Source organism: Rhinatrema bivittatum, chromosome 1 (assembly GCF_901001135.1).
Source record: "Rhinatrema bivittatum chromosome 1, aRhiBiv1.1, whole genome shotgun sequence".
NCBI lineage: Eukaryota > Metazoa > Chordata > Amphibia > Gymnophiona > Rhinatrematidae > Rhinatrema > Rhinatrema bivittatum.
This window is the reverse complement of record NC_042615.1, coordinates 575,829,853-575,901,941: the sequence shown is the minus strand read 5'-3', so window position 1 is coordinate 575,901,941 and position 72,089 is coordinate 575,829,853.

Sequence of the window (72,089 nt, the reverse complement as noted above, 5' to 3'; positions counted from 1 at the left end):
TAAACTATTAAAGGTTCAATTAACAAGATGGCTGCCACTGCCTAAGGTGAATCAGATCTTTCTGTAACATCCAAGCATGGAACAGAAAAATAGAGAGCTTTTGAACTGATACAAGGCTAAAGTGAATAACCTCTCTCCCTCTCGTTTCCTCCAATGGCAGTCACACATAAAATAAATTTCTTCTCTATATTGTGACTATTAAAAATACTAATAGTTTCCCCAGAAGTAGGGAAGAGAAAGAAGTAAGAGAAATAAGATTAAGTTGTAGAAAAAAATAATGATAAAATTCTGAAATACAGTAGATGTTAATTCACAATAATAAGTACCTTGACTCAGATTCTCAAATTCAATAGAATTTATTTTTGAAAAGAACACACATTGCAGAAATTTCTTTTGGTAACAAGTAAACTTTTAACTACATTTCCTTCCATACAAATTTCTCCTTTTGCTAGCCCTTCTCTTCAAAAGTTCTCTTTTTCTAATAGAGCTGTACTAGTGGGTCATAAGAACATACATAGAATATAAGATTGCTATACTGAGTAACACTAAAAGTCCATCAAGCCCAGTTTCCTATAAGTGGCCCAGCAGATGGCACCATTTTGCTGTACAGCATTGTACGGCATTAATGTACATCAAAATGGTGCCATCCACTGGGGTGAATGTGACAGAGTTAATTAATTCTGGTGCTACCCCAGTGGATGGCATCAGAAGAGAATAGAATGACACAGGAGCAGCTGTGAGGCCTGGGCTCTGGGCCTAGGCCTGACCCTAAGCGAAGCCCAGTCATTGGGCCTGGTGCCCGAAGCCTGGACCCAGGCCCAATGCCATAACCCAATGCTGGGCTATGGCATTGGGTCTGGGTCCAGGATATGGCCTAGGCTGAGGCCCAGGTGTCAGGACCCAGCCTCTGAGTTGGGTCGCAGCTTCATTCCTGGGTCTGGGCTTTGGGACCTGGCATTTAGGATAGATCACGGCTGGGTGCTGGCTCCAGCTTAAGCTCTGAGTCAGGTTGCGGCATTGAGCCTGGGTGCAGGCCAAGACCTCAGTGTTGGGAGTCTGCCTCTGTGTCAGATCAGAGGATTGGGCCTGTTTATTCACTTAGGCCTAGGCATCCAGGCCAGGTCATGGCGGTGGGCCTCAGTCTGGGCTCCGGCCTAGGCTCAGGCCCAGGCATTGGGACCTGGCCTCCGGGCGGTGTTTCGGCATCAGGCCTGGATCCGGGATCTGGCCTAGGCCAAGGCTCAGGCTTGGGCTTGAGAAGGCCGAGGACACAGTCAAATTCAGCTCCCTCGGCCTATGTAAGTCCAAGGTTTCAGCTTGGTCCTAGGCCTCGCTTGCAGATCCCCACCGGATGAGTTAAATAGAAGCCGGGGGGATCCTGGCCTCAGCATTTTTCCGGGTGGGCAGGAGGCCCCAGGAGGCCTCATTTTCATTTTATGGCCTTTTTTTTTTTTTTATTATTGTTTGATTAATTTTTTTCTCACAAATGAAATGAATCAAACAATCCACAAACTGAAATTCATGGGAAATAAAACCTCCCAAAAACTAACCAAAACCGAAAATGATTTTTTTTATCCTGCACATCCCTAATTTACATCTGCAGAAATTTCTATAGGTCAGCAATAAAAAAAGGCTCTGTCAGTTAGAGCTAATGCAGCTCTGATTATCTCTCTCTCATTGTCATTATGCTCTGTTGTTAAAGCTGGTATTTAGAATAGTTGTAGGTGGATCCTTGGACCAGTGGCAGGTGACCACACTCTCGGGGGAATTCCCTAGAGGGACCACTGGTCAGGCTTAGTATAGGAGACAGACGCACACTAGTTCTTTTATTAGACTATGTAGTAACCACCAGAGGTGACAGTAGTGAGCTGGAAGCACCCGGCTGGGCTATAGTCCCTCAGTATTGGAACAGCGATCCCAGGGTGGCTGAGCTGTAGAGAAAATAAGAAAGTGAGTAGGCAGTATATGCAGAGTTCTGGAACAAGTCCTTGATGGTAACACTCACATAATAGTCTCTTGAGGCAGCCCAGGAGATGGTATATATTAGGCCCTTGAGGAGCGAGTACCTGTACTCAGGGAAAGCTCTGAGAGATAGATGGAAACTCACTGATGTTGTAAGCAGCGATGGCTTCTTAGCAGAGGTGGTATCCAAGAGCAAGTCCAGGACGTAGGCCCTCGAGGAGCGAGTACCTGTTCCGGACTGCGACCTGCAAAGAAAAAGAGAGAGTGAGGCCCCCGAGGAGCGGGTACCTCTAGTGAAGTCCGAGGAGGCAGAGTAGCTAGGGTTGCAGAGAGCGAATCCCATCTGCAGCGACCAGAAGGAAGCGAACCCTTGCTAACTTGTTTTGTTAGCGAAAACTGAGACCTTAAATATCTGAAGCTGGTGACTTCATCTCAGGGGGACGCACCAGAGGTTCGCACCAATGCTGGTACATCAGTCGGGCTGTGTGCGCGTGTGCGCCGTTAGGCATCAGGTCAACATGGCGGCTTGCAGCGTCGAGCTGGTCCAGGGACACTGGAGGAGGACGGCATGGAGACGCCGCAGCAGCTAGCTTTCCATCAACCCCGAAGGGAGTCGCCAACGAGTAAAGGTGGGCGGAGCAGAGACGTCGGCCAGTGACCGACACAACACCCATATCCATTCTTCAGGGTCTCAGGTAATACATTATAATATTTTTTTTAGCTATTTTACATTTCCATTAACTTAATGTTATGGTTTTGATGTGTTGAAGTGGATTCTTGGGTATTGCGGTGATGGCCACTCCCACTGGGAGGAGCCCCGTGAGGAACCGCAGTACTAGGCTAGACTCTATACACGCAGACACAGAGAATTTGTATTTATTATACAGCTTGGTGGTACCGCCCAGGGAGCGGCAGCAGTGAGATAACCCAGTAGAAGTAGTCCAGGGTCCTCAGCAGAGGAGACCAGTTCCACACTCGAGTAGATGTAGGCAGCGCAGAGTAGTACAGGAAAGTCCCGGATGCAGACTCCGAGCACTGAAGCTGAAGGTGAGACAGACTGATAAGGTTAGTTACTCACTGAAGTAGATAGCTGTATTGATGAACATCCTGGCAGGCAGAAGTAGATCAGTAAGGCACCAGAGTAGGAAGAGCAGGCCCTCGATGAGTGAGTAGCTGATACCCCAGATAGGTACCTGTAAGAGAGCATAAGGGCCCCCAATGAGCGGGTACCCAGGTTAGCGATGAATTATCCCACAGGGCAGAGTGAGGGCTTCCTGCGGCAGCAAGGAAGCGGCAGAGCTGCTTAGACCAGAGGCATTCCAATCCAATCCAATCCTTGCTAACTCGGTTTGTTAGCCAACGAAGGGCAGGCTAAATACCAGGATGTGATGATGTCACTCAGAGGGGACACCCCTGAGGTTCCCACCATGACGTGGATAAAGACGTGGGTGGCGTGCGCGCACGCACACTAGGAGGCCCTCAGGAAAATCACGGCGAACACCTTTGCTGTTGCCGTTCCAGGGATGCCAAAGAGAGTGGCATGAAGACGCAGCAGCAGCCATCTTCCCAAGGCTTGAGGAGAGAGAAGGAAGAAAGGTGAGGCACAGAGGTCGAAGCCGTCTGAGACCGACAGACGCAAAACTTAAATATCTGCTGATTTTGTCTGTTGGCATTTCTTAGCTTTTTTTGATATACTGAATTAATTGCAAACCTAGAAGATCAATTTCTTCAACTTTACTATGAATAATTTCCAAAATACTACTAGACCTATCTAAAACTGTATAGATACACATAAGTGGCACTGAGATAGTCCCTGATCAATGGAGTTTGCTATCTAGTGACGACAAAGATACATTATAAATATGGATCTGCATTCATTTTAATCAAATGGTACATCTGAACCAAAAAAAAAGTCAATTTCACAAAAATACTTGAACATTTTGGGGTATTTTTGAATAGATCCTTAAAAAATCAAAACAAATAAAGCAGGCCTCCCTGATGCCCTCTAACTATCCTCCTTCCCTTGATAACAGCCATGGAGCCTGGCTCTACATTGTTGGGCTAAGCCTAGCCCAGCCAGAGCCTCCCTGGTTCCCTAGAGCTCATCCTGAACCTGAAAGAAAATCACGGGGCCTGGGCCTACTGGACTAGGCTGAGCTGTGCCCAGCCAGGGCCTCCATGAACTCATCCTACCATCCTGTAAAAATTTGCTGAAGCTGGGAACCTCCATGGTCTCAATTTATCCCTTCCATGGGGTCTGCAAGATGAAAAGGACAGTAGTAATGCCCACTATTTCCAGCCTTGCCTCCCGGAGATTTAAAAATATCTCAGGTTAGCACCATTATGTTGTAATGCCATATACTTCAGAGCAGGCATCAGGGCTGATGGTGTTGTTTTTAAATCTCCAGGAGGCTGGTCATCAATCCTGCTCTTTTCATCTTGTAGACTCCATGGAAAGAGCTAAGTGAGGGCCAGGGGTTTCCTGGCCCTGGCAAATTATTCTAGGGAGATTGCCCAGGGAAGCCTCAGCTGGGGCCAGCTCAATCCTGCTGGGTAAGCTCCAGCCCTGCAATTTTCTTGCAGGGCTGGGAGGGGAGTCAGAGGAGCCTAAAGAGGAGGGGCTTGGATCAGCTTAGCCCATCAGGCTAGGCTTGAGCTCTCTTGTTGCGCAGGAGAGGGTTGAAACATAGAAACATAGAAACATGAGAGCAGAAAAAGACCATATGGTCCATTTATTCTGTCCATATGCCCAATTAATTTAGCATTATAATTCCCATCACTTACTTAAGATCCCCTGTATCTATTTTATGCTATGATTTCTTGAATTCAGATAGTATTTTTGTCTCTACCACCTCCAATGGGAGGCAGTTCTTTGCATCCACCATCCTCTCTGTAAAGAAATATTTCCCAAGATTAAGCCCTGAGTCTATCCCTTTCAACCTCTTCACATGACCTCCTGTGCATAGAAACTCTTGAGAAATGTGAATGTCTCTATCATATCTCCCCTTTCTCCCTTATTCTTTAGAGTATATATGTTTAGATATTATCTATCTCCATATGCTTTGGAACGAAGATCACTGACCATTTTAGTAGGCACCCTCTGGACTGACTTCATCCTGTTGAAGGTGCAATCTTCAGAATTGTACACAGTATTCCAAATGAGTTTCTCACATGGACCTATTCAGTGGCAAAATAATCTCCCCTTTTCTGTAGACCATTCACTTCCCTAAGAAGACAAGCATCTGTTTTACTTTTGCTGTCAGTTTATCCATCTGTTTGGCCATCTTAAAATCATCAGATACAATCACCCCCCAGATCCTGCTTTTCCTTTGTGCTTAGAAAAATATCACCTCCTATTCTTTAACTTTCCCTTGAGTTTTAACATCTTAAATGCATTACTCTACCTTTTTTAGCATTAAATCTTAGCTGTCAGACCTTAGACCATTCCTTGAGCTTCATTAGATCCTTTCTTGCATTTTCTATACTTTCTTGGCTGTTCATCCTGTTACAGATTTTGGTATCATCGGCAAAAACACAAACCTTTCCAGACAATGCTTCCATTATGTCGTTCACAAAAAAGTTGAAAAGAACCAGTCCTAGGACTATTCCTTGAAGCATTACTGCTAATTAGAGATGTGAATCGTGTCCTCGATCGTCTTAACGATCGATTTCGGCTGGGAGGGGCAGGGAATCGTATTGTTGCCGTTTGGGTGTGTAAACTATCGTGAAAATCGTTAAAATCGTGAGCCGGCACACTAAAACCCCCTAAAACCCACCCCCGACCCTTTAAATTAAATCCCCCACCCTCCCGAACCCCCCCCCCCCCAAATGCTTTAAATTACCTGGGGATCCAGCGGTGGTCCAGAACGGCGGCGGTCCGGAACGGCCCCCTCAATTGAATCCTGTTGTCTTCAGCCGGCGCCATTTTCCAAAATGGCCGCCGCAAAATGGCGGCGGCCATAGACGAAAACGATTCAACGCAGGAGGTTGTTCCGGACCCCCGCTGGACTTTTGGCAAGTCTTGTGGGGGTCAGGAGGCCTCCCCAAGCTGGCCAAAAGTTCCTGGGAGTCCAGCGGGGTTCCGGGAGCGATTTCTTGCCGCGAATCGTTTTCCGTACGGAAAATGGCGCTGGCAGGAGATCGACTGCAGGAGGTCGTTCAGCGGCGGTCCGGAACCCCCGCTGAATGGTAATTTAAAGCATTTGGGGGGGGTTCGGGAGGGTGGGGGATTTAATTTAAAGGGTCGGGGGTGGGTTTTAGGGGGTTTTAGTGTGCCGGTTTTCCTGCCCTCCCCCTTCCCCCGATTTACGATTTTTTAACGATAAATCGGGGGAATTGGTATTGTATCATGGCCCTAACGATTTTTGACAATTTAAAATATATCGGACGATATTTTAAATCGTCAAAAAACGATTCACATCCCTACTGCTAATAACACCCTCCTCCTTAGAGAAATCTCCATTTACCATTACTCATTCTCGTCTCCCACCCAAGCAGTTTCTAACCTAGTTAGTCACTCTAGGTTCCTTCCATACCAAAGGCACTCAATTTATTTATAAGTTTTCTCTGTGGAACCATGTCAAAGGATTTGCTGAAATCCAAATACACTGTATCTAGTGCTCTACCTTGGTACAACTCTCTGGTCTCTCAATCAAAGAAATTGATCAGAATCGTCTGATAAGATTTACCTCTGGTAAAACCATACAACCTCAGATCTTGCAATCCACTAGATTCTAGGGATGTGCAGAAGGAAAAAAAAAATTGATTTGGTTTTCATTTCGCCGGGACCCAAATTTGTTGCATTAGTTTCATAGGGGGAAAAATCATTTTGTTGATTAGTTTTATTCATTTTCCGTTTTCCCATTAAAGTCAATGGGGGAAGTATTTGCAGCCTATTTTTGACTGCAGAATTAGGGTTTTCTTATCAATTCTGATGAAACTTCTGGGAAGCAATCATCAGAACGAGAAAAGAGCTCCAAGGTACTTAGACTGTGGCAAAGTGGCACCAATGTGGCATGAATAGCCTAAGGCACTGTAAAGGGGCAAAGGAGTACCAGGAATGGAAAAGTGCTTTAACAGAGGTGCAAAGCAGCAGCGAGAGTGTCAAAAACACACCACAGCTTCAAAAGAGATCACAGATAACAGTTGCATGAACCCTCAAAGGCAGTACGGTAGGCAAAGTGGAAAGACAAATGGCATCAACATCCTACAGCACAATGAAGGGGGAACATAGCAAGCAGAAAGAGTGTAAGAAAAAACCACAAGGCACCAATAAAGATACAAAGCAGCAGAAAGACTAGCACCAACACACTGAGGAACCATGATAGTGGCAAGAATACCACAAGGCGTAGAGTGAGTCATCTGGTGTATGGCAGCAAGGCAGAGTGGCAGAAAGTTGATGGGGCAAGACAGGTTGGCAGAGCTGAGGTAGTCAGGTCCCTGTGGTTTTGATAGGGGCAAGACAGGCTGGCCCCAGGGAGAGTTCCCTTTCCTTTGTGCAGGAAAGGACTCCCTAGAATGGGTTCACTGCTAGAGTGGGGTGTTTCCATTGGCATCTAGTGAGCTCTCGCTGGTCTTTTAAAATCTGGTGGACGTAGCAGATATACAAACGAGAATTTTGAAGGCCGAGGTGGAGGAGGTTTCTATGTGAAGAGTGGTTCAACATGGGTCAGAGGGTACTAAGAGATAGGCTGGCTACATCTGGGGAGAGTTCCCTTTCTTTCCTGCAGGAAAGGGCTCCCCAAAATGGCTATCTGGCCCCTAGAGTGGAGCATGAGCCTTCAAAGCGTGGCAAGTCGATGTGAAGGAGGTTTCCGTGTGAACAGTGGTTCAACCTGGGTCAGAGGGTGCTAACAGATAGAGCGTTCCCTTTCCTTTGCACAGGAAAGGGCTCCCTAGAATGGGTTGGCCCCTAGAGTGTGGTGTTTCCATTGGAGTCTAGTGAATACCCAGAAGCTAGTAACTGTACTTATGCACTTCAGCTGATGACAAAGGAACTTGAAGAATTCTCAGAAATAAAAAACTGCCTCTCAATTACAAATCTACAATATCAACCTATATAGACTTTGTACCCTACAGTACCTCTGTAAAATATGGGAACACAGAGGATGAACTAGAGTACAACTACCACCAGTTTTCTATAGTATTAGAAAAATTAATGTTGGCACCTAAGAAAGATTTAGGGAAAATAGCCCATATTATGAAGGTCATGAAAACTATTTAGCATACGAAATATCCAAGCTCCAAGCATTTGAGGTCAGGCCCTTGCAGGGACACACGGCCTGGACAGTGGACGGACTGGCACAGCATTTCAGGTCAGGCCCTTGTAGGGACACACGGCCTGGACAGTGGACGGACTGGCACAGCGTTTCAGTTTAGGCCCTTGTAAGGATTTAAGGCCTGGATGGACAGGTACAGCGTTTGAGGTCAGGTCCTTGTAGGGACATAATTCCTGGACAGTAGACAGATAGGCACAGCATTTCAGGTCAGGCCTTTGTAGGGACACACGGCCTGGACAGTGGACGGACTGGCACAGCGTTTCAGTTTAGGCCCTTGTAAGGATAAAAGGCCTGGATGGACAGGCACAGCGTTTGAGGTCAGGCCCTTGTAGGGACGTACGGCCTGGACAATGGATGGACAGGCACAACGTTTGAGGTCAGGTACATGTGCTGATATTATATGGAGCATAGGAGGCAGTTGGAGCTGCTGAAAAGCTTTCAATTGCTTTTATTCATCTTGCCATTCCCATGGAAAATTTGGAAACCCAAGCAAAGGCATGTTTATTTTCAAAAACACTAGCATTTTCATCAACTCTGATGCCAGCCTTGAGTGGTGAGGGCTTGTGATATCCCCTGTCATTGAAAATACACATTCTCTGGGCACACTGGTTGGTGGACATGACAGATATCATTGAGCCACATTGGCTAGGTGTGGCCAGAGCGTGGACTTTTGTGCCCAATATGCCAGCGGATCTGTCTGCATGTCCTCAGTGGGCTCTGTGAGATACTGTGTCACTGACATTTGTGCTGGTGTCTCCTTTGCTTGGGTGGGCTGAGAGTTCTCCTTGCCAACTGCTTTCTCTCTAGCCTGTTCCAGAACAGATGATTTTTTAGGGGCAATATGGCTTTGGCATACTGAAGTGGAGGAGGAAGCACTAGCTGTCACTGACAGAGTGCTGCTACTGCTTGGGCTAGCACTACTCTCAAGTGCCCACTGTTTCCTCCTCTGCTTCATGCCTAATCTGTCTCTGCCTATGGTGCTCCTGTTCATGGACTTTCACTAACAGCAGGTCTTTCACAAATATGAGACAATCTGACTGTAGGGAGAGTTTCCCTTTCACACGGGGATCACAGACTATGGCGAGCATGTATATTTGGTCTTCTGTTAAAGGTCTTAATCTCTATTGCACCTGCTTCTGCAAAAAATCCAGACAATGCAGCACCTCTGCTGTCATTCCCTCTTCCTGTTTGTAATGAAACCACTATCTGATGGGAGGAGCAATCTTTACGAACATCCAGACTCTCTTCGACTTTGTACTAAGTTGTGTTCTGCAAAGATGACAGGTGGATCTTGAGTCTTGGAAGAAAAGTCGCTGAATATGTTGTTGTAGATATCAGCAGCGATAGATGAGCTGCTGGGGACGTCACTGAGATCTTCAGTGGAAGTGGTGAAGTTGGGGAACGTCCAAAGCCCACTTCAAGTTGTAACACAATAGTAGATCTTCTAATTTGATGAAGGGCCTCCTCAGGTCTTCCACTAGACATCTGAGAATGAATTTGTCTCCTGCCCCTGAGTCCACCAGGGCAGGAGTCTGAACCATGATCAGTCCGTAGGTCAAAGAGACTGAGAGAGAGAGCGGAGGAGATGTCGCGGTATGTCCTCCTGCAGGACTTAGGTCCGTCCGTTTCCAGGACGAATGGAGCATGTAGAAGCATCATGGCCGGGTTGACCACAGTACATGCAAAGGCTGCAATTCTTCCGAAATCGTATCTCCTTTGAAGTCAAGTGTTCACGACCAAGTTGCACAGGTTCATCTGTATTGGCAGCAGGGACTACTGGAACCATCCGAGGTGTAGAGACAACACTGGCCTGTTTCAACCCGGGTAACACCCTAGGCCGGAGTTCCTTCACTTTGTCCTGGAGTCGTTGATCAATCCGAATGGCCAAGGCTATTAATTCGTCCAGCGAGTCAGGTGTCTGGCGAGTGGCCAGCTCGTCCTTCAAATGGTTATCCAGCCCTCTGCAAAAGACAGTCTTGAGACATCTGAGGTTCCAGCGGAGTTCTGCCGCAAGAGTTTTGAACTCTATGGCAAATTCAGCCAAAGATCTGCTGCCTTGCTTCAAATCCACTAAAGCAGAACCAGCAACAAAGATTCGAGCAGGGTCATCAAAAACAGATTTAAACAAGTCCATAAATTTGTCTATGTCCTGCAAAATAGCGTCCTTGCGTTCCCACAAGGTGGATGCCCAAGACAGGGCCCTACCATCCAGGTATGAAAGGATGTAGGTAGTCTTGGAGAGATCTGTAGGAAATAGAGACGGCTGTAAGGCAAAGTGCATGCAGCACTGGTTTAAAAAGCCCCGGGTCTTCTATATTTCTCTGGAAAAGCAGATTGGAGCCACCAGTGGTACAGCAGTCTTCAAAGTTACCTCCAGTTACTGACCTTCTTGGCTGGAGGCTGTGCCTTGAACCTTCGCTGTGTGTAGCTGATGAAATGCTGCAGTAAGTTTCTCCAAGGCATCTTGCTGTTCCACAATGCACTGGGCCAGGCCCGGTATGACCTGCAAAGCACTCAGTTGTGCCGGATCCATGGAGTTAGCAATCTGTTATGAAACCGCTATCTGATGGGAGGAGCAATCAGATAGGAGTTAGCAATCTGTAGAATTTAGGAGAGTTGTGAGCTGGAATTCCTGGCTGGGCTGTAGTCCCTCAGAAGCTGGTGATCCCTGGAGGCTGAGTTGTAGAGAAACTGAAATATAGTGAGTAGGCAGGGTAAGCAGAGTACATGTCCCAAACCTGATGGTAACACTCACACAGTGTCTCATAGAAGCCCATGAGCTGGAACGTATAGGCCCTTGAGGAGCGAGTACCTGGTTCCAGGGAAAGCTCTGAGAAAGCGATGGTAACTCACAGATGTAGTAGGCAGTGCTGACTTCCAGGCAGAAGTGAATTCAAAGAAGTCCGGGAACAAGGGCCCTCGAGGAGCGAGTACTGGTTTAAAACTGCAATCTATAAAGTAAGAGAGAGAGCGAGGCCCCCGAGGAGCAGGTACCCCTGGTTAGTCCGAGGATGCAGAGTAGCGTAGATAGAACGAATCCATATCCATATCCATATCCTTGCTAACTCGATGTGTTAGCAAATTCTAAGACCTTAAATATCCGTCGCGGGCGACATCATCTTCGGGGGACACCCCTGAGGTTCGTGCCATCACTAGTACTTCAGTCGGGGCCGGGCAGCGTGCGCCCCCAGGCCTCCAGGAAACATGGTGGTTAGCAGCAGGGACGCCAGAGGACCTCGACAGAGGAACGCCGCAGCAGCCAATCTTCCCGCGGGCGAAGAGGGAGGCGCCAAAGAGGTGAGGAGGGCGGAGAGGGGGCATCGGGAACCGACGGACACAACACCAAACCGCTTCAGATGGTGCAAAATGCAGCTGCACGAATTCTGACAAATACCAGGAGAAGGGACCACATAACCCCCCATTCTAAAGAGCCTCCATTGGTTACCTATACACTTTAGAGTAATATACAAGGCCATTCTTACCACATACAAAAACATCAACCAACTGGCTCCCATTGACCTACAGATCCCTCTCCGACTACACAATTCGTCAAGACCGACAAGAGATGCATACAGGGGATCGCTACAGGTACCACCGTCCAAATCCACCAGACACTGCACACTAAGAGATCGGGCTTTCTCTACTGCCATTCCACCGTTATGGAACTCCATCCCCTCAAATCTAAGAACAGAACCATGCATCTCAACTTTCAAAAAAAGACTAAAGACTTGGATATTCACACAAGCTTTCCCGGACGCCAATTGATAGAACACCGCCAAGCCACCCCTAATCTCCAACTATACCATGGTTAACTAATCTCCAACATGGTTAACTAATCTCCAAATACACCATGGTCATCCTTATCTTCTATCGTTTACCTGTGTGAATTTTAATAACCTTTCCTTTCTCTTCCTTCTCAGCCAAGTTCTTATCACCCTGTTGTATGTAACTGCCTTTTCAACACCATTGTTATATTTATGTTTACTATGCACCCCTGTTTTATGTGAACCAGCACGATGTGACTGCTGTCTCGAATGCCGGTATATAAAAATCTGAAATAAATAAATAAATAAATAAATAAACACTGTTTGAAGCCCTCCAAATTTTCCTCCAGAAAATTAACTAGAGGGATGATGTCAGCCAAGGTTGCACTTCTGAAACTCAGCTCCTCCATGGCATGCTTGAAGGGCTGCAGGATTTTTAACCAATCATGATGCCCTAGGGAACTATTCATACCTATCTCCATTTCCAGAGAAAGGTCATGAATTGGTGACTGCTGCTCCACTAACCTCTGCAGCATCTTTAGGTGGAATTCCACCGGGTGGCAATGTCTTGAATTAGACGTTTGTGAGGCATCTCCAAATCAGTCTGCTTTTGTCGGAGAACCTGCCCCACCTTCACACTTCTGTGGAAGTGCGCTGCTATGTTACTGCACGTGTGTATTAATGTATGCAGGTATTAATTCTCTTCATGATTGGACTCCAACCCCAGAGCTGACTTCACTACCAGATTCAGAGTGTGTGCAAAACATCAGATGTTCTGAAAGCCACCATAGCATATTACTTTTACCATGTTTGCACCGTTGTCTGTGACAAAGAACCCTGCCTGAATATTCCTGTGTCACTGGTGTAGCTGCCAGCCCACCAGCATCTGTCTGCTGCATGCTAGAATATTGGCTGAGGTATGGGCTTTGCCCGTCAGGTGGGTGTGCAGTAATGCCCACTCCACCCTGATACTTGTTCACTAATAGAGCTGCAGCCTTCCCCTGCTTCAGCCAGGTCCCACCAGTGTGCTGTCAGGGAGAGGTAAGAGTGTGCAGCATTCAGTGTGGTCCAGATATCGCAGGTGAAATGCACACTCCCCTCTGCCTTAACTAGCAGCGCTTGGATGTGACTATGACACTGGTTGTACAGGCTGGGGATGACCTTTCTGCTAAATGTGGTTCTGGAGGGGACTTTGTAATCTGAAACTAAGACCTTCAGCAAATGCTTGAAACCCACATTCTCCACTATCTGCAAGGGCTGGTCATCAAGGGCAATCATTTCCCCAATGCTCCTGGTTACAACTTTTGAAGCTGCCTGCCTCCTTCCCCGGGATGTACTATATACTGAGAGTAAATTATACTTCAAGTTCTCTCTCTAAATTGTTATATGAACAATAAGAGAACTAAAAAATCTATCAACATTCAATTTCAACAAAATGTTTGTTTATTCATAGAAATATATAAAAAAACAATCCTATCTAGACAATAAATGCTCTCTAACACAATCATTCATCCATACCTCAATCATTCAACACATATATAAAAACATTATATCATAATGTGATACACCATCCCCAGGTTATAATTTCAATTCTACTGACAATATAAAGTGTCTCATGCAGTCTAATGTAATCTAAATTTAAATATATATTTTTTAGAACCCCGCCAAAATATTCGGCTCTTCAAAATCTTGTCTACTCATTTTCCGACAATGAACACTTTTCCATTCCGATCATCACAGCAATAAAGATGACACCGTCCGCTGGACCTGTCCGACAAGGACTTCTTGTTTCGCCCGACTCATCTGGGCTTCATCAGGGAAATTCTCGCCAACTATTCATTTCTAATCCATTCTATATAAGACAAAACCATCAATGAGGATGTTAAATCCACGATTTTAACCCATAAAAACTAACCCACTCCTTCCAAGAGAAAAGTAAAAACAAAAATAATTCTACCTTCTCACGTCGTACATTTTTCACCGCTTAAAACATACAACCACCGTTGTCATATATAAATAATCTTTAATCCATTCAATTTTCAAAGTACTGGAAAAGATAGCTTCACATCTAACACATCGTTTTGCTAATCCTGGTAGCCAACACTGCAACCAAAGAATAACAAATGAATACAATATAACAGCAGCTTAAAATTACCTGAACAAGGCGCTCAACTGGCTCAATACTCACGCTTCCTCCGGAACTGACGACATCACGTACAAAGTCATGATGTAAAACCGTAGGACTCGGCAACATTTTTATCAGACAACCAATTAGTACCTCAAATGATACTTCAATTGGACACCTTACCTAATTACCACCATATATCGGGCATTCCATGAACCCCTGCGATTCACTACAATTAATGATTTCTATCCTGAATCAATGAGCCTTCGCATAATACTACCAACGAAGCCATCCACTTACAAAAATGCTTGCCATTCAATTGGACCATTAAGTCCATGCGGTGCACTGGTTTGCCAATCAAAAATAAATCTCTGCTCCACTCTTCTCAAAATTGCCGATAAATCTCCTCCCCACTGCAAAACAATCCTTTTGATAACAAAAAACCGTAGTTGTTCAATCTCATGATTAGCTTCCATCCAATGTTTTACCAATGGAGCATTTATTCTCCCCATCCTGATTCTGCTTTTGTGCTCAATAATGCGCAATCTTATGGATCTAGAAGTCTGCCCTATATAAATTAAAGAGCACGGGCATAAAATTGCGTATATCACTCCAGCCGATTCACAAGTAAATACCTCCGGGAAAGTGTATGTATACTTTAAATTTGGATGTTTAAACTTCTGTATCTGTAAAGAATGACAACAAACAGAACACCCCCCACATTGTAATTGGCCAATCGCATTCTCATCAGTATTGAGAGGTTTCTTAGATGTTTTTAAATTGTCCCATAAATTCTTCCGTTTTTTGATGGCAAAAATGGGGCACTCATTAAAGACTTTTAAAGGGGACAAAATATTCCAATGTTTTTTTTATCAAATCTTTGATTTTTGAGGACTTAGATGAGTATGGAATAGAGCAAATAGTTCTAAGGGGAGTCTCTTTATAAGCTTTAATTAATAAGTTGTCCCTATTAGAATATAGTGCTCTTTTATAAGCTTTTTTAATAGTTGATCTCGAATATCCCCGAGCAACAAATTTATCACTCAAAAGTGAGTTTTCAGACTATTTTTAAGTATTGCAGAGAAGAGAGCCTGACACAGCTAAGGAAGTCTATGCCAGGCATATATTAGAATTAATTGTGCAAAAAGATTTTATTCACAAGTTTTGTAAACAATGACATATATAAAATCAACACACCCTCACTCACATTCATTCTTTAAAAACAACTTGTGGAGATTGAGTAGGATGTTTTAGAGAAATTCAATTTTATATAATCCCTAGGTGTTGGTTTACCATAGGCATATGTTAGAAAGCATGGAATCAGCAGTAGGGAATGAAGAAGCGCACAGATAAGAGCAAATTGCCTGATGAGCGGAGTTCATAAGTAAGGAATAGAGGAGAAAAGATAGGTAAAGATGAAACTTCTGTTGTGAGCCATTGAATATATTTGCCTGTTCTTGTGAATTAGTGGGATTCTCTTCCTTGATAGTGTGAGGGACTAGAGGAGTAGAGAGTGTCTTTGCTTTGCTGGTCTCACCCAATTCAGGCTTTTCTCTGCTGGTAAAGATTCCTTTTCTGGACAGAATTCCATATGGAGAATACTAGGGATGTGAATCGTTTTTTGACGATTTAAAATATTGTCCGATATATTTTAAATCGTCAAAAAATCGTTAAGGCCACGATACAATACCAATTCCCCCGATTTATCGTTAAAAAATCGTAAATCGGGGGAAGGGGGAGGGCAGGAAAACCGGCACACTAAAACCCCTAAAACCCACCCCCGACCCTTTAAATTAAATCCCCCACCCTCCCAAACCCCCCCCCCAATGCTTTAAATTACCTGGGGATCCGGCGGTGGTCCAGAACGGCGGCGGTCCGGAACGGTCCTCTCAATAGAATCGTGTTGTCTTCAGCCGGCGCCATTTTTCAAAATGGCCGCCACCATTTTGCGGCAGCCATTTTGAAAAATGGCGCCGGCTGAAGACAACACGATTCTATTGAGGGGGACCGTTCCGGACCGCCGCTGTTCTGGACCACCGCCGGATCCCCAGGTAATTTAAAGCATTTGGGGGGGGGTTCGGGAGGGTGGGGGATTTAATTTAAAGGGTCGGGTGGGTTTTAGGGGGGTTTAGTGTGCCGGCTCACGATTTTAACGATTTTTCACGATAGTTTACACACCCAAACAGCAACAATACGATTCCCTCCCCCTCCCAGCCGAAATCGATCATTAAGACGATCGAGGACACGATTCACATCTCTAGAGAATACATCTCTGTCAGGCCGATACAGTAAAGTATCGCCGGTGCGCACAATGCAGTATTTAAATGGGGCCCGGCGGTAGATCCGGGCAAAAGGAGGCACTAGGGACACTAGCGCATCCCTAGTGCCTCCTTTTTGACAGGAGCGGCGGCTGTCAGCGGGTTTGACAGCCGACGCTCAATTTTGCCGGTGTCGGTTCTCGAGCCCGCTGACAGCCATGGGCTCGGAAACCGGACGCCGGCAAAATTGAGCGTCCGGTTTTTGGCCCGACAGCCGCGGGCCGAATTCAAAATTTATTTATTTTTTTTTACCTTTTTTTACTCTTCGGGACCTCTGACTTAATATCGCCATGATATTAAGTCGGAGGGTGCACAGAAAAGCAGTTTTTACTGCTTTTCTGTGTATCCCGTGCGCATACCTAATAGGGCCATCAACATGCATTTGCATGTTGAGGGCGCTATTAGGTGCCACGTTTTCCTCCCCTTACTGAATAAGGGGTAAGGGAAAACGCGCGTCCAAGACCAGGCTAACAGTGCGCTCCATCGGAACGCACTGTACTGTATCGGCCTGTGTGTTTGGCCACTAGAGGACTCAGCAGATTGTTGATTCCCTATCACTAGATGGGTCATGTTGACTAGGGGAGAAAATGTGCTTACTTCATTGATAGAGTGAACAAAATACAAAGGACCTGCAATTGGTTTTGTACCAGTGCACTCAGGGAAACTACAAACTGGAGGAAACCTGTCAGATACTGATACAGCTTTGGAGGTAAGTCTTCAGCCTATACAGATTACTCTTGAGATTTTGAGGAGTACCATTCTTAATCTTATAAAACTAACTTATCCCAAATGTTTCAAACCTTAAAGAAAGGGAAAGGGTTCTGGACACTGAGGTGAAATTACAACTGGAAATAGAGACTGTTTCTTTGAAAACACTGGGGGGTAGATTTTTTTAAAAAGCGCGATCGCGTACTTCCTTTCGCCCTCCCCTCACCTTCCCCTCCCTTCCCCTACCTAACCCACCCCCCCGGCCCTATCTAAACCCCCCCTTACCTTTGTCTGCTTCTCGCAGACGTAGATTTACGTCTGCGAGAAGCAGACGTAAATCTACGTGCGCCAGCGGACTGCTGGCGCACGTAGATTTACGTGCGCCAGCACAACCTGGGCGCCAGCCCAGGGGCGTGGTCTGGAGGCCTGGACCACGCCCCTGGGCTGGCGCCATGCCCCCGGTCCCGCCCCCAAAACGCCGTGTCCTGCCCCAAAACGCTGTGTCATCCGGCCCCGCCCATGACACGCCCCCCGACACGCCTTCTTCAAAAAACCCTGGGACCTACACGCATCCCGGGGCTCTGCGCGCGCCGGCAGCCTATGCAAAATAGGCGCGCCGGCGCTCGAGGGCCCTGCTCACGTAAATCCGGGCGGATTTACGCGAGCACGGCTTTTAAAATCCGCCCGTGGATCTATTTATTTATTTAAATGTTTTATGATACCACCATACAGCAAAAAAATGCAGATCTAAGTAGTTTACAGTTAAAATACATAAATAATCATTAGAAATGGAACTAAAAATAAGCAAAGCATATAATAAAACACAATCGGGCGGATTTTAAAAGCCCTGCTCGCGTAAATCCGCCCAGATTTACGTGAGCAGGGCCCTCGCGCGCCGGCGCGCCTATTTTGCATAGGCCGCCGGTGCGCGCAGAGCCCCGGGACACACGTAGGTCCCAGGGTTTTTTGAAGGGGGCGTGTCGGGGCGGGGCCGGATGACACGTCATTTCGGGGGCGGGATGCGGCATTTCGGGGGCGGGACCGGGGCGTGGCGCTGGCCCAGGGGCGTGGTCCAGGCCTCCGGACCAGCCCCCGGGTCGGATGACGGCGTGCCAGCAGTCCGCTGGCGTGCGTATATTTACATCTGCTTCTCGCAGGCGTAAATCTAGGGACAAAGGTAAGGGGGGGGGTTTAGATGGGGCCGGGGGGTGGGTTAGGTAGGGGAAGGGAGTGGAAGGTGAGGGGAGGGCGAAAGGAAGTTCCCTTCAAGGCCGCTCCGATTTCGGAGCGGCCTCGGAGGGAACGGAGGCAGGCTGTGCGGCTCGGCGCGCGCAGGCTGCACAAAATCGGCAGCCTTGCGCACGCCGATCCAGGATTTTATAAGATACGTGTGGCTATGCGTGTATCTTATAAAATCCTGCGTACTTTTGTTCATGCCTGCTGTGCGAACAAAAGTACGTGATCGCGCTTTTTTTAAAAATCTACCCCAATATCTAAAAACACAAGCAATAAAGTTGGGTGGGCAAGAGGATAGGGTGGGGGGGGGGGGGGTAAGTTTGTCTGCTTGAGATTGATGTAAAAGGGGACTCATATTTGGGAGCCAGGGATGTCAAGTGAAAATAAATGTTTTTACAGCTTTTTTAAATTTGCTTTTTGTAGTGAACTGGAAAAGGAAATTAATGAGTTTCAAAGTATCGGACCTGCTATGGAGAAGACTTAGATTACTTACTTGCTTAGATTATTTTCCAACTGTGTGTTCAAGTAGAATTACAATACAGGAACAGGAGGTAGGTCCCTACCCTAGATGGTTTACAATCTAGATTAGTTGATTTAGAAATTCAAGTTGAAAGAATTTAGGAATTTCCAGCTTTGGTTGTAAAAGATAATTTAGTTACTTCCAGGAAGCTGAAAAATATACAAAATGCCCTTAGAATTTAGATTGTAATGAATTATTTTTGAATTATTTAAAAAGTGTTTCATAGAATGTCTACGGTTTCCATGGATTGCTAAAACATAATTACTTTTCTTCCTCCAGGTTATCTTGTTTAACTCAACCACTACCAATAATACAAGAGTCAAATTCTTCTGTGAACCCCTTAGGGACAATTTTCACATAGCCTACATGGTTGTAAAACATGCTCCCCTTCCTCCTCCAATTAGAGGTATAATATTTTGAATGTTAAATTGAGTTTAATCAGTACGTGTTTATATGGTTTAATATATAGGAAGTAAATTAAAACCTAACTTTTATGTCCATTAACTTATTAGGGCATTACGTTTTAGCATACATTGCATACTAGGGGTTAAATTATAACGATCAAGCCAAGCATGTACTTTGTAGAAATGGCACAGTTCAGGGAAACTGCAAATGTCTCAATAAATCAGTTATGGTTCTATCTGTAGATTGTATAACTCTGCTGATTATAGAGCTAATACATGTCAATGAACACTGACTCCCAAGACATGGTGCATGGAATCTCAACCAGAATAAAAAGGATCAAAGCCCTCAAGCTGTACATTATGCAGCAGTTGGATGACAGCATCAGAGTGCCTCGAGGTATGTGTATTTTGAGGTGTTTTTAGTTCTAACTACAACAGAACACCAAAACTGCTATCTCAATACATAACAAGAACGGTAAAATGCAATTCTTCGGTTTTGCTATACCATTACTATCAATGGTAAAGAGAAACTGAAGAATTGTATTTTATTGTCCTTGTTATGTATTGGGATTTTTTTTTAGTTCAAATCCAAACCACCCCCCCCCCCCCCCAAAAAAAAAAAAAAAAAAAAAAAAATTTCCTATCTGGGTTGTTTTATTGAGGTTTTTTTGGTTTTAACCAAAAATCAGAAATCCTATACATAAGGGGTAGGGATGTGCATTTGTTTGCAACGAAATAGGAAATAGAGATGATATTTCCTATTTCATCACATTTTGGGGGGCGACAAAAAAATAAGTAAACCCACAAAATTTCATGTGGTTTTCTTATTTTCGGGGGGGAGAAAGGGCACATTAAAAAAAAAAAACCCAAACCCACCCCAACCCTTCAAATTTAATTAATTGCAACCCCCCACCCTCCCGACCCCACAAGACTTGCTCAAACCCCACCCCCCAAGATGTACCAAAAGTCCCTGGTGGTCCAGTAGGGTCCCGGGAGCGATCTCCCCCTCTCGGGCCGTTGGCTACCACTAATCAAAATGGCGCAGATGGCCCTTTGCCCTTACCGTGTGATAAGGGCTATCGGTGCCATAGGTCAGCCCCTGTCACATGGAAGGAGCAATGGGTGGCCTGCACCAATTTTTAAGATGGACCACCAGAGACTTTCGGTATGTCTTGGGGGGTTGGGCAAGTCTTGGGGGGGTCAGGAGGGTGGGGGGTTACAATTAATTATATTTGAAGGGTTGGGGTGGGTTTCGGTTTTCTTTTTTTTACAACCCCCCGTTGGAATTCATTAAATCTGAAGGGTTGGGGCACATTTTGGGCTTCATTTTGAGGGAGCAGACAAAATAAAATCGGCCCGAACCTCAGGAAAATGAAATTTCCCGTGGTGGGCCAATAACGACCGAATCACATCTCTAATAAGGGGTATTACAGGTAGGCATGTGCCAACAACACCCCTAAAGTTGTACATCTGGGACATTGCAGGCAGGCAGATCAGCCAACATGGTTTTACCCAAGAGAAGTCCTGCCTCACAAATCTCCTACATTTTTTTGAAGGTATGAATAAACATGTGGACAAAGGTGAACCGTAGATGTGGTAATTTTAGATTTACAGAAGGCATTTGATAAAGTCCCGCATGAGAGGCTTCTAAGAAAACTAAAAAGTCATGGGATAGGAGGCGATGTCCTATTTTGGATTGCAAGTTGGTTAAAAGACAGGAACAGAGAATAGGATTAAATGGTCAGTTTTCACAGTGGAAAAAGTTAAACAGTGGAGGGCCTCAGGGATCTGTACTTGGACCAGCACTTTTTAATATATTTACAAATGATCTGGAAAGTAGTACGAAGGATGAGGTGATCAAATTTTCAGATGACACAAACTTATGCAGAGTAGTTAAATCTCAAGCAAATTGTGATGAATTGTGGAGGACCTCATGAGACTGGAAGATTGTGTTGCATTGGAGGTGGACCCTTGGGCTGAGGTGGGGTTGACGCAACCCATAGGCGAGGACCTATGGGTCCCCACCATCAGCAGGTGGAGTGGGCTGAAGCTAGAGGCCGCTGGAGCTTCACCTATACCAACCCTTGTTCCCCTTGGGTTGAGCCTTCGGATGCCAGAGCCTGCAGAACTTAGGTGGGCCTCAAGGTTAGCTAAAGATGAAAGGTGGTTCAGCCCAGAGACAGCAGTCGGTAGATGACGATCCTATCCTGGACTGGATTTAGTACTGGAGCTCAGGAACAATGAGGAACTGGAGGTGCCCAAGTAAAGGAAGGCCTAAGCATTGAAAGTCTATGTCCAGAGGATAGGCGAGAGGAGGCATCACTGACAGGCTAGGATCAGAAACGGTGGCGAGTGGAAGTTGTGGCAAGCAGCTTAGAACTCTGGACGCAAGAAAGTCTGTAGTCTGTAGTCATTCAAACCAAGGGTCAGGGCATGGAGAAGGCAGGCGTAGTCAAACAAGGCAGTGGTCAGGGCTCGGAGAAGGTAGGCATAGTCAAACAAGGCAGTGGTCAGGGCACAGAGAAGGCAGGCGTAGTCAAGCGTAGCGAAGGTCCAGGGCTGGAGATAAGCAGAAGAGTAGCCTGGCATAGCGGAGGTCTGGGACTGGAGAGAAGCTGAAGAGTAGCCAGGCATAGCAGAGGTCCGGGGCTGGAGAGAAGATGAAGAGTAGTCAGGCGTAGCGGAGGTCCAGGGCTGGAGAGAAGCTAAAGAGTAGTCAGGCATAGCGGAGGTCCGGGGCTGGAGAGAAGCTGAAGAGTAGTCAGGCGTAGCGGAGGTCCGGGGCTGGAGAGAAGCTGAAGAGTAGTCAGGTGTAGCGGAGGTCCAGGGCTGGAGAGAAGTCAGTCCAACACATAGATGAAACAGGAACTAGGAGAACAGGAATCGGGAACCACAGGAAAACAGGAACACAATGATGAGATGATTCGAGGATCAGCAATGAGTACTCAGAGTACGAGGAGACCTGTTGCAAAGGCAACACTATGGAGCAAGGTCTGAGCTTTTATATGCTTAAGAGTCTGACATCAGCATCCGGGTCCGTGGCCAGGTTCCCACTGCGGGCCCTTTAAAAGAATCAATGATGCGCGCGCGTGCCTAGGAAGGGTCACAGCGCTGATGGCGGCATCCCTCCGCGAGCCACGCAGAGAGGCCCTACGAGCAGGGACATCTTGGCTGGCAACACTGGGTAGCGTGGTAGAGCTGGAGGCACCGGAGGGAACCCGAGGTCGGAGCTGGCGTTGGGCTGCTGCCATGGAAGAGGAGCCAGGGGCTGGAGTCTGTCTGAGAAGGTGAGAGAGTTGTGTTGCGGGGCTGCCGCAGGCGGCACGCGAAACAGATTGGGCTTCCAAATGGCATATAAAATTTATCATGTTCAAGTGCAAGCAATGCATATAGGGAAAATTAATCCTTGCTGTAGCTAGTCACACAATGTTAGATTCTATCTTAGGAGTTATCACCCAGGAAAGAGATCTAGGCATCATATATTGAAATCGTCAACCCAGTGTGCTGTGGCAATCAAAAAAGGAAACAGAATGTTAGGAATTATTAGGAAGGGAATGGAAAATAAAATGGAGGAAGTCATAATGTCTCTGTATCATTCCATGGTGAGACTGTATCTGGAATACTGTGTGCAATTCTGGTCACCACATCTAAAAAAGGATATAGCTGCACTGGAGAAAGTGCAAAGTAGGGTGACCAAAATGATATGGGGAATGGAATGACTGTCCTATGAGGAAAGGCTAAAGAAGTTAGGGCTGTTCAGTTTGGAGAAGAGATGACTGAAGAGGGATATGACAGAAGTCTACAAAATCATGAAAGGACTTACAAGTTAAAGTAAATTTATTATTTATTCTCTCAGATATTAGGAATAGGGGGCACTAGCAAGTAGCTCATTTAAAACAAATTGAAGAAAATTATTTTTCACGCAGCACATAGTAAAACTCTGGAATTCATTACCAGGGGATGTAGTTTCAGCAGTTAGTGTTACTGGGTTTAAAAAAGGATTCCATAAGGTCCTAGAGGTTAAATCCATAAACTGCTATTATGGTAATTAATAAGCTTGATGCTGGGGTATGGACCCTTAGCCAAGGCAGGGTAGTTGCTACCTGTAGGAGAGGCTCCCGCAGGTCCCTGCCATTGGCAGGCAGACCTGGTCATAGCAGGATCCCGAGCTGGACCAGTCCTCATTCCCCATGGGTTGAGCCCTTGGGAGTCGGGGCCAGCAGGATTTAGGCAAGGGTTCCTGGTGAAGAGGATCCTATGACATGAGGTGAAGGAGGGGTCATTCAGGCCGGGGTCAGGACAGGCGGCAGATAGGCAGTATCCGAAAGATATTCCAAGGTCTGGGCAGGCGGCAGGCAGGCAGAATCCAGAGGCATTCTGAGGTCAGGAGGTAGAAGATAAGCCATGCGGGAGACAGGCATAGGAACCGGGGCATGGAGGCAGGAACATGGGAGCAGGAGCATGGGAGCAAGAACACAGGAGCAGGGACATAAGAGCAGGAACACACAGCAATCAGCTGCTCACGAGGAGAAGGACCCATTGCAAAGGCAATTTGGATTGCCTGGGTTCAGGCTAAATAGGGCCCTGAGCCTGATGTCATTTCCCCAAGCCGCGGTACTCCTTAGACACTGGCCCTTTAAGAGGCAGGAAGGTGCATGCGCTCACACCTAGGGAACCCGCCAACTCGTGGATCAGCCAGTGTTCACGCCGATGCCCTGAGCAGAGGAGACCCACAGAGAATGGCGGGCATTCCCCGTCGTGGAGGTGGTGGGCTTGATGGACCCTCGGTCTAACCCAGTATGGCATTTCTTATGTTCTTAATTCTAAAACATTAAAGGTGCTTTTAAACATCTTGCCATTCACATGGACATTCTGGAAACCTAAGCAAAGACAAATTGATTTTCAAAAAGACCATCTTTTCCATCAATCATGGCACTAGCCTTAAATGATGATATCTCATGATGGCTCTGCCATTGAGAAGATGCATTCTCAGGGCAGTATTCAAAATGGCGATCGGCGCCATTTTGAATACTGGCAGCAGATCACCTTTGCCCTCACTATGTCACAGGGGCCGACCGTCGGTACCTGTGACATAGTGAGGGCAAAGGCGATCGGTGCCATTTTGAGTACTGGCATCGGACGGCCGGCGTGCAGGAGGTCGCTCCTGGACCCCTGCTGGACTTTTGGCAAGTCTTGTGGGGGTCAGGAGGCCCCCCCAAGCTGACAAAAGTCCCTGGGGGTCCAACGGGGGTCCCAGAGCGACCTCCTGCTCGCCGGCCTTCCGATGCCAGTACTCAAAATGGCGCCGATAGCCTTTGCCCATACTATGTCACAGGGGCTACCGGTGCCATTGGTCAGCCCCTGTCACATGGTAGGAGCACAAGATGGCGCCGATGGCCATGTGACAGGGGCTGAGCAATGGCACCGGTAGCCCCTGTGACAAAGGCTATCGGCGCCATGATGAAACCGGCACCGAGGGTGTGAGAGTGCAGGGGATGGCTCCCAGACTCCCCGCTGGACCACCAGGGAGTTTTGGTAGGTCTTGGGGGGTTGTAGTTAATTTAAATTTTAGCTGGGACACGAATAGAAATCACCGTATTAACGCATCGGGGCGCCATACGGCCGAATGCAACATATCTGCTCCCCGATGAATCCGAATCACGAATGCAACGTATGGCGTCCCTCTGCACATCCCTAGAACACCATCCCATTTCTCTATACTGAGTTCCTACTTTAGATGTTGGCTGGTGAACTGATGGCCTGTTACCTTACTGTTGAAAGGGGCTGTGGGATCAGCTTAGAGAAAAGTCTTCCCCTTTTTAACCTCTTTCCTCTGGATTTTACTTTGACTGGCAGAAGATATCCCCAGGCTAGCACTGCCACCCACCCCTGATGCCAATGCTAGCAGGTGCTATTTTCCCAGGTGATGCCATATACCAAAATTTGTCATATGTTTCACTTTCTTCCCATGACTGATATTTTTACTGAAGTGAGCAAAATGGGTTCCTCTCTCAAAAGTGCTTCTAGATCAGGGATGAATTTCATGATTTCTTTTCTATATCCTTGGGATTGATGCTGGCACTGGAGTTGATGTTGAGGATAAATCCTGAGGGGCGTCACTCATGGTCTCTATCTGCACTGCTAGCTCTTGCTGGGTGATGTTCTCATTACTGTCAGTATTATTATCTGTCTCCTCCATTATTAAACTACTGACTAAAACACTACTGACTAATCCTCTCAAATTTTCTTCATCTACTATCTGTGCAAGTTCTGATTCAGGGAATCCCAGACAAGATTCTTCCTTGGAATCAGTTATTGAAAATAATGCCTCTATTGCCTCAGAAGCAGAAATCAAATGTTGACTAGTTTGCAGCTGATTTTGGCTATTGTGTTTGTGCTGTCCCAGTCCAATCCCCTACCCTGATACTGTCTGCTTTGAATGGATTTTCTGCCTTTACTTCTGCTCTAAAACAAATGAGAGAGGAACAGACAACAGTAGCACATACTCTTCAAAGTTAAATTTCTTCTGCCTTGAGCTGCTACTCAGTAGCTCAAAAAATCTACCTTGAATTTTGGGCAGGACTTTTGCCTTTTTTATCATTGCTATTAGGCATAGATTGGGTTGGATATGTACCACCTCCTCAGCTCCTGCCAAAGCTGCCAACCCTGCCAACATTCACTCCTCTTCTTTCACCCGGCAAGATTGAATTTGTTGAAGTACACTGCCTACTCAGGATTTGGATATTACAAATGATACCATGACTATATCCCCACTTATAGTTCCACACACTGTATATACAGTTTGTATCTCACTCACACACAGACACACAGATACACACACACACACACACACACACATACACACACACGTGCATGCACACATATATAAAGAGAGTATATATGTGCTGTGTTGTGTGCACTAGTACTGAATGACTCCACATAGAAAAAAAAAGTTGAACACTAACAGAACCCAAAAGACTAGTAGCCTGGTAAGGCTCTTCCTTTCAATTTCTGAATGTGCATTGTTTACCTCACTGTTAACCAAACAAAAAATATACAAAAAAAAATTATTAGTGCTGCTGCAACTGCAATGTCCACACTGTGTCTCACCATAAACCTCCCCCACTGGATAAAAATATCAAAATTAGCAGCAGTGCACTGCCTCTCTTTATGGCACAGTGAGTGTGTGAGACCTCTACAGCACATAGAAAATCAAAAGCAGCTCTTTACCAGTGCCAAATACAAAATGTTCTTGTTATTTTTTAAACTCTGAGAAAGCTTCAAAGCGCATGTCATTCTCTACAAAGTAATAGAGAGGAAATACAGAGCTTCTTCAATATGCTCAGAGTTTACAGTGTGTGGGTCAGTGTCACCTGATATAGATAGCAGCTGTAGGCTAGTTTAAAAGGATATTTCATGCTGATTTGTCTTCTATGCTGTTTTCTTGCCAAATTACCCTGACTCATCTCTGAAAAGACTATAACATAGCTGAGAGATCACACAGGAAACAGATGATTGTTTAGCTACCTGCACCTATTTATTTCCTTAGAGCAGAGCTGTGGTTTTGAATGGGAAACATAAAAAAGTAATATGAAGATTATTTATTTAATTCATGGGATGCCTCAATTTGTTTCAGAGTACTACAAACAAAGGGGCAGATTTTTAAAGCTACGCGCGGGCGTAGATTTGTGTGTGCAACCCGGTGTACACAAATCTACACCTGATTTTATAACATGCATGCATAGCCACATGCATGTTATAAAATCCGGGGTTGGCATGTGCAGGGGGGTGCACACTTATGCACCTTGTGTGCGCTGAGCCCTAGGGGAGCCCCGATGGCTTTCCCTGTTCCCTCCGAGGCCAATCTGAAATTGGAACGGCCTCGGAGGGAACTTTCCTTCCGCCCCCCCCCCCCACCTTCCCCTCCCTTCCCCTACCTAACCCACCCCCCAGCCCTATCTACCCCTCTCACCTTTGTTGGCGAAGTTGTGCCTGCCTCCATGCCCGCCCACTCCCCGCACATTTTTTCAAGCCCTAAGACATACGCGTTGCTGGGCCTATGCAAAATAGCCTCGGCACGCGCAGGAGCAGGTTTTTGGGGTTACACGCATAATATACATGCGTAACCCTTTGAAAATCTGCCCCAAAATGAATATGGATTCATTCATTGGGCCAAATTAGAAAAACTATGCGCGGGGGTAGATTTGTGCTCGCAACCCAGTGCGCAAAAATCTACGCCCAATTTTATAACATGTGCACACAGTCACACACACATGTTATAAAATCCAGGGTCGGCACATGCAAGTCGCACAATCGTGAGTGAGTGAGAGAGAGAGAGAGAGAGAGAGAGAGAGAGAGAAACTGGCCATAATATCATCCCCATAGGTAGGTATTTGTATCCCTATGGTAGGCCCACCTAGTAACTCGAGGTGGGGTTTAGGTATGAGACAAACATAGATAGCTATTTATTAGACTGGAAGTAGAACCACCAGAGGTGACAATAGTGAGTAGATGTGCCAGGCAGGGCTGAAGTCCCTCTGACACTGGAACTACGATCTCTGAGTTGCTGAGCTGTAAGGAGAGACTATAGGTAGTGAGTAGACAGGGTATGCTGGGCATAACCAGTGGTAGATGGTACACTCACAATTGTAGATATCTGTAATGTCTTCTTATGCAACAGAGAGTCTTCAGTATTCAGGAACAGGAGCCGCAGGCAAGTACTGGTTCCTATAGGCAGTCTGAAATAGAACTCACAATAACTGTGTATGGGATGGCTTCTGGAATAGAAGATAGGCTTGAAGAGATTTAGGAACATAGGCCCTCGTGGAGCGACTACCGGTTCCTATCTGTTAATCTGTAATAGTAATCCATAAGATATAGGTAGGTATACAATATCTTCTGAGGAAGAAGAGAGTCCGAGAAAGGTATTAGGAACATAGGCCCTCGTGGAGCGAGTACCGGTTCCTAACTTCAATCTGCAATGGTATCTCATGATCTCCATACCTGCGATAACGTCTTACACTGAAGGGAGCCTTAGAGATTAGGAACAAGGGCCCTTGTGGAGCGAGTACCGGTTCCTGTCTGTAAAAGGACTCACTGTGTTCACATCTGCGATCGCCTCCAGGCAATAGGAGTCTTCTGAGTCTTCGGGAACGTAGGCCCTCGAGGAGCGAGTACCAAATCCCGTCCAACAATCTGAAATCAAGAAGAGAGAGAGTGAAGCCCCCGAGGAGCGGGTACTCCTGGTAAGTTTGAAAAGGCCGAGCAGTGGAGAAAGACTTCCCCTTGCTGACTCGGATCATTGTTGCAAGTAACATGGACTGCCGAAGCAAGTCCTGTTGGAGTTCCTTGCTAACTCATTTGTAGTTAGCAAACAAAGACCTTTTAAATTGAAAACGGATGACGTCAGTACGGGGGGACGCCCCTGAGGTTCGCACCCTTGCTGGTACAAAGTCTGGAGTGCACACGCACGTGCCCTTACATCATCAGGAACATGGCGGATCCGTAGCATCAAGCCAGCCCGAGGATACCGGGACCAAGAGGCGGGGAGAAGCCGCGGCTGCATCTGTCCGTCTGAGCCGAAGGGAGTCGCCACAATGGTGGAGAGGGTGGAGCGAGGGCAAGAATAGGCACGAACGCAACACCAGCACCATTTGGAAAATGATGACAGCCAGGTCTGGGAATATAGATTCTCTCCAGGCCACCACTAGACTACCAATGATCATTTGATGAGTCCTGGGAAATGTCATGATGGTGGGCTAAGTTGGGTAGTATACAGGATGGCTCCCGAGCGGATTATGTTTTAACAAAGGGAAGAGATTAGTAGTTGGGGAGGGGCCTTTGTCCATGTTTTTTTAAAGAAATATTACATTTTCTGGGGAAACAGCCCCTTCCAAGGATGGAGGGGTCATGGGGGTGGGACAGAGGATCTCCTGAGACCACTGGAGTATTATGTGTGTTTTCCTTGGATTTGTTTAGGGAATATTTCAATTTCCTTTAGTTTCTTTTTCTTTTTCATTTTTTAAGTTATCAAGAAATAGCACACATTCTCCTAGATTCATCAAACTGTGGTAAAAATGGCAGAAATATGGCGTGTTAGCATCCCACAATAAAAAGATGGTCAAGGTTAGAGAAATGAATGAAATACGGTATCGTATATATAACTATCATCATGTGATACTCTATTGCATCATGCATCATTTTATGCTTTACATGTCTTTTTTTGTATGGCATATTATTTTCTTAGTTTATATATATACCAACATCCTGTTGACCATTGTATGTTGATTTTTAATCTTGATTAATATTTTTTTGATAATTTTGTTTTTTGTTTTATAGCTTTGTAGCCAATTAGAGGGGTTTTCTGCTGCTAACATTGGAAAGAAGACACAATAAGAAGGAGCAAGGGACTGGGCAGCTCTCAGAAATGCCCTGAAGAGAGAGGCCCAAGATGGTGGCATGAATAGACGTGGGAAAAGATGCTCTTGCATTTTCAGGTTTACCTGGTGAAAGATGACTCCTAAAAGGAAGAGAAAGGTTTGCGTCTATCCCCCAGACACAACCTTAGCTTTGAGGCAGAGAACGATTACTTCCTTCGCGACTAGTTCAGTGGATGTGAGGGGTGAACTAGTCCCTGCTTCGGCGGAGCTCTATGGGGAGACCACTCTAAGTCCCCCACATTATCGGCCACCACTGTTACCAGCACTATCCATCTTATTCCAAGGACCCATGCAGAGTGATGACATCAACCCCACGATGGGAGGGGGAAGCCGAAGTAGAGGTTTGATGCTGCTGCCGCAACTCTCTTCAAGTTCAGACACAGTAATGACCTAACTATAGTGAAAAATATTAAATAATGAAAAATATTAAATCATTTAGGTTACTAGCATAAAGGAGACATCTCTAAAAAAGTAACTGGGGTGACAACCATGCACAAGCAATGGTAAAGAATGGTGGTGCAGCTCAGATGCAGTAATGACCCAGCTATGGTGAAAAAATCGTGGAAAGTGTGAACAACATATATCAAATTAAAAAAGCACTCTATTTATGGACAATCAGTGAAGAAAAGAAGGAGCAATTGTAGCAAGCAATAAATGCAGAGTACCTTCATATGCGTGGTCAGGAATGCAAAGTTTCAAAATTACAAGCATCTGAAGATTTAAGCAATGATAGTAAAGTGCAGCTGAAAAGGTTCATATGGGCAAGCAAGATAATGCCTGCCCAAAATGGAAAAGGACAAAGCAAATACAAAAAGACATACCTTTACAACCAAGTTGCCAACCAACGTGACATTGTACCAACTGTTCGCACTGTAAACTGCGGGTTAAATTTGGTAAAGCATGCCAAACGAGAGGGGAGCGGAGCAAACATTATGTCAGTATGCCACCGCATTGATCAAATAATGTACAGGCACAAAAAGGGCATATCCATTGAGATAAGGGAAGGAAACGAAAAATGAAAGAATAAAAATTAACAATGAAAAAAAAAATAAAAAATTAAAGAGTAACAGCTGGAGCAGCTAGAAAGTGGAGACAAGAAACAAATGGGGAAAAATATATAAAAGATAGAAAATTAAAATTAAAATAGAAAGATAATGTATGAGCGCAAAAGCAAAGCAAGGCACACTGTATCAAATGAACAGAAAATAAGGGGGTCATTTACCAGACGGATAGCACGCGAAAAGTCCCTTATCATGTGCAATACCAAGATGGGGGCGGAGTCGGCCCCGGAAGAAGAGGAGTCGGGGTGTCACCGGGGCCGACTCCGCGAAGACGCCGTGGACGACGAAAGGTAAGGGCCTTTTCACGTCCTATTTCGCGCTCAATAGCTACAGCTCCTATGGTGGCGCTATTGGGTGTGAAACTGGCAGTGATCGCACTGCGGCGGTGCGATCGCTGCTGGCTAGTGCAGGACCGCCCCCCGTTTCAGCCCCCCGCCGCTCATTACCTACAGTATCGCAGGCCTGCAATACTTTAGAAAATGAGGTCCTAAGTGACTTGTTGAAAATATGAATCGACGATGGTAGGTGAAAAACATACAAATCATTAAGGCACAAGTCTTATGTTTTTAAGTTCTAATGAAACAATTTAATGATTGCAGCCTACAAAACAAATAAACAAAGGCAAAATGTTTGTTTCTACACATCCCGAGTAAGTAGCATGTACTCTGGAATATGCTATTTCATAAATGTCAAGAGTATGAGCATATTTCCCCATTTTGTGCATACATATTTCCAGTAGAAAAAAGAGGTGAGCTAGGGGCATTTCAAAGCAGGATGCAGAAGTGTGTGTAATAGTTGCTGTTTTGTAACAATGATTTCAGGTACACGCTGGCATTTTCACAAAAGAATACATGCATATTTTGTAAAATAATATGTGCCTGAAACATACATGATACAAACATAATATATGTTTATAAAATGGATAGGGAAAGTATGCATTTTCTTGCATTGGAAATATTGGTGCATACTGAAACAAGCATGCATACTTTTGGGGCAGAACAGAGTACCATTTTATAAATAGTTCCTTCCACGCAGTTTATAAAGTACTAGCATAAATCTCTGCCTGTTTGCTTGCATATACAAAGGCTGTGTTGCGAATAGGTTTGAAATTAGGTTCCAAATGAAGTGAAACCCGAAAGACACATAAAAAAAAAAAAAATTTCCCCTGCTATTCTCTATTGATAATGTTGCTGGCCTCAATCTGCCAGTAAAATAGTCAAGGCAGGAGAGAACAAGGATAGTTGCTGCCTTATGAAGAAAGAAAATGTGGGTTAAGAAGATTCAGTTAAGCAGGATAAAATTAATGGAGGACCCTGGAAGGGTTTGTGTGTTGTTATTTTATGTATTTGTCTATTTATTGATTTATTTTTGTGGTCTTGTACCCTATTTTAAAATGCAATGAATGAAAACTAACACAATTTAATTTATTTTTCTTTCATTTTGTTTTAAAATGAAAAGAAATGGAAAATTTAGTTTAAATTTCCTGTTTCATTTCCAGTGAATGCAAATCCTTAGTTACTTGATGTTGATATTCAACCGTTAAGTGGCTTGTTAAGTTAGCTGGATATAGCTATCCAGCTAACTTAATGGGATATCCCAGACTATTTTAACGTTAACTGGGTAGGTATATCTGGCCAACTTTAGGACAGCCCTACGACGCAACCAGAGTTAGCCTCATAACTTAAGTGGCTAACCCTGTCCCACCTGGAAAAGCCTCCCACCTGTCCCTGGAACACCTCCAACTTATGTGGATAAATTCTAGCTAAACTAGAATTTAGCTTCATATATCTTTAAATATAGCCAGCTAGCCATTGAGATGGATAACTTGACCTCTATGTATATTACTATGTTAAGTAGATTTTCACGCCCTCCTCAAATGACTTTAAAATATTGAGTGATCGTGAATGCCTGACTTATATACTTTTCCAGAAGGAGATGGCATTTTTCCAGATCTCATTTGTCCAAAATATGGCATAGTGTTTATTTAATTGTAAAAGAGATTTTTCTTAGGAAGATTGATACTAAGCATTCACATGGTTAACATAAATTGTGTCATTTTTGCATTTCATTATCATAGTATAGTCCTTGTCTGCATTACAAGTCCCCTTCATGTTTATTTCCTGGAATGCCAATGGTCCTGGGGGGTTTTGCCATAAGTGAATTTATTCAAAAGAATGCAACTACATAGAAGAATGTTGCCATAGGCTACTAAAGCATCAGAGAAGCTGTGTTGCAAATGGGAACAGGATATGGCCAGAACAAAATATATAAATATGCTCAGAAAAAAACCCAGTATCAAGCAGAAGGTTATTTACTTCAGTTATATACATCATCTGTATTATACTCCTGAGTGCATCCATTGAATGGGAGAAGAGACTAGGGCATCTAATAGGGAAAAGAATGCTTCAGGCAATTTCTTACTTTTAATCTAGAACTGCCACACAGATCAAATATTTTTGGAACTGAAGTGAAGATTAAGCTTCTGAATGCAGGAACACTAAAACAGGGGAAACCAGCTGAGTGTTGCATTTGGAAATCTTTCCAATGCTCAGATGTGGCTATACTCTTGTCTTAGAAGTAAACTGCTATTTCCCCAAGAATGATAACAAAAATTCCTCATAATTGAAGATGGTGGAGGAAATTAAAAACTAACATTGATTGGGAATATGTGTACAAACAAGAAGAAAGAGAATTATTTTTTGTTTTCTTACAAAATATGGATCATATTATGGACAGTAGGGATGGGAATTAATTGCAATGAAATAGGAAATATTAATAAGAACATAAAATATGCCACACTGGGTCAGACCAAGGGTCCCTCAAGCCTAACATTCTATTTCCAACAGTGGTCAATTGAAGTCACAAATTCCTGGCAAGTACCCAAACATTAAAATAGATTTAAAGCTATTATTGCTTATTAACTAATAGCTGTTTATGGATTTTTCCTCTAGAAATTATTCAAACCTTTATTAAACCCAGTTACACTAACTGTCATAAGCATATCCTCTGGCAATGAATTCCAGAGCTTAACTCTGTGCTGAGTTGAAAAAGATTTGTTTTTTATTTGTTTTAAATGAGCTTTTTGCTAACTTTGGGGGTCATTTTCTAAGGAGTTACCACAGGAGATAAATTTGCAAATCGAGCTAACAGCCGTTAACGCGATTTGCGAATGCAAATTCTTAATTTAGTATTCAGGGGGTGGAGTTGGGGCGGAGTTTATGCAAAGTTATCGTGTGCGGCGAAACGGCCACAGTGGTAGCGCGGCTCCTAACGCGGCCAATAGCTACAACCCTTTCATTTGCGATACGTTGTGCGCTACAGGCCGGGCCACTTTCACATTCAACATGAGACCTACGGAAATAACAGTGGTCTCTAGTAAAGATTTGCTGGCCGTCGGAGTGAGGACACTCACTCCAAGAAAAGATTTGGGCAACAAGAAGAAAAGTCAGTGAAGTACACTGAACAGTTTGAGAAACTGACATCTAGGACATTTGTCTTGGAAAGATACATCAACTGCTTTATCTTTATTCCTAGCCAAGATAGCTACCATTGAGGATAATTAAAACTCTGAATCAGCAGGGGGGTGCTCTAGTGCTGAGACAAGATGGCTGCCTGAACCTTTTGCTCCACGAGCTTCTCTCTTCCTTTTTACCATATGGAACCTTCACTGAAAGAGCTTAATGAAAAAATCTACCTAATTCTCAACTATAATGGCTACCCCCAAAGCTGGGAAAATTGAGGCGGCTTTCGCGGTTGCAGCGGGCACAAAAAGGGCTAAGCAAGATCCACCCTCGCAGGATAAGGCCCTGACTGCTGAATTGGTATTGACCGAACTTAAACAATTTAAAGATATGATTCAGCTAAAGATTGACGCCACAGCAGCTATCCGGAACGATCTCCAAAATATGTTCGCCCAAATGGGGTCCTTTCAACTGAAGCTGGATGATTTATAAATGCAAACGTCGTCCCTACTGGTGACTACTGCGCTGTTCCTGCGCCTCACAAAAGAGGTAGAAAAGATGCAACAAGAAATAGAGGACTTATCTAATAGGAACCGTCACAGCAACGTTCAGATCTTAGGAGTGCCGGAAAGGGCAGATGGATCATATATCATGGCTTTTCTTCTCGAGCTTGTTCCTTCCACTTTACAAATCACTCTTGACTGCCCATTTGAGATTGAACGAGCCCATTGGGTTCTCTCAAAACCTCCTCGGAACCCGAGGATCCCCTGACCTATTATTTTCAAGACTCTTTGTTACCCCCAAGCCTTGTTGATTTTGACAGCAACAAAGAGCAAGGCCCCAATCACTTTTCAAGGCAACCCGATCATATTTGCTCCAGACCTGGCGAAAACCACGGTGGATCGCCGGAAGGCCTTTTTAGCTATGTGTCCTTGGCTGCAGGCCTTGGGGGCGAAGTATGGAATTCTTTATCCCGCTCAGCTAAAAATCACTCTTATAAACCAGACAAAACTTTTTCAGAATGTGAAGGATGCTGAGGAGTTTCTTATGATGCATGAAGATGCTTCTGAGATGGTTACCTGAATATTCTTTCCTCCTTGAAGTCCCTGCATAAGCTGCTCATTTTGAGCTTTCTTCACTATAAGATTGGATACAGCCTCATTAGACTGTTGATTTCTCTCGCCTTTCTACTCTGGAATGGTAATTGATTTTCCACAACGTTTTATAGCTTTCCTATTTTTATAGGATAGTAGGGATGTGAATCGTTTTTGAACGATTAAAATTATCATCAGATAATTTTAAAAACGTCCAAAATCGTTAGAGTGCACGATACAATACAAAAGCCCCCGATTTATCGTCAGGGGCATTTGTATTGTATCGTTAAATAGGGCGCGGGAAAACCGGCACACCAAAAAAAACCTAAAACCCACCCCGAACCTTTAAAACAAATTCCCCCCCCTCCCGAACCCCCCCCAAATGTTTTAAATTACCTGGGGTCCAGTGGGGGGGTCCTGACGTGATCTCCCTCTCTCTGGCCAAGACTGCGTTGAGAGAAATGGCGCCGGTGGCCCTTTGCCCTTATCATGTGACAGGGCAAAGGTAGCGCCGGCGCCATTTTGGTTCCTGGTTCCCAACGTGACGCATCCAGGAGATCACCCCCGGACCCCCGCTGGATCCCTAGGGACTTTTGGCCAGCTTGGGGGGGGCCTCCTGACCCCCACAACACTTGCCAAAAGTCCAGCGGGGGTCCGGGAGCGACCTCCTGCACGCGGGCCGTATTGCCAAACTTCAAAATGGCGCCGGCGCTACCTTTGCCCTCTCACATGATAAGGGCAAAGGGCCACGGCGCCATTTCTCAACGCAGCCATGGCCAGAGAGCTGGAGATCGCGTCAGGACCCCCCCCACTGGACCCCAGGTAATTTAAAACATTTTGGGGGGGTGGGGGATTTGTTTTAAAGGTTCGGGGTGGGTTTTAGGGTTTTTTTGGTGTGCCGGTTTTCCCACGCCCTATTTAACGATACAATATATATGCCCCTGACGATAAATCGGGGGCATTTATATTGTATCGTGCACTCTAACGATTTTGGACCATTTTAAAATTATCTGACGATAATTTTAATTGTTCAAAAATGATTCACATCCCTAATTAAATTCCGACGGCTAGCTGCATGGTCACAAGTGTGGAAACCATTGGACATTTATATAACTTCTGTCCTTTAACTCTACGGGGTAGATGTCCCCCTTTTCTCTGCCTCCTGGATTTGATGAGTCACTTCTCCTTTTCTCTGTTTTTTCCTCTTTCTCTTCATCTCCCTTTTCATCTCTTTTCTTCTTCTTCTTCTTTATTTTTCTTTCTTTTCTTTGTCTCTCTTAATGCCATCATTTTTGTTTGTTTTTTTATAGCAAGCAGGAAATGCTGCTTGGAAAATGGTTATATTCCTGGATCTTATGTTTCATGTATTAAGTGTTTCTTTTTATTAGGCTGACATGGCTATTTAGATGTACATTGTCCTAACATATGTATGGCTTTAATACATAATAATAATAAAAGATTTAAACACAAAAAAAACTCTGAATCAGCACTGAACTGAATAACAGAAAAAAAAAAAAAACAGAACAGTGTGAGTGAAGAAAGAAAGGGAAGGACATTGGTATATTCCATTTTTTTTTCTCTGAATAAAATATATCTATCCTGGAACTCTCTTCTATTCTGAACCACAGAAATTAAGTGTAGAAAGAATGTGAAAGAAAATACATAAGTGTATGTGAGTGTATGTAAGAAAATACATAAGTGGATAAGATATTTCTCATTCCCTCTGTTAGCTAGAAGAGGGTACCTTATTATCTTTTTATTTCTTCACTAAGCAAGCACAAGTTCAATTTGACAGTGAAGACACCACATGCAACAAAACCAATTGTACATCTTTGTAAGAGAGGGATGCAATAGAGCAGTTAAGATATACATGTTTTATGTTCTTTAAAAACAGAAACGTTGCAACAGAGAAGGAGATGGCTGAGAGAACTTACAGAATGCAGACAAAGATCCAGATGCCAGCAAAGATTCATCAAGACTCTACAGAGGAAGGAGACAGAGCAACATTGGACTCAATTGGGAAGAGCTAAGTGTATACACACAATATAAACCCTAATAGATCGATTTTAAAAGTGTTACACACTCACACAAAAATGCTCACATACACACATATGTGGGCCACATACAAGCAACACAGATTTTGAAAAGCCACAAAATAAGCACATATGTACTCATATGCACGTGAGGATAAGAGAGCGGAAAAGGGGCACTCCTGGGCAGGACCAAGACTTATGTGTCTAACTCTGAATTTTAAAAATGAAACCCACAGCGCATGTTTATTAGATATCCTCCTGATGAGGAGCAAGTCTGTAGATCTTACATTTTAGAGCTTATAGGAAAGGGTGAGGGGTCCAGATCAACTGAGCAGCATGCAGGATGAAGAACCAAAGGGTCTTAAACACCTTGCTATTAAATGGACAAACTGTTGGACTAATTGGAAAACTGGAAATGTGCCTTACACGAGCGTTTTTTAAAGTTCACGGACATACACGCGAACAGCCGACATGTTCCTATCGAGCTGTGCTCGAGAAACCTCTTAAAACTAGGAGCATACTTATATGCAGTTGGTACATTTTAAAACACACACGTGTAAGTGCTTGCATGATTAAAAATTCAAGTGTATCCTCGCTCTTGTGCGTATAGGCACACACACACCCCATTTTATAAACGATCTTTAAGGGCCTTATTTTCTAAGGCTATCGCAGGCTTGCGCTAACAACGCAAGCCTGCGATTTCTTGCGAAGGTAGCGCACACCTGCGCTCCTACATCGGGGCAGAGTCGGCCCCGGAAGAGGAGGAGTCGGGGCATCACTGGGGCCGACTCTGTGAGGACGGCGTGGACAGCGAAAAGGTAAGGAGCCTTTTTGCTGCCTATTTCACACCCAATGGTGTAGTTATTCGGCGCGATGCCAGCAGCGATCCCACATGCGGCGACCAGAATTGTACACAGTATTCAAGGTGCGGTCTCACCATGGAGCGAAACAAAGGCATTATTACATTTTCCGTTTTATTCACCATTCCCTTTCTAATAATTCCCAACATTTTGTTTGCTTTTTTGACTGCCCCAGCACACTTAACCGACGATTTCTATGTGTTATCCACTATGACGCCTAGATCTCTTTCTTGGGTTGTAGCACCTAATATGGAACCCAACATTGTGTAACTATAGCTTGGGTTATTTTTCCCTATATGCATCATCTTGCACTTATCCACATTAAATTTCATCTGCCATTTGGATGCCCAATTTTCCAGTCTCACAAGGTCTTCTTGCAATTTATCACAATCTGCTTGTGATTTAACTACTCTGAACAATTTTGTGTCATCTGCAAATTTGATTATCTCACTCATCATATTTCTTTCCAGATCATTTATAAATATATTGAAAAGTAAGGGTCCCAATACAGATCCCTGAGGCACTCCACTGCCCACTCTCTTCCACTGAGAAAATTGTCCATTTAATCCTACTCTCTGTTTCCTGTCTTTTAGCCAGTTTGCAATCCACAAAAGGACATCGCCACCTATCCCATGACTTTTAGCCAGGGGGCTATTTCCTGTATAATTTAATTTTTCTTAGCCAGGCAGGGGAAAAACAATTTAATAAGCCACTAACTTACAATACCACATCACAAAGTTTTTCCTCTGAATAAAAGACAATGGTGCATTTCCAGAGCTCTTCTAATGTTTGACATAGTAGCAAATAAAAGATAAAGTTTGAGAATTTGTCTGTGTAAAAAGTAGCACTTGCGCTTGTAAAATAACATGTACATGAGTATATGCTATTTGAAAAACCTATACATATACTCATAAATCATGGTCTTTGAGTAAATTTACACATATAAAAAGGGGTGGACCAGGGGCATGCCAGGGATGTAGCAAGTAATAAGTTTCTGTTTTATAAGTAATTTAAGCATGTAAATGTGGCACCTTAATCGCGTATATTTATTCCTGCAGAGTATCAGAAGTAAGTGATCATAATCATCTTAAAATTAAAAAATAAAAAGACTGGGTAGGGTCTGGATAAGATGAGTGGACTTCAGGCTGAAGGCCAGTAGGAACATAATGAGCTGCAGATGGACTGGGCAAACTGGTAGAATAATTGGTAAAGCTGGTTATTTCATTGCCATGTGAATGATATAAAGTCCCCTGATATATGCATGTAAAAGCTGATTTACAGAGGGTAAATGCATCTAAATAACACAAGTAAAATCTATTCACAAATCCCTTTAAAATTTGAAGTACAAATATGCAGGTATATCACTTGTGCACACTTATCCAGCTAAATTCCAACTTATCCTTCGAAGTAACTCTTTTGGCACTACTTGGACAAATTTGAATTTATCCGAATAAGTAGTTGCACTTATACAGCTATATTCTGATTTATCCAACTAAGTAGCAGCAGGTGCTACTTAGCCGGATAAGTCTGAAAAGTTGTACTTGTCCTTCTAATTAGCATTTTTCAGACACATCCAGTTATGCATGACAGCAGATAGATCTAAAAAGGATCTACTTAGTTGTATAAGACTTAAAATGCTACTTATATGGCTAAGTCAGACTTAGCCGGATGAGGAGAATTTCAAGACTTATCTGGAAAAGTAGCACTTTTTTAGTACTATGCACTTGCCCATATACACGTGTATATATACACGTGTATATGGGTGCACATGAGCAGTTTTGAAGATTATCTTCCCTGTAGATCATGACTTAGAGGTGCCATTTTGCTTTTTAGTACTTTTCCAACTTTAAACAAGTTGAATGGCTGTACACTTGAGGAATGACACAAAGACATATTTCCACTCCTTAACATTCAGGCATAGTCCTGATATCCCAGTACATCCATTGTGAATGCTCTTTGTGGATGGATTTGACTTGTATTTGATAAAGGGAAGAAATCTCAGTAACTGGTCAATTTTAAAAGTCATACGTGCACCAAACCTAGAAGATATGCATGGCATCGGCTTGGCACAAGCTGCACAAATTTTAAAAACCATGAGAGCACAAAAAGGGGCAGGGCATGGGCATGATCTGGGTGGGGAATGGATGGGACATGGGCAGGCTGAGACTGCACCATGAAGTCCACGCATATGTATTTACATGCACAAGCGTAAGCCAGGGTTCCCTACCACGTACCTTTACTTCTGCTATGGATGGCGTATAAGTCATGTAACAAACTAAACTAGGTTAGTGAGTGGCAGTTTTAAGGGTCGGGGCTAATAGGGTAAAAGGAGCGCAAGTTAGCTAGGGGGTTTAGGAAGTCCTCTCCTTTACTAGAGCTAATTAGGAACAAACTGGGGGAACAAGTAAATGCATTGGCACGCATATCTACTAAAATTCCTTCCAGTTACATGCTCGAGTCGGCATTTGCGCAAATATGTGGGCATCAGTATAAAGTAATGCACACATATACGTGCATATGACGTGTGCATATATGCGCATATGTTAAAAATCGCCACATCCGTGAATGTGCACTGGCATTCGCGTACACATGTGAACCCACGTGGGTCTTAAAATTAACTTGTAAGCGACTCAATTTCAGTCGAATCCACAGGGTGCCCTGATACACATGCACAGATGGACACAGGAATAGGCACTTTACAGTAATGAAATATGCCTAAGAAAGTGTTCCTTTGCAAAGGCAACCAAGTTGCTTTCTTTAGTCTAAATTACAATATATTAACATCAAGTTGTAAAAGGTACCAGTAAAGGGCAAAAATGAGAATTTCTTATAAAAATGCAAATGCCTATACTTTATTATGCATTACCAGATACAGCACAAACCAAACAGCATGCTTTCAAAAAGGGCTATTTCATTTTTCTGCCAGCCAAAATAACAAGTCTAAACAAGCAGCACTGATTTCTAGATGTTAAAAAAAAAAAAAAAAAATTCCCTCTGGCCAATAATACATGATCCAGTGCAAACATAAACAAAAGCTGTAAATATTGTGCAACATTTTATCTTTTATACTTGGTTACCATCTTTCTCCATAAAGTTACTCATGCAAGAAAAATAATTGAACTGCTCAGCATCTGGTATCAAAGGGTGCACAGAAAAGCCAGCAATGGACAGGGATGCTACACCCTATACCATGAATAAAGCCCAGGAAAGAGAAGACAGCATATTTTAGTTAGGAAGACAGAAATACTTTCACTAGAGGACTGTAAGCAATGCACCATAGTGTGCATCGTCCAGCTTTAATGACTTCCATTGCACGGTATCTAAATATGAAAGCAATTACCATGATTATTTTTGCTGCTGGTATAGTGATCTTATTATGACAATTACAACAGACTCCATTGTCCAGTAATCTATCATATATGCAAATGCTGTAGCTTCTTTTACATATGACTATTCATCACTTTATCTAGCAACTTCATAATTGGATGTTATGTAGCAACTCTGACTAGATAATAAATGTTTTCATTTCTTTTTTGCAATTCTTTTTCTTATGAAAGTCATTATAGGGTTATTTTTAATGTGGAGTTTTCCATTTCTTTTTCTCTGGTATTTAGACAATTTTAACCCAGGGTTAGTAAGCATATGAGACTGAAAAGGGTTTGAATTAAAAAAAAAAAGTTATTTTAGCTTGACTCTGTAATGTCAAGCTAAAATAATTTTGATTGTTGTAATGTCTGCTATATACAGCAAGGGCGGTTAGTCTTTAAGATTGTTGACTTATTTGTAACTGAAAGTTAAAACTCTAGTGAATGTGTTAGATGTAAAGCTTAAACTTTATGGTCACAAAGCAGCAACATTCTATTCCGATCCTTCATATTAGAGACAGTAAAATAACTACTACCTGGGCAAATCAAAAGCAAAATATAGAGGGGGAAATTTTGAAACTCTCTGCCTTGGGACAAAGTATGCTGGTACCTTTAATCCAGAGACATTGCACCCATTTTCAAAGTAAAAATCTCTGTTTATTTTTACTTTGAAACATGCATCAGGTAGAAGGTATTCACAGACATGTATGCCTGAATTTTCTAGGAGTTTTCCAAAGAAGGATTCTGAATATGAGCAGTAGTAGCTGCTATTTTGTTCATACACTTTTAAATCTGCTAATTGACTCACCCAAATCTGCTAATTGACTCACCCATATTGGACTTGTTTGAAGATTTTGGGTGGGATGTCTAAGTGAACTGGTAGAGGTATATACATGTGCAACTAAGAATTTTCAAAATTTTCTGTGTGCGTACTGTTTTTCAAAAATCCTGCATAAGTTCTCTTGGAAAATTGCTGTCATCAATGCACATATTTGTCATCTAATATCTGCACAGTAGTACACAATTACCCAAGTAGAGTTTAAACTGCAATCTAGGGAAGTTTCTTTCCCTCCCCCCCCCCCCCCCCACCCCGCAATGGGATTCCACTCAGTGTTGCTAAAAGTGCCCATATTGTGGAAAAACCCATGGAGTGAATGGAGGGAAACAAGTTTTCACATGGCTAATATGGGTAAAATGCCTTTTGTCCTCATAAATTGCTTTGAAATGTGTCCTTCCTTTGTGCTGTAAATACAGGGAGGATAATTTTCAAATCCTTTTACACAGGATTTTGTGTAAAATGTGTTTCCCTGCATAAAAAGCATGTTTGAACATTCCTCCCCTTCCCACCCACTTCATTGTGGGTATAAGGGGCAAGGATTGTTCAAGGGAGAGAAATTATACACAGGGATTTTATTCTGAAATCTCAGGGGTAGATTTTATAAATGTACGCGCGGGCGTACTTTTGTTCGTGCACCAGGCATGAACAAAAGTACGCTGGATTTTATAAGATACGCGTGTAGCCGCACGTATCTTATAAAATCCGGGGTCAGCGCACATGGGGGTGCACATTTGTGCAACCTGCGCGCACTGAGCCCAGCGCGCGCTGCCTGTTCCCAGCGCGCGCTGCCTGTTCCCTCTGAGGCCGCTCCGAAATCCGAACTTTCCTTCCGCCTCCCCTCACCTTCCCCTCCCTTCCCCTACCTAACCCACCCCCTATCTAAACCCCCCCCCTATTTGTTGGCAGATTTACGCCTGCGGAAAGCAGGCGTAAATCTGCGAGCATCAGCGGGCTGCTGGCGCGCCATCACCCAACCCGGGGGCTGGTCTGGAGGCCTCGACCACACCCCCGGGCCGGCGCCCGGGGGCGTGGTCGAGGCCTCCCGCCCCCGAGGCCTCCCGCCCCCGAAATGCTGCATCACTCGCGGCATGCCCCCGAAACGCCGCATCACTCACGGCACGCCCCCAACACACCCCCGACACGCCCCTCCATGCAAGCCCCGGGACTTATGCACGTCTCGGGGCTTGGGCGCGCCGCCGAGCCTATGCAAAATAGGCTCGGCGCGCACGGGGGGGGGGTTGGGGTAGGTTTCCGAGGGGTATGCGCATATCGTACACGCGTACCCCTTTGAAAATCTACCCCTCAGTGTATACTTTTCATCAAAGCAGGCTTCAAGAGGGATGTGCATTTGTTTAAAACAAATGGGCTATCTGTGACAAATATACCATATTTGTCTAATTCATTTGCCCCCAAAAAGTATGAGAAAGTCCCATGAATGAAATATATGTCATTTGTTTCATTCCTTTATGTTTCCCCACTGAAAAGCATTGGCTGCATTTAAACAATTGACTCTGAGGCTGGGCAGGTCATGTGGGAGTTTCCATAGCAACCAGCCCTCATGCCTATGACTCATGTGTGAAGTCAGAGGAGTATCAGGATCAGCTGTCAAGGAAACCAGACTGACAAAGCAAGGTAACATATCAGAGGGAAGTATTTTTCTACATTAGCGAATTACTGAACTTTCAATCCTTTGTATTGTAATCCCTGACTGTTTCAGATTGCAAGTGGATTCTATCTTTCACTTGTGGAGGATACATCCTGCTTTGCTGTTGTCTTAGAATTCTGTATTACTAGAGACTTCTGATTTACTACAGACTTCTGAATCAACAGTGTTTTTGTTCAAGATTAGAAACATTCCATCTATTCTAAACCTGTCAGCAGTTACCTCCAGTCACACTCTGTTAATTTGCAAAGGTTTATACATATATTTTTTAATATCTCACTGCTGTCACTGAAAGTGACTTAGAGGAAGGTTAGTGTTCTCTAGCATTCCCTTCCCTTTAGGGGAAAGTCACTACAGGTTGCCTGGTCTGCCTAGCAGGCAGTAAATTGATTTATTAAATTTTAAACCTGTTGCTACCAGTGTAGTACCAGCACTGTAGCTGAACTCTGCCACAGTATCCCACATAGATAGGTTGTTTTATCTCTCTTTGTCTGAGTCTGTGTTTGTTAGATATGTCGATGCATCCACAAAGAGTTCAGTAGGTCTGTGCCAGTTACCACCACAGGTACAGCCAGCCACTTTGTGGATTATTTTATATTGCTACAGCATTTAAATTACTAGTGCACTCACTTTTACTTATGTTTTTACCAGTAGTGAGCTCACACACATAGTGTAGCACTATATCATTCTTTCCTTTTTCTGTGTGTGTGAGCATCAGCATGCACTGTAGTCACTAGCAGAGCAAAATACTAAAATTGTTGTTCTACTGTAGTATGTTCTTTCATGTTGATGTTCAACTTTACACAGAGAAGGATCACTGTAGTAGTTCATCACACTAGTGTCATCAGTGTGACTAACCACCAAATTTTCAGAAATAAAGATTAATTGACAACACCTTTTGTCCAGCATTGCAGTAGAAAAATAAATCCATCATGTCAGGGGAAGCCCACAGCTGTTGGCAGGGGATTTTCTAGGCAGACATCAGTGAGTCCCCCTACTAAGATAAAGAGGGATTTTTTTCAAATTCCAAATATCAGCAGGAGAGACAGGCATGTCAAGCCACAAAAAGTTGAGATTTGCGGAGGATATGATAGTTGTTCCATCAATGTCTCAGCCAGATCCTGCTATCTCAGAGGAGAGGACAAGGGAGGGCACTAGTAGTACTAGTAGCAGAAGAGTATAACCCCCAGTGCCTAAACAAGTACAAGTACAAGTGGTGAAACTGAAACCAGTACTGCAAATCTTTAGTGCAGCAGAGGCTATAAGATCAATTTTGTCATCTTCTGATTCAGAGCTTGTTGAATCTCCCTTCAAAGGATTTCCTGAAGCAGAAATGGGAGAGGCATTAGCTGAATACCCTGTGTTAGGAGGTTTATTCAATACTCTGCTAGCTTCTACTTCACTGACAGAGGAGAGAGAGGCAGGAAGACATATTAGTATGGGAAAACAGGCCACACTGACAGTGCAGGAAAAGAGGATGAGTGAATCCTCTGCTGCAGTTCCTCAAGCTCCATCTATGACCACCTCTACTTCCCTGCCTACAGCACCATCCACCCCGATGGATGCAGACAGAGGCAAGAGATCACAAAATAAATCTGTGATCTACAGCCATTTTCAAATGAGGAAGGATCCACGCTTTGCATGTTGTAACTATTGCACAAAGGAAGCAATTTGGCAACTTAAGCAATGCTGGAATGGAGCATCACCTGAAAAAGCAGCTTCCCCTTCAATATGCACCCGGGGATGGTGATAGTAGCAGTCAGGGGGCCCTTCTGCAAGACAGAGGATGCTAGTCTTTGAAAAGGGCAGGAGTGTTCCTCAAGCTCCTTCTAAGACTTCAGCTCCTTCTGCTAGTCAGATGGCAGGCCAGCAGCAGCAGTCCCCCAACTATAACTAAGAAGTGACAGCCCACAATGGAGGAAATGGGATGCTGTTCAGTGGCACTGTCACGGGGAAAGAGGCAGGCAGCATCCAAAGTGGTGACAAGGGCTACAGGTGAAATGATCGCTTTAGACGATCAGCCTCTGCAGGGCAGTGAGAATGTGGGTCTCAGGCATTTGCTGCAACTTCTAGCACCAAACTATAAATTCTCTTCCAGGACTACTTTCAGCAGAAAGATCATCCCTAATTTGCACAATCATTGTCGTAGCCATGTGAAGGCACAGGAGAGCAGTGCCCATTTCACAAGAGACATCTGGACATCCAAAAATGCCTCACATTCCTTCCTCTCTCTTATGGTGCACTGATGGGACCTGGCCGAGGTAGGGCCAGGCAGAAGCTCCATGGGCTGGAGCAACAGGACACAGGTGGGCTTTGCTGCACACTCACCTGGCGGATAGTTCCCATACCACTGTCAATATTTTAGCAGCGATTTGAGAAATTCTAGATGGCTGGAAGCTGGATCAGAGAGCCAGAAATCTCAATACAGATTTCTTTATCGCCGACAATGGCTCTAATATTGTCAAGGCGGTATCCGATGGTGGATATCAAGATGTACAATGCTTCGCTCACATCCTGCACCTAGCAGTGAGGGAGGCCTTAGGGCTAGGTTCCAGGGATATGGAACATGCATACCTGCATGGCTTACTAGAGAAGTATAGAAAAATAGCTGGTCACTTCCACCGAAGTATGAAGGCGGGTGACCTTCTCCATGAAAAGCAGGAGGAACTAGACATACCTCATAAGTGTCTTATTATAGATGTGGGTACCCGCTGGAATTCAACCTACAAGATGCTGCAGAAGTTAGTGGAGCAGCAGACAAACCTGCATGATCTATCTCATGAACTGGAGAAAAACATGCAGGATTCCCAAGGGCATCATGGCTTGTTTGTCATGAGACAGCTTGTGAAAATCCTAAAGCCCTTTAAGTATGCCATAGATAAGCTGAGTGCTACAAGCACCATCTTGTGAGATGTCATCCCACTAGTAAACATACTGTTAGAAAAGTTGGAGGGCTTTCAAAAGAAGAGGGAATATGAGATAAGGTGCTGCACTGTTTGGTGTCCTTGGAATAACAATTTAGGACCTCTGACCAGAAATCCCACATACATGCTTGCTACATTATGCGATCCATGTGTGAAAGGGAGACTTGCATTCGAGATGAACAATCTGACACACATAAAGAACATACTGAAAGAGGAATTCTGTCAGCTAGAGCACAACAGATTGAGGCAGAGGAGGGATGTAGCACAGGAGGAAACACCCTCAGTGGCCAGGTCAGACAGCAGTGCAAGTCAGAGCAGCACCCAGTCATCGCCATCTTGCACACCCTCCACAGGAAAAATCCTCACTTCTGTCCCAGGTAATCGCTAAAGCTGCTGGGAAGAAAGATTCATGTCTAATACCACCAAAAGGAGTTGGCAGCTTAAATCTTAGTGACACACTATCTCACTGAGATCATTGAGGACATGAAGACAGATGTGCTGGAATATTGGTTCAGCAAGATTAAAATCTGGTCAGACCTAGCAAGAGTGGCTCAGTGCTATCTCTCTTATCCACCAACGAGTTTCCCCAGCGAAAGAGTGTTTTCCATGACAGGAGACATCATAAGCTCTCATTGCTCCAGGTTGTCACCTCACTAGAGAAGCTATTGTTCCTTAAAATTAATCTGCCTTTACTTGGCTATCCAGATTTGCTATGCAAGTGGCAAGATGAATGAATGGAACGTGAAGGTCCTGTAGCTGCTGGCTGCTTTGCCTTTCAGAATGCTGAGCCTCAATAACAGCAATGGGGCCTACATCCAGTGTCCAGCCACATTCAGTGACTGTGATTCACTAAATGCATCTGCCTATTCTATCCACAATACCATCAATTGGACCACACTTCACCAACCACATTGATGCTGCTCTCCAGGTCTGAGATGCCAGATCAAGGGCCGGAAAGGTTTGCAATGCTGTGTCCCCAACTCCGCCAGTTGGACCACACTACAAGTACCACTCTGCTGCTCCTGCCCAAGCCTGAGATGCAAAATTGAGGGCTGGAAGAGAATCAGTGCTATGTCCTGCTATGTTCTGCTGTGACCCCACCACCACCAGTTGGACCACAGTACCACCACCACACTGCTGCTGGCTCCACGGTCTGTAAAGCCAATCCAAGGGCCACAAAACCAACATGTTGAGTCCTCCTGTGTCCGCAATACTGCCAATTGGGTCACACTACATATACCATTCTGCTGCCCCTGTCCAGATCTGAGATACAAAATCAAGGGCTGGAAGAAATGCAATGCTGTGTCCTGCTGTGTCCCCAACACCGCCAGTTAGGCCACACTACAACAACAACTACACTACTGTTCCTGCCCAGTATTGAGATTAAAGACTGAGGGCTGGAAGAGATGCTATAATGTGTCCTGCTGTGCTGCCCACACTGCCAATGGGCACACACTAGAACCACCACACTGCCGCTGCCTCCATGGTCCAAAAAGCAAATCCAAGGGCCACAACACCAAAATGATGAGTCCTGCTGTGTCCCCAACACCGCAACTTGGGCTACACTACAAGTACCACTCTGCTGTTCTTGTCCAGGCCTGATTTGCAAAATCTAGGGCTGAAAGAGAAGCAGTGCTATGATCTGCTGTGTCCCCAATACTGCCAGTTGGGCCACACTACAACCACCACACTGCTGCTGACTCCACGTTCCAAAAAGCCAATCCAAGGCCACAGCACCAAAATGATGAGTTCTGCTATGTCGCCTACATCACCAGTTGGGCCACACAACAAGTACCACTCTATTGCTCCTGTCCACACCTGAGATGCAAAATTGAGGGCTGGAAGAGATGCAGTGCTGCATCCTGCTGTGACCCTAACACTGTAGTTGGGGCACACTACAACCACCACACTGCTACTTGCTCCACAGTCTGAAAAGCCAATCCAAGGGCCACAACACAAAAATGATGTGTCCTGCTGTGTGCCCCACACTTCCAGTTGGGCCACACTACAACCACCATTCTGTTGCTCCTGTCCAGGCCTGAGATGCAAAATTGAGGGTTGGAAGAGATGAAATGTTATTTCCTGCTGGGTCCCCCAACACCGCCATCTGTATCACACTACAACAACTACACTACAACTCCTGTCCAGGCCTGAGTTTAAAGATCGAGGGCTGGAAGAGATGCTATGCTGTGTCCTGCTGTGTCCCCTAAACCGGCAGTGGGGACACACTACAATCACCACACTGCTGCTGCGTCCACGGTCCAAGGGTCACAACACCAAAAGGATGAGTTCTGCTGTGTCCCAACACCATCAGTTGGACTACTCTACAAGTACCACCCTGCAGATCCTGTCCAGGCCTGAGATGCAAGGTCAAGAGCTGGAAGAGGTGCAGTGTTGTGTCCTGCTGTAGACCCAGCACCACCATTTGGGCCAGACTTCCACAACCACCCTGCTGCTAGTTTACTTGTATGATAGTATTCTAAATGCCTCAAAAAAATAAACATTCATATTCCTCCTTATCATATAGCAGCTGTTAGAAATGTACTACAGGCAAGGATCTGTCCCTTCAGCAGAAGAAATAAAAGAAACACATGTCAAGTGCAAAACATTTATAAGTCAAAGCTGTTTAAAGTGCCAACTAAAGACAATAAAATTGAACTTGTGGTGCCACTGGAGAGAGGAGAGCCAGGGTCAGAGGTTTCTGATTTGCATGCATGGTGGAAGGAAGGAGAGCACTAGCATCCTTTCAGCTGCTCAACTGGCAACATTTGGTAAGATGCAGGCTTAATTAGCGCTTATTTTGTGAAGAAAAAGAAGCAGATTATGTGCATCAGTCACTGCTGGTACAGGAAGAAAAGTCCTGCTAGTCTTCCTGGTCTGTGCGGAGCTTATGCTTGCCCTCTCTCTATCCAGACAAGCTTGGGTGGATAGAGAGATGGGTCTGCTCATAAAGTGCAAAAAAACAATTCAGACCTTCCTGCTTCAATGGCCGTTATTGTGCCAACCTCACAATTCACTCTGTGCCCCTTCATAGAGGCCTAAACTCAGGAAGCATTCCCCTGCTTCAACCCACAGCAGGAAGCACTAAGAGTCCTGAAAAGGGAGAGGTGACTTGTACTACAGAAACAAAGAAATAGCCTAGGAGCTGAAAGCCTTGCTCTCAATTGCAAAAAAATCATCATGGGGGTCGTCCCCCCCCCGTCCCCCCCAAAATTAAAAGAACTACAGATAGCCATTGTTTGTCCAGGACAGACTGCAGGCTCAGTTCCCTCAGCAACAACAGCACTTGGGAGTTTCTGGCCTAACTGATCCCATCACACCAGCAGCACACAGCTAACAAATGTTATGAGTCATAAACATCTTGAAAGTACATCAAACTTTATTATAAAAACAAAATAGGAACAGAAACTGCTTCTAGCCTGGGCAGCTGCTTTAGAGAGTGGGGTTGGCCAGGACAGAGCTGTGCTGGAAGCGGTCAGCCAGGTTCTGGAAGCACCGGTAGAAGCCCCCATTCCGGCTCACCCACTGCTTTAGGTTCCACCCAATTTGGCAACTTTTTGAGAACCTTAGATAGCTCCTCATGGCATGACTCTGCTGTGCTACTCTGCTTCTTTTTGCCCAAATACAGTCTTCGAGGCATGACTCTCCTACTTCCTTTACCCCAAAGACAACCTTTGAGGCATGACTCCGCTGAGTTCCTCTGCCTCCTTTTCCCAAATACAACCTTCAAGGCATGACTCTAATGTGCTTCTCTGCCTCCTTTTAACAACCACAACCACTAAGGCATGACTGCCCTGACTTCCCCTGCCTGCCTCGCCCCAAACAGGGAGTCATGCCTCAGTGGAAGAAGTCTAGGGTAGTTTAAAAGTAAGTAACACAGAGGAGGACGCCGTATGACAGAATGAAGGCACCGCTCACAAGAATGATTTCTAAAGAAAAAATGTAAGTAAAATAAGAACCCTACGTGTGAGATAAGATAAAATAAGGTGTAACTAAGAATGAGAGTAAACACAGGAGTAATAATTGTTGTATTTTTAAAGACATGTGTTCTAGAATCTTTGCAACCGTGAAGCGGCTAAAAAGAAATCTCTCCAAGGTCCTTGAGCAGACAGTTAGTTGTCGAAACATGGCCGATGTCGGGCAGGCGGCTTTGACCCTAAAGATGCGATAAAAGATCTACATTCACAGAAATTGACAAGTATACACCACAAGAAGCAATAACGCTATAAGTGGGACGGGTTAACCACCAGGGAGAGTATATGTCATAGACTGGGCAAGCAGCACATGATAAAGAAAACAAAAAAAGAAAGAAAAAAAATATCAATAAAAGTTTTGAAGAATAAAGACAGTGGATAGGAAAGGAGATAATCAGAGTGGTTATCTCGAATATAGTCACCGCATATCATCACACATCAGGGAGTTCCCTTGATGGTTTGCAGTTAATGATCAGTGGAAGAAGAGGCAGAGGATCTCAGTGGAGTCATGCCCCAGTGGTATTTACCAAGCACCACCACTGAGGTGTGATCTCATGACCTCCCCTGCCTGCTTCGCTCTATAGAGGTATTAAGGCAAAGCAGGCAGGGAGGACAGTGGGATCATACCTCAGTGGTGGTGTTTGGTAAACACCACTGGGGCATGACTTTACTGAGATCCTGTGCCTTTTCTACAAAAAACACCACTTAAGAATAACCTGTCCTTTATCACCCTGTCTTACTCAAACCCTAACCACTGAGACCTGTTACAGCTATCGCCACCCATGTTCCAACCATTACCAATGAGGCCTGTCACTTACAGCTATGGCATGCTAAGCTCCAAACATTAACACTGAGACCTGTCCATTTCAGATATGACATGCCATATTCCAAACATTAACAATAAGGCCTGACACAGCTATGGTATGCCATTTTCTAACCCTAACCACTGAGGCCTGTCACTTACAGTACACATGCCTTGTTCAAATCATTACCAGTGAGGCCCTAGCCATAGATTGCATTACAAACTTACTGAAACACTCCTCAGGATTTTCAGATCATTCTTCATCTATGGTAGTCACCTTCTTGCTATTTCTTACTCTTGCCACAGCTATCCATTCTTTTGCACACTTGTAGCACTGCTTCATGAACCATAACTGATTTCATTACCCACTATAAATTCCTCTGTACTGTGCATTCGGCTACCTACCTACTACCTAGCTATGAAGTGCGTGACTTACTCTGTGACACAAACATATCCTATTGGACTGGTGGATCATCCTGGTTCAGCCATACTCTGCCCTCTCTATGGTTGTTTGCGTACTCCAATGGAATGACTGGTATCTCCCATGCCACTCTGCCTTAATGCTATGCTGTTCATCCTACACCTTCAGATCCTTGTGCCTCTCAGCCTTGCTGCCATGTGCAGATTTTACACCTTGATATTCTTAACTTATGTCTGCCTGTATCTTCCTGGCATACTCCCGTGGCTTTTACTGTATCAGTGCGATAGTATTACAGAACTCCTGCCAATCCCATAATCCTCTACCCCTTTGCAGAGCCTTAGGCTACTTTATGCCACTTTTTTGATGCCACTTTGACATTTTCTAAAGTACCATGCAACACTCTCCCCCTTTTGATTTTTTCTCCTCCCAGGTTTCATTACAATTGATATAAAATTCACTATTCTGGAGCCTATTTTATACTATATTAAATTTTCCCATATGTTTTAATGGAAAACAAATTAATAAACAATTTTTTTTTCATTTTGAAAATAATGAAATGATTATGGGTCCCAACAAAACAAATGAATGAACCGAAACACTTTTTTTGGTCTGAACATCCCTATGTACTTTGGTATAACATTACCATATTCCCTCACCAGCCTAAATTTTGGAAGGAAAAATCCAGAGAGAGTTTCCCCTTTCAAAATTCAGCTTGTATTGCTGTGGTACGATGCACATGAGAATCTACAAGCCCTTGGCCAATTAAAAAAATGACTTCCTATATGTTTTCAGTTCATATTGCAATTCATCTTTAAAAATCTCTTTCTTTAAAAAGCTATGCTACTTTTGTAATTTACCTCACCTAGAAACATAGAAACATGGAGGTCCATATTCAAAAGCATTTAGCTGAATTAAAAAAAAAAAAGTTTGGCTCATCTTGAAGGCCATGTGAAGAAAAATCAAGGAAATGAAGCTATGTCGGTGAAAGACAATACTTTTCTTCATACCAGTATTGAGTCCAGGAAAATATGGTGATTTGCAATAATCTACATCTGATTAACTTTCCAAGTAACTTTTCATTAGTTATGCAACTGATATTTTTAAAAGGTACTTCTTGAAAAATGTTAAAGTGCCACAAGAGTCACTCTCTCAGTGCACACGGTATATTATTTCTACGGATGTGTAAAGCAAAAACTTTAATTTAGTTTTCTAATGCCATTTTGTTTATGTTGTTCATGTTTTTATGTTTCTTTTCTTTTTCTTTTTTTTTTTGGTTGTTTCAAAAAATAGTACATGCTGTGTATAAAAAGGTAAATTTTAAAAGCCTGGTGCATACCAAATTTGAGAAATATGTGTATATTTAGGATATGCATATGCCCTGCAGATTTTGAAAGGCACCTACATACGTGCGCATCTCCTGAAACATGAATATCTTACTCCAATTCAAAAAGCGATGTGGTATGGACATGGTTTGGGCAGGGTGAGACCAAGAGATATGTGTGCAAATATGTGTGCAAATGTGTGCATGAGCCCAGGTCCAGTGCTGTGAAACTTTACTTCTCCTACGGAGGAGGTGTAATTTAAAAATAAAATCTACCCTGAGGGGTTTTAAGAGTGTAGGGTAACTGGGGAGGTGCAGGCTTTTAAATCAGGGGGGATGTTGGAAGCCTTAGCTCTACACTGAATGAACTGGTTGATGAACTGGTGAAACTGGTCATGGCATGGACTCGCTGGTTATAAAATTCCCCTACTTGGGCAGCTCATACCCAGGTGTGCGCAGCTGTGCATGCCCAGTTACATAATAGGGCACACACATACACGTACCCAGCGTATTTTATAACATACACATGTATATGGGGGTAGAGGTGCGCACTGACACATATGCATCAATGTGTGACTGCACACCCCTTTGAAAGTTATCATCAAATAGTGCACACTATTTGCTAATACATAAGAATATAAGACTTGTCATACAGTTTTGGGTACTTGCCAGGTTCTTATGGCCTGGATTGGCCACTGTTGGAAGCAGGATGCTGGGCTTGATGGACCCTTGGTCTGACCCAATATGGCATGTTCTTATGTTCTTAGGGTCAGACCAAGAATCCATCAAACTCAGTATCCTGTTTTCAACAATGAACAATCTACTATGTTCTGAAACCAATGAGACCACTCCAGGGGTCTCCAAAAACCCATGTCCTATCCCTCCCCCCACTACCCTTGGAAATTGACATTTTCCCCAATACAGTAGTATTTTTTTAAAATAACCCCCACCCCCCCACCCAATCATGGGCCCTGCTTCAACTCCTAGTTCTTTCCTTTGTTAATAAATACCCCTTGGGAGCTAGTGTCCCCCAGCTCACCCTAGCCCATTCTCCACACTACTCCCCTGGACTCACCAATTCTTCGTTTGTCTAGTAGTAATCTGGGAGCAACCCGTTTAATACCGGACCCGATAGCCAGCATTTTGAAAAATGGTGCTGGCTGCTCTTAGCACCATCTTGTGGCATCGGTAGCGCATGTCACATGATTAAAGCAAAGGTTGACTGGTGCCACCTTGAAAAATGGGAGCCACCAGGTCTGGGAGCAGAGGGGTCACTGCCGGGCCTGTACTCGACCACCAGGAGAATTTGTTGAGTCTGGGGTGTTTGGGAAAGTAGGCTAGGGTGGACCATAGAGATACAGCTCCAAGGGGGGTATTATTTTAACAAAGGGGAAGACATGAGGGATGGGAGTATGACCTGTGACCAGGAGTTTATGCATACGTAGGTGGGATGGGTTGAGGGTTTCCGGACATCTCTGAATTACACTGTTTTGAGTACCTCTGCACACTATTTGCAAATAGTACACACAAAAAATGACAGATAAACAAACATATAATTTTGTTTTTTCTATCTTTTTGTTTCAATATAGACAATGTCATTAATATTATTTATGTTTTTTCAAATGAATGCACTTCCCTTACTATTTGCTACCTTTAAAAAGGAAGACCAAGTAGGACAGTTGCATTCCTTGCAACCGTCTATGGATAGCTTGGATTTAGCTGTTAGTCTGGAGACATTGAAGACTGAGCTGGCTATATATGACACTTTCATTGTGAATCTTGTGCTAAACTTTGAAAGAGAATGACTTATTTGCTTATTCTCCAAATATAAGGAGCATGCTTTTTCTTAATTATAAAATTGGGAAACATCAATGGCTATACAAAGAGAGAGGAAACAATTTTGTTATGAGACCTAGGGACGGTAACTTTCAACCTGGCGCATGGGTGTACTTTGGCCTGTGTATGCCAGCAGGCATCCCGATATGTGGCCATTTTATAACTTGCAAAGCACATATGCGTGCATGTTATAAAATAGCCTGGGTGCACAAACATGTGCACACAATTTTAAGTGTGCATGCACCCATGCACATAAATTGGGGTTCTGTTGCATGTCCTGGTTTTTAAAAGTGACACGCATCCATGCCATGACCAGTTTCACCAGTTCATCCACCAGATTGCCCAGAGTAGAGCTAAGTCCTCCAAACCCCCCAGGTTTGATAGCCTGCACTCCCCCCAGTTACACCAGACACTTTAAACCTATCCAAAACGGCCATTATTTTTTGTTTTATATAGTTACACTTTCTCCATAGTAGAAGTAAAGTTATGTGGTAGAGGATCTGGGTGCATACTGGGGCATGTATGTACATGCATATATCTTGGCCACACCCCAAAATACCTATGCTCCAAAATGCTCATTTCCCTGCCCATATCACACCCCTTTGTTACGCACGCCGGCTGCGGCAGACCTGTGGCTCAGCCCCCTCACCTCTTTCAAAGTAATCCAGCACCTGGTCCCTCGTCTCTGGCAGCTATGGGCTGCCGGTTCTGTCCTCGGGCCACCCCTGGGGCCTCCGGCTCTGCTACAGCTCCTGATGCTCCACGTTGCCATCAGAGACGCCATCCTGACCAGTGCCCACACCCCTCCCTAGGCGTGTGTGCACAGCTAATCCTTTAATAGGGCCCACGGTGGGAACCTGGCCACGGCCCCGGATGATAACATCGGCTGAGCTCTGGTATATAAGCCTAGGCTCCGCTCCCTCAAATTGCCTTTGCAACAGGTCCCCTCGCTAGTCAAGTACTCGTTGCTTCTTCTGTTCCTGATTTCCATTCCTGATTGCCTTCTTTCCTGTTTCCTTGTTCCTGTGTTCCTGTTCCTTCGTCTCTCCTTCGGAATGCTAATCTGGTTTGACTTCTGCATTGCCTGACTACTTCATTGCCTCTCTTTAGCCCTGGTCTTCTGCTTTGTCTGGCCATCCTTTTGACTCTCTCCTTGTCTAGACCTCAGCCTTGCTTGCCACTGCTTCCAGACTACCGCCTGCCCTGATCCCAGCTTGCTTTAAGACACCTCTTCAGCTTTTGTCCTGGACGGCTCAGGCTTCGGCCTGCTCTTGCTCGGGTGCCCTCTGTCTGTGTTCCTATTGGCGTCCGGGTCTCTGGGACTCCGCCTTGTCCAGTTGCTGCCTCTGGGCTGACCTTGATTCTCCCATTGACGACTACTGACAGAGGCCACCTAAGTCCAGCCGGCCCTGGCACCCAAAGGCTCAACCCGCGGGGAACGAGGGCTGGTATTGGTGATGCTCCAGCCGGCCTCCATCCATTAGCCCTCTCTGTCTGCTGATGGTGGGGATTCATAGGATCCTTCCTATGGGTAACGTCAACCCCACCTTGGCCCAAGGGTCCACCTCCGGCACAACACCCTTTTTCAAATTGAGTGAAATATGCACCCAATGGGAGATAAGCGTGCATGTTAGTGGCTTTTAAAATCAGTTGGCATGCATAATCCCGACTTGTGCACACATCCCCCAATTGATGCACATCCTAGGCTTTTAAAATATACCTCAAAGTGTTGCAGATAGGTGCTTCCTTTCTTTTACATTTTCAGTGTATGTTGTTAATTTTCAAGTTGTGAGGTATTGTATATTTTCTCTGATCCATCCAAATTTATACCGTTCCCGAGCAACAGAATTTGTCTAGATGCCTCCTTAGTGCAAAATGGTACCATAGGATCATTGCAGAATTTTCTAACACTTGTTACTGAATCGGCCCATAACAGTGATGGTGCACTCCAGTCCTCGAGTGTCACAAATAGGCCAGGTTTCCAGGTTTCCACAATGAATATGCATGAGATAGATTTGCATACAATGAAGGCAGTGCATGCAAATCTTTCTCATGCATATTCATTGTAGATGTCCTGAAAACCTGGCCTGTTTGTGGCACTCAAGGACTGGAATTCACCCTCACTGGCCTAGAAGCTGCCATGGCCTTGACTATTCTAAGAAGAAAAGAAAATGTAATCAGTAGGAAATAACTCATCCCTTTTATTTTACCCTTAAATCTTTATATTTTTTTTAAATTTTCACCAGCCAAGTAATTATTGTAAATATAATAAATATATTCTGAAATAAGCAAGAGATAAGATCTAAGGAAATGACATAGGGACTATACCAGTTCTATAGTGCTAGATGATCAACTGCTTGAGGTTTGGGACATAACAAATTAATTCATTGCTCTGGTGCCCCAATTTGCTACAGTGCTAGACAACATTGCTATTTAGCCTCAAGATCATGTGTCTCACCCTATAAATCTGCATGTTGTGCTTATCTAGCTACTCTAGTACACAGATTTATGTGTCAGTTCAAAGACAGTGCATAGCTCTAAGGCTAGAGAGTAGCAGCATGGTAGCACAGCTTTGGGTACAGGAGTAATGAATGGGTTCACAGAGCTCAATTCATCAGACCAAAATGCAAGGGCAGTGAAGCAGGAGCAGGAGATGGATATCTTCCTCTGTCGAGTCTCTAGATCAAATTTGGAAAGGTGGCAGGTATACAGGGCTGATTTATTTCACTTTTCAGTTCCTATTCTCATTCACCATAGAAGGCCTCCTTCCTCAATCAGTTATAATTACCTACAGAAGGAATATTAGTGTATATATGGGGCCACTTGCCAATTAACAGGGCAATTTCAAAGCCTTTTACTTAGGTAAATAGTGATTTATCCAAGTAAATTGACCTATCTGAAAATTCCCCATACTCAGTACTGCTAAAGGTAAGTAAAAGCTTCTACAGCACACATCCCTTTTGCTGGGTTAAAAAGAAGCATTCACAGGATGGTGTTTAGGTTGGGGGAGTAAAACAGAGTGTATAGATTGGATTTCCAAAAGTACATATGCTATTCCCCCTCCCCCAGCTCTCTGTTGGCCATAGAAGAAACAGATCCAAAGTAAGAGAGTACTTTTAGCTTACCTTCATTTAGCTAGTTTCTCTGAAAATTAATTGCAAGTAAGAAAGCATAAGTACCTGCATAAAGCCTAACTTTCAAATCTATCTGTGGTACAGCATTTATGAGTATAAGTGAATGTGTGTAAGATTAATGCTAGTATTTTCAAAACTGTGAGGTATGAACTACACAGTTTATAAAATACCACATATTTCTGCTCTGAAAGTACATGCAAATATTGCCAGTGTTATAAAATGCATGCTTTCTCCACCATTCCCATTTGCCACCCACCACTAGTCCTGCCTCCAGTAGGGTCTCTTTTGTGGCCAAGACGGAAGAGCCCATGCAGTTGAGCCATGGGCGGCTGTCCCCGGAAGAGCCTCCAGGGGAGACAAACCAGTCTGTGTCTGTATTGCGGAGCACCTGGCCACTATCTACAGGTCTGTCCCGTCTGTCTGGGAAACTTTTCAGCCTAAGTTCAGTTGGGGTCCTGAACTTGGGCACAATGTCACCAGCCCCTCAGTTGTCTGTATCAGTCACCCTGATCTGGGACTCCTGGTCTTTTCCAGTTCTTGCTCTGGTGGACTCCGGAGCAAGAGGTAATTTTATCCTCAAGGATCTAGTTCAGCTACTGGGTATAAAAACCCATCCTCTAGAGACCTCCTTATGCATAGCTTCCATCTATGGAGAACCGCAACCCAGTCAAATATTCCTGACCACAGAGCCAGTTCAACTGTGTACTGGCGCCCTCTACACGGAAGAAATTGAATTATTGGTATTGGAGAAATCCATTTTTCCGGTAGTCTTAGGACTACCCTGGCTCCGATGTCATTCCCATCAATTTGATTGGGGGTCGCTTCAGCTGGTAGAATGGGGATCCACCTGCCATCAGTCTTGTCTATGTAAAGTGGTGCCGCCACCTGTGGTTCCTCTGGCAGCCACCTCTTCGGGTATACCCCCTCCCTATGCGGATTTTGAAGATATATTTTCTAAGCAAAAAGCAGACCTTCTCCCACCTCTTCGGAGATTTGATTGTTCCATAGAACGCCTACCTGGGATCACGCCCCCCGGAGGGTGTACTTATCCTCTGTCTCTTCCCGAGACGAAGGCCATGAGAGAGTATATTCAAGAAAACCTTGCAAAGCGGTTCATCTGTCCTTCTACATCTCCTGCTGGTGCAGGATTCTTTTTTGTGACTAAGAAGGATGGGTCTCTCAGGCCGTGTATCGACTACCGTGGCCTGAATTTGATTACTCCCAAAGACAAGTACCCTCTGCCTCTGATTTCAGAACTATTTGATCGTCTGCATGGTGCATCCATATTCACATGCTGGACTTACGCGGGGCGTACAAGTTGGTATGGATTCTCCCTGATGTTATCTGAAAACAGCTTTCAACACCAGAGACAGGCATTACGAATATCTGGTGATGCGCCCGCAATTTTCCAATGAATGATGAACAAAATTTTCAGAGACCTGCTGTATACCAAGGTTGTGGAATACCTTTATTTGTCTTTTCTAAAGATGTGGCTACACACCGCACTGACATTCATACCGTCCTTCAACGCCTTTGTGAGAATCACTTATTCGCAAAATTGGATAAGTGTTTGTTTGAGAAGTCCAATCTGCCTTTCCTTGGGTACGTCATTTCACAACAAGGATTTTCAATGGATCCCGCCAAGCTCAAAGGAATCCAAGATTGGTCGCAGCCTGTGGGTGTTAAGGCCCTACAATGGTTCATAGGATTCTCAAATTAATATCGTCATTTTATTCCACATTATTCAACCTTGGCAGCTCCTCTGACTGATTGGCTCGTAAGGGCCAAGATACTCTAAATTGGACTCTGGAAGCGATCACAGCCTTTCACCGCCTCAAAGAAGCTTTCCTAGCTGGTTCCTGTCTCTATCATCCAGACCCGAACCACCCCTTCCTGGTTGAGGTGGATGCCTCCAAGATTGAGGCTGGGGCAGTCCTGGGCCAATGTACCGCTTCTGGATCTGTGGTCCTATGTTCATTCTACTCTTGCAAGTTCTCGTCTGCAGAACAAGATTATAGTATCGAAGATCGTAAGTTACTCGCCATTAAACTGGCCCTTGAAGAATGGCACCTGTGGTTAGAGGGCGCTCAACACAAGTTTGTTCTATTCACTGATCACAAGAACCTGGAACATTTGAGCCATGCCCAAACTCTCAACGCCCGCCAGGCCCGATGGGCATTATTCTTTTCCAGGTTCAACTTTGAACTTCGTTACCGTCCAGCTGGGAAAAACCTCCGGGCGGATGCCCTATCAGGCTCTTTTGAGCTTGAAGATACTCCAGAAGAACCTGGTTACATAAGAGATCCCGCCTGAATCTGCTTGTCTGCAACTCACCTAGTCCCTACTGGGAAGACCGTTGTGCCCCGATGACTCCGAGAAAGAGTCCTCCGGTGGACCCATGATTCAAAGTTTGCTGGTCACCCAGAACGAGCACGAACCTTGGTGCTGCTCCAGCGTTTCTTCTGGTGTCGCACTATGGTCTCTGACGCTAAAGTGTACATTGAATGCTGTAACACTTGTGCTCAACAAAAAATCCCAGTCGGTCGACCTTGGGGTTTGCTTCAATCACTTCCAGCTCCCGAGGAACCATGGACCTACCTGTCTACAAATTTCATCATCAACTTTCTACCATCCAAGGGACATACCGTTATATGGCTAACAATAGATCGAGTCTCAAAGATGGCCCATTTTGTCTTTCTACTGGGCCTACCATCTGCTCCTGAGTTGGCACACCTGTTCTTTCATCACATCTTCGGATTACATGGCCTACCCAAGGACATTGTCTCTGATAGAGGTTCACAATTTGTTGCCAGATATTGGCGCGCCATTTGTCGCAAATTCGGCATTAACATCAGTCTGACAACAGCCTACCACCCTCAAGCCAATGGACAAGCTGAACATATGAATCGCTCTATAAAGGCTTTTCTCCACGCCTACATAAATGACTGCCAAGACAATTGGTCCAAACTCCTTCCTGGAGCGGAGTTTTTCCACAAATCCCATATCGCCACTACTACAGGTATGTCACCATTTTCAATTGTCTATGGGAAGCAACCACGACCATCATTGCCCATACGATTATCAGTACCTTCCCCTGCCGTGCAGGCCACTGCTGATGCCCTCAAGGCATTATGCGAACAGACGAACCTTCGCTTATGCCAAGCTGCTTCACGGGCCAAGAGATCTGCTGACAGTCACCGATGCTCGGCTCCTGAATTATTTCCTGGCCAGAAAGTCTGATTGAGCACTCGGTATATCCGGCTCAAGATACCCACTCAAAGGTTTGCACCAAGGTACATTGGACCTTTCTCGATTTCTTGACACATTGGACCAGTTACATATCAGCTTTGGTTGCTGCCTACGCTGGGAATCCACAATACGTTCCACATATCTCTTTTAAAACCAGTGGTCCTGTCCTGGCCTTCACGAAATGCTCCTGAACCATCTCCATTGGTGGCTGTGACTGATACTACCTACAAATTTACATGAAATCTTTGACGTCCACCGTAGGGGACACCAGTGGGAATACCTCCTTTCCTGGGAGGGTTATGGCCCCAAAGAAAACTCATGGGAACCAGCTCGAAACAACTTGGATAAAACCCTCCTCCTGCAATTTCATCGGGCCCATCCTGGCAAACCTCCAAGGGGGGGCATAAAGGGGGGGGTACTGTTACGCGTGCCGCCCACGGCAGACCTGCGGCACGGCCCCCTCACCTTTCTTCAGTAACTCCAGTGCCTGGTCCCTCGTCTCTGGTGGTGGTAGGCCACCAGCTCTGTCCTTGGACCACCCCTGGTGCCTCTGGCTCAGCTACAGACCCTGGTGTCTCCAGTCTACCTACCACTTCCACTGCTCCATGTCGGGCCTCTCCGCGTGGCCCCTGGAAAGACACTGCTACTCGGCGCCATGCCTGCATCACTGAACCTTAAGTAGGGCCCGCGGCGGGAACTGAGCTGTGGCCCCGGATGATGACATCAGTGGAGCTATAGTATTTAAGCGCAGGCTCCGCTCCCTAGCTTTGTCTTTGCAACAGGTCTCCTCGCTGGTAGAGTACTCATTGCCTCCTGAGAGATTCATCTTGTTCCTGTGTTCCTGTTCCTCGTTGATCCTTGTGTTATGTTTAAGCGATGTTTGGGTGGATTCTTGGGTACTGTGGCAGATGACCATGCCCATGGGAAGAAGCCCCATGAGGCGCCACAGTACTGGGCTAAACGCAGATGCACAAACACAGAGTTTAGATCTTTTATTAAACAGCTTGTAGTGTACCACCATAGGTGGCAGTAGTGAGGTAGTCTGGAAGTAGCAGTCTCAGGACCCTCGGCACTGGGGACCCTTCTCACCCCGTTGGTAAAGAGGAATTCCGGTGCAGGTTTCCCAGCAAGGTAGTACTGTGGATGTAATAGACTGTGGGTTAGATTATTCACTAGATGATTGATGTTGGTATGCGATTCCACCAGGTTGAAGAAGTTAGGTAGCGGCACCGAGGCAGGGAGAGCAGGCCCTCAAGGAGTGAGTACCTGATCCCTGTAAGGCAACTGAAGTAAAGCAGAGGGCCCCCAAGGAGCAGGTACCCAGGTAAGCAATACCACGAAGGGCAGAGAGAGAGCTTCCAGCGGCAGCACGGAAGCGGCGAGTAGCTTAGAACCAGCCAAAATGAATCCTTTGCTAACTCAACGAGATAGCAACTTAGTACAGGCAATATTCCGGTGCAGGTTTCCCAGCAAGGTAGTACTGTGGATGTGATAGACTGAGGGTTAGATTATTCACTAGATGGTTGATATTGGTATGCGATTCCACCAGGTTGAAGAAGTTAGGTAGCGGGACCAAGGCAGGGAGAGCAGGCCCTCAAGGAGTGAGTACCTTACTCCAGCATCCATCCAGCCACTCCAGCATACATCCAGCCACCCTAACATTCATCCAGCCACTCCAGCATTCGTCCAGCCATTCCAGCATTCATCCAGCATTCATCCAGCCTCCACAGCATTCATCCAGCCACCCCAGCGTTCGTCCAGCCACTCCAGCATCCGTCCAGCCTCTCCAGCATTTATCCAGCCACTCCAGCATTCGTCCAGTAGGGATGTGAATCGTTTTAGGACGATTAAAATTATCGTCCGATAATTTTAATATCGTCTTAAACCGTTATGGAACACAATACAATACAGATTCTAACGATTTATCGTTATAAATCGTTAGAATCGTGAGCCGGCACACTAAAACCCCCTAAAACCCACCCCCGACCCTTTAAATTAAATCCCCCACCCTCCCGAACCCCCCCCAAATAACTTAAATAACCTGCGGGTCCAGCGGCGGTCCGGAACGGCAGCGGTCCGGAACGGGCTCCTGCTCCTGCATCTTGTCGTCTTCGGCCGGCGCCATTTTCCAAAATGGCGCCGAAAAATGGCGGCGGCCATAGACGAAAAAGATTGGACGGCAGGAGGTCCTTCCGGACCCCCGCTGGACTTTTGGCAAGTCTCGTGGGGGTCAGGAGGCCCCCCACAAGCTGGCCAAAAGTTCCTGGAGGTCCAGCGGGGGTCAGGGAGCGATTTGCCGCCGCAAATCGTTTTCGTACGGAAAATGGCGCCGGCCATACGCGTATGGCCGGCGCCATTTTCCGTACGGAAAATGGCGCCGGCAGGAGATCGACTGCAGGAGGTCGTTCAGCGAGGGTTCCGGCGCCTCGCTGAACGACCTCCTGCAGTCGATCTCCTGCCGGTGCCATTTTCCGTACGAAAACGATTCACGGCGGGAAATCGCTCCCTGACCCCCGCTGGACCTCCAGGAACTTTTGGCCAGCTTGTGGGGGGCCTCCTGACCCCCACGAGACTTGCCAAAAGTCCAGCGGGGGTCCGGAAGGACCTCCTGCCGTCCAATCTTTTTCGTCTATGGCCGCCGCCATTTTTCGGCGCCATTTTGGAAAATGGCGCCGGCCGAAGACGACAAGATGCAGGGGCAGGAGCCCGGTCCGGACCGCTGCCGTTCCGGACCGCTGCTGGACCCGCAGGTTATTTAAGTTATTTGGGGGGGGGGGATTTAATTTAAAGGGTCCGGGGGTGGGTTTTAGGGGGTTTTAATGTGCCGGTTTTTCGATTTTTCGATTTTCGATTTTTTAAACGATTTTTCAACGATTTTTCACGATATTTTACCCCCCCAAACGGCAACAATACGATTCCCTCCCCTCCCAGCCGAAATCGATCGTTAAGACGATCGAGGACACGATTCACATCCCTATCGTCCAGCCACTCCAGCATTCGTCCAGCCATTCCAGCATTCATCCAGTATTCATCGACAGGAACATAAGAACATGCTATACTGGGTCAGACCAAGGGTCCATCAAGCCCAGCATCCTGTTTCCAACAGTGGCCAATCCAGGTCATAAGAACCTGGCAAGTACCCAAAAACTAAGTCTATTACATATTACCGTTTTTAGTAATAGCAGTGGCTATTTTCTAAGTCAACTTAATTAATAGCAGTTAATGGACTTCTCCTCCAAGAACGTATCCAATCCTTTTTTAAACACAGCTATACTAACTGCACTAACCACATCCTCTGGCAACAAATTCCAGAGTTCAATCGTGCGCCAGTCCAGCCAGTCCAGCCACTCCAGCGTTTGTCCAGCCACTCCAGTATTTGTCCACCCACTCCAGCATTCGTCCAGCCACTCCAGCATCCAGCATTCATCCAGCCACTCCAGCACTTACAGCAGTATCTCTACTCCCTCGCAACATATTTCCCATCAACTGCGCCACAAAGATGATACAGTCTAGTACTGGATGAGGTAATGTTCTGGAGACCCGTGTGCCAAAGGAACAAAGTCAGACACGGGGCGCCCGAGCAAGAGCAGGCCATAGCCTGAATAGGCCAAGTGCAGGACGTAGGCTGAAGAGGCAACGTAGAGCAAACTTGAATCAGGGCTGGCGGCAATCTGGAGTAGTTGCAAGCAAGGCTGAATTCTGATCGCGAAGATAGTCTAACGTAGTCAGGCGATGCAGAGGTCCGGGTCTGGAGGGAGGCAACGGAGTAGTCAGGTAATGCAGAGGTCCGGCATCCGCTGCATTCCAACAGGAAGTGTTTCCTCTCCTGATGCATATTGTTGTTGGTTTTTTTTATTACAGCCAGTAGATAAATAATGTCAAAATCAGAATATAGAATAACTTTTAGAAAAGCTTAGAGTTGTTACAAACACATCTAATAGGAATGACACCGTAAGAAACCATAAAGATATGAGCATGAATGAATGAGAAGAAAACACCAGACTTGCTAAAAGTTCCCAGAGCCACAAATATCAAGAATAGAAAAAAAAAGCAAATATTTAACATAATAAATCAGAATACAAGCTAAATAATAATAATAATAATAATAATAATAATAATAATAATAAAACAGTCAATCCACAAGGGCTACAAAATCCCAAGAGGTTTTCCCCACTTCCCATCATATTCAAAAAGGGCTTCCACATTTTTAAAACTTCCAAAAAGGAATCTCTAATTTGCTATATTAAATGCCATACATTTTGAAACCATAAGGATAATGAGGATTTAAAAGAGGAATACCACTGTAAAGCAATGTGGCAGTTATTTGAAATTCAGAAAAATCCTGAAAGAAGGGAAGGATGCTTAACAACACCAACAATATAAATTTTAAGATTATAACCTAACAATACTAATGCAGGATCCAAAGAGAGTTTCACTGTTGTTATTAGGTAAATCCAAGAAAGTATTTTAGACCAGAGTAAGAATATAGTAGGGCAAGACCATCAAAAATGAAAAAAAGGTTCCCTGCTCTCCACATCTTCTCCAACAAAGTGGATCTTTTCTCCAACCCTTTTTAAACAGCCTTGATGGTGTATAGTGTCATCTATAGAAAATCTTAAACCCATTCTCCTGAGCAAATACACAGATCAAATTCTCTTTGTTTCACTATAGCTGCAAAACAGTCTAGAAAACACACTTAGGCCTGGATTTATCAAAATGTTCTAAATATTGCATGTGATAGAAAAAGGGGTGAGTTTTATGGTAATAGGCATTTTATGGTAATACCTATGGGGTAGATTTTCAAAGGGTTATGCGTGTAACCCCCGAAAACCTACCCCAAACCCCCCCTGCGCGCGCTGAGCCTATCTTGCATAGGCTCGGTGGCACGCGCAAGCCCCGGGGCTTTCCTGGAGGAGGGGGCTGCGGCCTCCGGACCAGAACATGGCGCGCTGGCAGCCGGCCAGTGCAAGTTACGCCTGCCTTGAGCAGGCGTAACTTCTAGAATAAAGGTAGGGGGGTTCAGATAGGGCTGGGTTAGGTAGAAGGAAATTTCCCTCCGATTTCTGAGGGCCTCAGAGGGAACGGAGGCCGGCTGCCGATTTTGCTAAGCCTTGCATGCGCCGATCCCGGATTTTAACAGATACGTGCGGCTACACTAAAATCCTGTGTACTCTTGTTTGCACCTGGTGCACAAATTCTACCCCTATGTGAAGTGCTAAGTTACTGCAAATTGTGATAATGTTTTTGCACTTTGAGATAAGTGCCAGAATTGTGGTATTTCCTACATACAACCACTGGGGGGGGGGGGGGGGGGGGGGAGACTATGTTTACTGAGAGAGAGAGAGAGAGAGATCTACGGAGAGAGGAAACTCACCCAAAGATGAGATTTGGGCAATGTTCTCTCCACCTAGCTTGATGAGAACATTGCCCAAATCTCATCTTTGGGTGAGTTTCCTCTCTCTCTGTAGGTCATCAAATCTTCACAAGAGACCACTGTTCTGTTCGCACGTCTCACGTTGAATGTCAAAGTGGCCCCTAACCCCTTACACTAATACCTAAACCTCACGTCGAGTTATTAGGTGTGCATCCCATAGAGATACAAATACCTATCTAGGGAGAGGACATTATAGCTAGTCTCTCTCTCTCTCTCTCTCTCTCCCCCCCCCCCCCCCCACCAAAACAGGCCTTTTAGGAGACAATGCATTACCACCTTGTAATGCAAGCTATCACACAGCTTAATACTACTGAAAAAGGTGTAGTAAAAATCACCATTAAGTCTGTGCAATAGTACTTCACAGACTGGCAAATCCAGCCCACTCTCCTTTTACAAATTTGCATCGCACCATACGATATGGTGCTATCGCATGCATTAACAGGGCTTTTCGCATGCAAAAATGCCTTAGCGCATTTTGATAAATGACCCCCTCAGATTGTACTAAGCTTGGAAGTCTTTATTCACAGGAAAGGCATGCAATTTTCATTGTCTGGTGCAGCCTTGAACAATACATGCTCATGATGTCCCTTGCCTTTGAGAACACCTGTTTATGCTGTTTGGAGGGCAGGAAAGATACTACTGAGAAATCTTGGCGATATCTGGCAAGACTGTGGACTTGTGTGGACTGTGGACTGTGGACTTGTGTGCCCAAATTAACCCAAGTGAGAGAAAGGGCTTTATCATTGTCTGGGCCCATACTATGGAACACGATGCCCCCTGAACTCAGAATACAGAATAATCTCAAAACTTTTAAAAAAAATTTAAAAACATGGCTCTTTAAAAAAGGCTTCACTAAAGAGTGTGGAGGGTAGAGAATGAAAGTACAGAATAATGCAGATGAGAATGAATTTACTCAATCCTACATTTAAGAAGTAATATCTCAGAGATAATAACTCAATAATATACCTGGACTTGACCAGCATTACTCAAATGATTTTATTTATGAAATTGTAACCGAACTTTATTGGCACCTGTTAGAATGTACGATATCCTAGATTTACTAACCTTAGTCTATGTGCCTATTTGTAAACCGTAGCGATGGTATATAACTTAACGACGGTATAGAAAAGTTTCTAATTAAATAAATAAATAAATAAATAGATATGCCAGTGCATCTGAATCAGTGCCCTTGATGGGGTCTCTGAGATAGTATGTCACTGACATTTCTCCTGGTGTCTCCTTTGCTGGGGTGGGCTGAGGGTCTCTCTCACAGGCTGCTTTAGTTATGGCCTGTTTCAGAAGAGATGGTTCTTTTTGGGCAACATTGCATTGGCATATTGAGATGGGGTGGAAGTAATAGCTGACAGGGTTTGGTTCTTGCTAGCACTACTCTCCGAGGTAATAACCACTCTTTCCTGTTTTACATTCCCACTGTGCCTCTGCTAATGGCATTCTTGTTCATGCACCTTACCTACCGGTATCTCCTTCATGTGCGTGAGATGCTGGAATTGGAGGTTGAGACTTTATTTCACCTGTGGATCACAGGGATCGTAACTTTCAAATAGATGCATGGGCACACATATACATGTGTGTGTAGGCACGGGCCCAGAGACTTGGCCATTTTATAACATACATGCATCTGCCTACTTTATAAAATATGGTTGACATGCACTACTGCGATATGCATGCCTCTCTCCCAGTTTTGGCTCACATCCAGCTTTTAAAATTCACCACAAAGTGTGGCAAGCCTGTATGTACAGTTCTCAGTTAGAGGTTTCAGTTTCACTTACACTTGCTGCTGCAAAGAGTCCACAAACGGCATCACCTCTGCTTCTAGTCCCTCTTGTTCACAGAAGCTTTCAAACTTTTTCCTGCAATATATTTCTATAGGGATGACCCTTCCTAAGGTGGCACTTCTGGAACTCTGATCTTCTGTGGCATCCCTGAAGGGCTACAGGATTTCAATCAGTTGCCTCAGCACTATCTAATCATGATACCCCAGGTAACAATCCACAACTATCGCTGTTCCCAGAAAGAGATAATGAAATGGTGTCTTCTACTCCACTAATTTCTGCAGCATCTTATAGGTGGAATTCCAGCAGGTGTCCACATCTTGAATAAGAGTCTTGTGAGGCACCTCAAATTCTTCCTGTTTCTCAAGGAGAAGCTGTCCTGCCTTCTTGCTTTGATCAAAATTACTTTCTATGTTTTTGCATCTCTCTATCATGTCCTTCAGGAAAAGATTTCAGTGTTCCTTGGGCTCCAGCCCCAAGGTATTGTTTATGGCCAAGTGCAGTAAGTGTGCAAAGCAACAAATACCCTGAAAGCCCCCATCTTCTATTGCCGTTACCATGTTTGTACCAATTTCCATAACAAAGAAACCTGCCTCTCTGGTCCAGCTGCCAACATCTTTCTTATGGCTGATAAAATATTACACGAGGTATGGCATTTTATCCATTAACTGGATGTGGAGCAATGCACACCTGTCCTGCACCCTGATGTTCTGTCCCCATTAAAGCTGCTGCCTATCCCCATCTCAGCCAGGTCCCACCAGAGAGAGTTAAGCATGTGTAGCATTATTAGCTCTCCCTGGTGAAATGCCCACTGCTCCTCTCTGGCTTAGCTAGCTGCACATGTATGCCACTATGGCACCATTTGTACAGATGGATATGACCTTCCTACCAAAGGTAGTCCCGGCGGGCACTTTTTATTTGGGGCTAACAAATACAACATACACTTAAAGCCCACATTCTCTACTAGCTGCAGGGGCTGGTCATGCAGGCCAATTATTTCCCTGATACTTTTCTTTACTACTTAAGATGCTGCCTACCTATTGCTCTGGGACTATGCTATTGAACACTGCTCCATTTCTGCTGTGATGGTTTGCCACTGCAGACTCATGGCAGAGGGCTGCTGGCCTGCCACCTGATTGGTAGAAGGAGCCATGGGATCAGCTTAGGGATAAGTTGCCCTTAGATGGAGTAAGGATACCAGTTGTGACAGAGGCAAAAAATCTTGGAATTGTTATGTATTCCACCTTGTCCTTACAGCCACATATATTAAAGGTAATGAAATGGGCCTGCTTCAAATGAAACATGTCGAGAAGGCTGCAACCTTGTCTATGTGAGTCTGTTCTAAGAACTTTAGTACTCTCTTTAGCATTGTCTTCACTAGACTATCGTAATGTTTTGTACCTTGGCCTTTCACATAAATTTTTTAAGGCTTTGCAATCTGTACGAAATCCAGCTACAAGGATAGAAGCTTGTGAATATATATCACCTATATTAATGACATTACACTGGCTTTCCATTAAATGGAGGGTATCTTTTAAGATGTTAATGCTAGATTTTAAGGGGATGAATTGTTTAGTTTCCTCTAGTATCAATGCTGCCCTAAAGCTTTATTGTCCAGTATGATCTCTGAGATCTTCGAGCCAGAATCTTTTGAATGTTCCGTCTTTTAAAACCATCTGTCTAGATGGAATTGTGAATGACTCATTTATGTACAGGGTTTTGAACTATGAAATGCCCTACCTCGGGGATTAAAGAAAGAATCTTCCCTTTTGAAATTTAGGAAAATGTTAAAGACCTTTTTGCTCTTCTAGGGCTTTTCTGAATAGTGCATGATTGAATAGAAAAAACAGTTCTCATTAAAATTGCACTTGTAGTAGAGAAGCCATACAATTAAAGTATTTTTTGTTGCAAAAGTCAAGGTAGTGAGAAACATAAATGTGGTATGTGTGAATAATGGCATTAAGTAAGACAGAGAGTATTTTGGTAACATGCTAGGTATTTTGATTAGTCTGTGTGATCTGTTTTGTTTTATGTACAATAGATTTTATGAATATTTTATTATTAACTGCTTAGAAATTATGATTTGCAGTATACAAGCTTTTAAGAAATAAATAAATAAATGTCTTTTCCTTTTCAATCCCTTTTCTCTGGTTTTTACTTTTATTGGCAGCTAGGTAAAGACTGCATCAAGCTAGGTAATGAGTACATTGTTCAAATCAACTCCTCTTTTACCTTTCATCACTCCAAATGTCTGAAAATATTCAGTGATGTCAACTTTATTGTTTGTACCCCACCCCCCAAGCTAAATGTGCCCCCTCTTATAGTGGCATAAATAGTAAACTTACATATTGGTCTCTACAGAGGTTCTCTGTCATCATAAAATTACTTTCCAGTCAATAACATGCATGTGTTATAGAAATTACCCCCCTTTTTTTTATCACAGGCATTATTTCTATAGAACTTTGATGAAAATAGGCCTTAGTTGGCTAACTTACATACCCATTTACTGCTTCACATAGGTATTATAACATGATACAGTAAATTTAGGAGAGAGAGAGAGAGATTGACTATCTATCTGCAAGGCCCTTATAGTACTTAAGTATTTATATCTCTATAGGAAAGCCACCTGATAGGTCGAGGTGAGATGTTAGTGGTAGGGATGGCCTCTAATTTAATTAAAACCCCCGATCCCACCCCCCTCATTCGTGCCATGAGCTACAATACTTTTTGTATGTGTTATGGCATAAACGCGTGCATTAATGCGTTATCTCATGAGTTAACGCTGTAACGCACTTTGATAAATGATCCTAATAGACAGAAATGTCTGAAAATTGACTCCATTCTGTTTTACTCTCTTCACTTAAACAAACCTATGAGAAATGGTTTGTTTTTTTTTTACAAATGAAATAAATGAGTGTCTATGTTCATTTACAAAAACAATGCAATGCAAAAACAATACAAAACAAAAAACTTTATTAATACAAAACCAATGTATACAAAACACATCAATTTCATCCCACATTCACTCCTTAAAAACATCCATCACAACAGCAAGACTAAAACAAATGTCTT